This window comes from Salvelinus fontinalis, chromosome 6 (assembly GCF_029448725.1).
Source record: "Salvelinus fontinalis isolate EN_2023a chromosome 6, ASM2944872v1, whole genome shotgun sequence".
In the NCBI taxonomy this organism is placed as follows: domain Eukaryota; kingdom Metazoa; phylum Chordata; class Actinopteri; order Salmoniformes; family Salmonidae; genus Salvelinus; species Salvelinus fontinalis.
In genome coordinates this window covers 40,176,185-40,248,273 of record NC_074670.1, presented here as the reverse complement: position 1 = coordinate 40,248,273, position 72,089 = coordinate 40,176,185, and the positions used below count along the sequence as shown (strand labels likewise).

Genomic DNA, 72,089 nt, shown 5'->3' with positions numbered 1-72,089 from the left:
CAAGTTGCAACATTGAAATACAGAAATAAACACTTTTCCATAAACAAGGTTCAAATCATGTTTGATGCACTCTGGATGTAATTTTTTTTTGAGTACCGTTAAAACTGGATGATAGGAACACTGTGGACAATTTTCAGCAAGTTGCAACATTGAAATACAGAAATAAACACTTTTCCATAAACAAGGTTCAAATCATGTTTGATGCACTCTCTGGGTGTAATTTTGTTTCCAGTACTGTTAAAACTGGATGATTTGAACACTGGACAATTTTCAGCAAGTTGCAACATTGAAATACAGAAATAAACACTTTTCCATAAACAAGGTTCAAATCATGTTTGATGCACTCTGGATGTCATTTTTGTTGTTGTAGAACAGTTAAAACTGGATGATAGGAACACTGGACAATTCTCAGCAAGTTGCACCATTGAAATACAGAAATAAACACTTTTCCATAAACAAGGTCCAAATCATGTTTGATGCACTCTGGATGTAATTTTTTTTGAGTACCGTTAAAACTGGATGATAGGAACACTGTGGACAATTTTCAGCAAGTTGCAACATTGAAATACAGAAATAAACACTTTTACATAAACAAGATCCAAATCATGTTTGATGCACTCTGGATGTAACTTTTTGGAGTACTGTTATAACTGGATGATAGGAATACTGTGGACAATTTTCAGCAAGTTGCAACATTGAAATACAGAAATAAACACTTTTCCATAAACAAGGTTCAAATCATGTTTGATGCACTCTGGATGTAATTTTGTTTTGAGTACTGTTAAAACTGGATGATAGGAACACTGGACAATTCTCAGCAAGTTGCAACATTGAAATACAGAAATAAACACTTTTCCATAAACAAGGTCCAAATCATGTTTGATGCACTCTGGATGTAATTTTCTTTTGTAGAACTGTTAAAACTGGATGATAGGAACACTGTGGACAATTTTCAGCAAGTTGCAACATTGAAATACAGAAATAAACACTTTTCCATAAACAAGGTTCAAATCATGTTTGATGCACTCTGGATGTAATTTTTTTTTGAGTACCGTTAAAACTGGATGATAGGAACACTGTGGACAATTTTCAGCAAGTTGCAACATTGAAATACAGAAATAAACACTTTTCCATAAACAAGGTTCAAATCATGTTTGATGCACTCTCTGGGTGTAATTTTGTTTCCAGTACTGTTAAAACTGGATGATAGGAACACTGGGACAATTTTCAGCAAGTTGCAACATTGAAATACAGAAATAAACACTTTTCCATAAACAAGGTTCAAATCATGTTTGATGCACTCTGGATGTCATTTTGTTGTTGTAGAACTGTTAAAACTGGATGATAGGAACACTGGACAATTCTCAGCAAGTTGCACCATTGAAATACAGAAATAAACACTTTTCCATAAACAAGGTCCAAATCATGTTTGATGCACTCTGGATGTAATTTTCTTTTGTAGAACTGTTAAAACTGGATGATAGGAACACTGTGGACAATTTTCAGCAAGTTGCAACATTGAAATACAGAAATAAACACTTTTCCATAAACAAGATCCAAATCATGTTTGATGCACTCAGGATGTCATTTTTTTGCTGTAGAACTGTTGAAACTGGATGATAGGAACACTGCGGACAATTCTCAGCAAGTTGCAACATTGAAATACAGAAATAAACACTTTTCCATAAACAAGGTTCAAATCATGTTTGATGAACTCCCTGGGTGTAATTTTGTTTGCAGTACTGTTAAAACTGGATGATAGGAACACTGGACAATTTTCAGCAAGTTGCAAGATTGAAATACAGAAATAAACACTTTTCCATAAACAAGGTTCAAATCATGTTTGATGCACTCTGGATGTAATTTTTTTTGGAGTACTTTTAAATCTGGATGCTAGGAACACTGTTGACAATTTTCAGCAAGTTGCAACATTGAAATACAGAAATAAACATTTTTCCATAAACAAGGTCCAAATCATGTTTGATGCCCTCTGGATGTAATTTCTTTGGAGTACTTTTAAAACTGGGTGATATAGGAACACTTGTGGACAATTTTCAGCAAGTTGCAAGATTGAAATACAGAAATAAACACTTTTCCATAAACAAGGTCAAATCATGTTTGATGCACTCTGGATGTAATTTTCTTTTGTAGAACTGTTAAAACTGGATGATAGGAACACTGCGGACAATTTTCAGCAAGTTGCAACATTGAAATACAGAAATAAACACTTTTCCATAAACAAGGTTCAAATCATGTTTGATGCACTCTGGATGTAATTTTTTTTTGAGTACCGTTAAAACTGGATGATAGGAACACTGTGGACAATTTTCAGCAAGTTGCAACATTGAAATACAGAAATAAACACTTTTCCATAAACAAGGTTCAAATCATGTTTGATGCACTCTCTGGGTGTAATTTTGTTTCCAGTACTGTTAAAACTGGATGATTTGAACACTGGACAATTTTCAGCAAGTTGCAACATTGAAATACAGAAATAAACACTTTTCCATAAACAAGGTTCAAATCATGTTTGATGCACTCTGGATGTCATTTTTGTTGTTGTAGAACAGTTAAAACTGGATGATAGGAACACTGGACAATTCTCAGCAAGTTGCACCATTGAAATACAGAAATAAACACTTTTCCATAAACAAGGTCCAAATCATGTTTGATGCACTCTGGATGTAATTTTTTTTGAGTACTGTTAAAACTGGATGATAGGAACACTGTGGACAATTTTCAGCAAGTTGCAACATTGAAATACAGAAATAAACACTTTTCCATAAACAAGGTCCAAATCATGTTTGATGCACTCTGGATGTAATTTTTTTGTGAGTACTGTTAAAACTGGATGATAGGAACACTGTGGACAATTTTCAGCAAGTTGCAACATTGAAATACAGAAATAAACACTTTTCCATAAACAAGGTTCAAATCATGTTTGATGCACTCTCTGGGTGTAATTTTGTTTCCAGTACTGTTAAAACTGGATGATAGGAACACTGGACAATTTTCAGCAAGTTGCAACATTGAAATACAGAAATAAACACTTTTCCATAAACAAGGTTCAAATCATGTTTGATGCACTCTGGATGTCATTTTTGTTGTTGTAGAACTGTTAAAACTGGATGATAGGAACACTGGACAATTCTCAGCAAGTTGCACCATTGAAATACAGAAATAAACACTTTTCCATAAACAAGGTCCAAATCATGTTTGATGCACTCTGGATGTAATTTTCTTTTGTAGAACTGTTAAAACTGGATGATAGGAACACTGTGGACAATTTTCAGCAAGTTGCAACATTGAAATACAGAAATAAACACTTTTCCATAAACAAGATCCAAATCATGTTTGATGCACTCAGGATGTCATTTTTTTGCTGTAGAACTGTTGAAACTGGATGATAGGAACACTGCGGACAATTCTCAGCAAGTTGCAACATTGAAATACAGAAATAAACACTTTTCCATAAACAAGGTTCCAATCATGTTTGATGAACTCCCTGGGTGTAATTTTGTTTGCAGTACTATTAAAACTGGATGATAGGAACACTGGACAATTTTCAGCAAGTTGCAGCATTGAAATACAGAAATAAACACTTTTCCATAAACAAGGTTCAAATCATGTTTGATGCACTCTGGATGTAATTTTTTTTGGAGTACTTTTAAATCTGGATGCTAGGAACACTGTTGACAATTTTCAGCAAGTTGCAACATTGAAATACAGAAATAAACATTTTTCCATAAACAAGGTCCAAATCATGTTTGATGCCCTCTGGATGTAATTTCTTTGGAGTACTTTTAAAACTGGGTGATATAGGAACACTTGTGGACAATTTTCAGCAAGTTGCAAGATTGAAATACAGAAATAAACACTTTTCCATAAACAAGGTCAAATCATGTTTGATGCACTCTGGATGTAATTTTCTTTTGTAGAACTGTTAAAACTGGATGATAGGAACACTGCGGACAATTTTCAGCAAGTTGCAACATTGAAATACAGAAATAAACACTTTTCCATAAACAAGGTTCAAATCATGTTTGATGCACTCTGGATGTAATTTTTTTTTGAGTACCGTTAAAACTGGATGATAGGAACACTGTGGACAATTTTCAGCAAGTTGCAACATTGAAATACAGAAATAAACACTTTTCCATAAACAAGGTTCAAATCATGTTTGATGCACTCTCTGGGTGTAATTTTGTTTCCAGTACTGTTAAAACTGGATGATTTGAACACTGGACAATTTTCAGCAAGTTGCAACATTGAAATACAGAAATAAACACTTTTCCATAAACAAGGTTCAAATCATGTTTGATGCACTCTGGATGTCATTTTTGTTGTTGTAGAACAGTTAAAACTGGATGATAGGAACACTGGACAATTCTCAGCAAGTTGCACCATTGAAATACAGAAATAAACACTTTTCCATAAACAAGGTCCAAATCATGTTTGATGCACTCTGGATGTAATTTTTTTTGAGTACCGTTAAAACTGGATGATAGGAACACTGTGGACAATTTTCAGCAAGTTGCAACATTGAAATACAGAAATAAACACTTTTACATAAACAAGATCCAAATCATGTTTGATGCACTCTGGATGTCCTTTTTTTGCTGTAGAACTGTTGAAACTGGATGATAGGAACACTGCGGACAATTCTCAGCAAGTTGCAACATTGAAATACAGAAATAAACACTTTTCCATAAACAAGGTTCAAATCATGTTTGATGCACTCTGGATGTCATTTTTGTTGTTGTAGAACTGTTAAAACTGGATGATAGGAACACTGGACAATTCTCAGCAAGTTGCACCATTGAAATACAGAAATAAACACTTTTCCATAAACAAGGTCCAAATCATGTTTGATGCACTCTGGATGTAATTTTCTTTTGTAGAACTGTTAAAACTGGATGATAGGAACACTGTGGACAATTTTCAGCAAGTTGCAACATTGAAATACAGAAATAAACACTTTTCCATAAACAAGATCCAAATCATGTTTGATGCACTCAGGATGTCATTTTTTTGCTGTAGAACTGTTGAAACTGGATGATAGGAACACTGCGGACAATTCTCAGCAAGTTGCAACATTGAAATACAGAAATAAACACTTTTCCATAAACAAGGTTCCAATCATGTTTGATGAACTCCCTGGGTGTAATTTTGTTTGCAGTACTATTAAAACTGGATGATAGGAACACTGGACAATTTTCAGCAAGTTGCAAGATTGAAATACAGAAATAAACACTTTTCCATAAACAAGGTTCAAATCATGTTTGATGCACTCTGGATGTAATTTTTTTTGGAGTACTTTTAAATCTGGATGCTAGGAACACTGTTGACAATTTTCAGCAAGTTGCAACATTGAAATACAGAAATAAACATTTTTCCATAAACAAGGTCCAAATCATGTTTGATGCCCTCTGGATGTAATTTCTTTGGAGTACTTTTAAAACTGGGTGATATAGGAACACTTGTGGACAATTTTCAGCAAGTTGCAAGATTGAAATACAGAAATAAACACTTTTCCATAAACAAGGTCAAATCATGTTTGATGCACTCTGGATGTAATTTTCTTTTGTAGAACTGTTAAAACTGGATGATAGGAACACTGCGGACAATTTTCAGCAAGTTGCAACATTGAAATACAGAAATAAACACTTTTCCATAAACAAGGTTCAAATCATGTTTGATGCACTCTGGATGTAATTTTTTTTTGAGTACCGTTAAAACTGGATGATAGGAACACTGTGGACAATTTTCAGCAAGTTGCAACATTGAAATACAGAAATAAACACTTTTCCATAAACAAGGTTCAAATCATGTTTGATGCACTCTCTGGGTGTAATTTTGTTTCCAGTACTGTTAAAACTGGATGATTTGAACACTGGACAATTTTCAGCAAGTTGCAACATTGAAATACAGAAATAAACACTTTTCCATAAACAAGGTTCAAATCATGTTTGATGCACTCTGGATGTCATTTTTGTTGTTGTAGAACAGTTAAAACTGGATGATAGGAACACTGGACAATTCTCAGCAAGTTGCACCATTGAAATACAGAAATAAACACTTTTCCATAAACAAGGTCCAAATCATGTTTGATGCACTCTGGATGTAATTTTTTTTGAGTACCGTTAAAACTGGATGATAGGAACACTGTGGACAATTTTCAGCAAGTTGCAACATTGAAATACAGAAATAAACACTTTTCCATAAACAAGATCCAAATCATGTTTGATGCACTCTGGATGTCCTTTTTTTGCTGTAGAACTGTTGAAACTGGATGATAGGAACACTGCGGACAATTCTCAGCAAGTTGCAACATTGAAATACAGAAATAAACACTTTTCCATAAACAAGGTTCAAATCATGTTTGATGCACTCTCTGGGTGTAATTTTGTTTCCAGTACTGTTAAAACTGGATGATAGGAACACTGGACAATTTTCAGCAAGTTGCAACATTGAAATACAGAAATAAACACTTTTCCATAAACAAGGTTCAAATCATGTTTGATGCACTCTGGATGTCATTTTTGTTGTTGTAGAACTGTTAAAACTGGATGATAGGAACACTGGACAATTCTCAGCAAGTTGCAACATTGAAATACAGAAATAAACACTTTTCCATAAACAAGGTCCAAATCATGTTTGATGCACTCTGGATGTAATTTTCTTTTGTAGAACTGTTAAAACTGGATGATAGGAACACTGTGGACAATTTTCAGCAAGTTGCAACATTGAAATACAGAAATAAACACTTTTCCATAAACAAGATCCAAATCATGTTTGATGCACTCTGGATGTCATTTTTTTGCTGTAGAACTGTTGAAACTGGATGATAGGAACACTGCGGACAATTCTCAGCAAGTTGCAACATTGAAATACAGAAATAAACACTTTTCCATAAACAAGGTTCCAATCATGTTTGATGAACTCCCTGGGTGTAATTTTGTTTGCAGTACTATTAAAACTGGATGATAGGAACACTGGACAATTTTCAGCAAGTTGCAAGATTGAAATACAGAAATAAACACTTTTCCATAAACAAGGTTCAAATCATGTTTGATGCACTCTGGATGTAATTTTTTTTGGAGTACTTTTAAATCTGGATGCTAGGAACACTGTTGACAATTTTCAGCAAGTTGCAACATTGAAATACAGAAATAAACATTTTTCCATAAACAAGGTCCAAATCATGTTTGATGCCCTCTGGATGTAATTTCTTTGGAGTACTTTTAAAACTGGGTGATATAGGAACACTTGTGGACAATTTTCAGCAAGTTGCAAGATTGAAATACAGAAATAAACACTTTTCCATAAACAAGGTCAAATCATGTTTGATGCACTCTGGATGTAATTTTCTTTGGAGTACTGTTAAAACTGGATGATAGGAACACTGCGGACAATTTTCAGCAAGTTGCAACATTGAAATACAGAAATAAACACTTTTCCATAAACAAGGTTCAAATCATGTTTGATGCACTCTGGATGTAATTTTCTTTTGTAGAACTGTTAAAACTGGATGATAGGAACACTGCGGACAATTTTCAGCAAGTTGCAACATTGAAATACAGAAATAAACACTTTTCCATAAACAAGGTCAAATCATGTTTGATGCACTCTGGATGTAATTTCTTTGGAGTACTTTTAAAACTGGGTGATATAGGAACACTTGTGGACAATTTTCAGCAAGTTGCAAGATTGAAATACAGAAATAAACACTTTTCCATAAACAAGGTCAAATCATGTTTGATGCACTCTGGATGTAATTTTCTTTTGTAGAACTGTTAAAACTGGATGATAGGAACACTGCGGACAATTTTCAGCAAGTTGCAACATTGAAATACAGAAATAAACACTTTTCCATAAACAAGGTCAAATCATGTTTGATGCACTCTGGATGTAATTTTTTTGGAGTACTGTTAAAACTGGGTGATATAGGAACACTTGTGGACAATTTTCAGCAAGTTGCAACATTGAAATACAGAAATAAACACTTTTCCATAAACAAGGTTCAAATCATGTTTGATGCACTCTGGATGTCATTTTTGTTGTTGTAGAACAGTTAAAACTGGATGATAGGAACACTGGACAATTCTCAGCAAGTTGCACCATTGAAATACAGAAATAAACACTTTTCCATAAACAAGGTCCAAATCATGTTTGATGCACTCTGGATGTAATTTTTTTTGAGTACCGTTAAAACTGGATGATAGGAACACTGTGGACAATTTTCAGCAAGTTGCAACATTGAAATACAGAAATAAACACTTTTACATAAACAAGATCCAAATCATGTTTGATGCACTCTGGATGTCCTTTTTTTGCTGTAGAACTGTTGAAACTGGATGATAGGAACACTGCGGACAATTCTCAGCAAGTTGCAACATTGAAATACAGAAATAAACACTTTTCCATAAACAAGGTTCAAATCATGTTTGATGCACTCTCTGGGTGTAATTTTGTTTCCAGTACTGTTAAAACTGGATGATAGGAACACTGGACAATTTTCAGCAAGTTGCAACATTGAAATACAGAAATAAACACTTTTCCATAAACAAGGTTCAAATCATGTTTGATGCACTCTGGATGTCATTTTTGTTGTTGTAGAACTGTTAAAACTGGATGATAGGAACACTGGACAATTCTCAGCAAGTTGCACCATTGAAATACAGAAATAAACACTTTTCCATAAACAAGGTCCAAATCATGTTTGATGCACTCTGGATGTAATTTTCTTTTGTAGAACTGTTAAAACTGGATGATAGGAACACTGTGGACAATTTTCAGCAAGTTGCAACATTGAAATACAGAAATAAACACTTTTCCATAAACAAGATCCAAATCATGTTTGATGCACTCAGGATGTCATTTTTTTGCTGTAGAACTGTTGAAACTGGATGATAGGAACACTGCGGACAATTCTCAGCAAGTTGCAACATTGAAATACAGAAATAAACACTTTTCCATAAACAAGGTTCCAATCATGTTTGATGAACTCCCTGGGTGTAATTTTGTTTGCAGTACTATTAAAACTGGATGATAGGAACACTGGACAATTTTCAGCAAGTTGCAAGATTGAAATACAGAAATAAACACTTTTCCATAAACAAGGTTCAAATCATGTTTGATGCACTCTGGATGTAATTTTTTTTGGAGTACTTTTAAATCTGGATGCTAGGAACACTGTTGACAATTTTCAGCAAGTTGCAACATTGAAATACAGAAATAAACATTTTTCCATAAACAAGGTCCAAATCATGTTTGATGCCCTCTGGATGTAATTTCTTTGGAGTACTTTTAAAACTGGGTGATATAGGAACACTTGTGGACAATTTTCAGCAAGTTGCAAGATTGAAATACAGAAATAAACACTTTTCCATAAACAAGGTCAAATCATGTTTGATGCACTCTGGATGTAATTTTCTTTTGTAGAACTGTTAAAACTGGATGATAGGAACACTGCGGACAATTTTCAGCAAGTTGCAACATTGAAATACAGAAATAAACACTTTTCCATAAACAAGGTTCAAATCATGTTTGATGCACTCTGGATGTAATTTTTTTTTGAGTACCGTTAAAACTGGATGATAGGAACACTGTGGACAATTTTCAGCAAGTTGCAACATTGAAATACAGAAATAAACACTTTTCCATAAACAAGGTTCAAATCATGTTTGATGCACTCTCTGGGTGTAATTTTGTTTCCAGTACTGTTAAAACTGGATGATTTGAACACTGGACAATTTTCAGCAAGTTGCAACATTGAAATACAGAAATAAACACTTTTCCATAAACAAGGTTCAAATCATGTTTGATGCACTCTGGATGTCATTTTTGTTGTTGTAGAACAGTTAAAACTGGATGATAGGAACACTGGACAATTCTCAGCAAGTTGCACCATTGAAATACAGAAATAAACACTTTTCCATAAACAAGGTCCAAATCATGTTTGATGCACTCTGGATGTAATTTTTTTTGAGTACCGTTAAAACTGGATGATAGGAACACTGTGGACAATTTTCAGCAAGTTGCAACATTGAAATACAGAAATAAACACTTTTCCATAAACAAGATCCAAATCATGTTTGATGCACTCTGGATGTCCTTTTTTTGCTGTAGAACTGTTGAAACTGGATGATAGGAACACTGCGGACAATTCTCAGCAAGTTGCAACATTGAAATACAGAAATAAACACTTTTCCAAAAACAAGGTTCAAATCATGTTTGATGCACTCTCTGGGTGTAATTTTGTTTCCAGTACTGTTAAAACTGGATGATAGGAACACTGGACAATTTTCAGCAAGTTGCAACATTGAAATACAGAAATAAACACTTTTCCATAAACAAGGTTCAAATCATGTTTGATGCACTCTGGATGTCATTTTTGTTGTTGTAGAACTGTTAAAACTGGATGATAGGAACACTGGACAATTCTCAGCAAGTTGCAACATTGAAATACAGAAATAAACACTTTTCCATAAACAAGGTCCAAATCATGTTTGATGCACTCTGGATGTAATTTTCTTTTGTAGAACTGTTAAAACTGGATGATAGGAACACTGTGGACAATTTTCAGCAAGTTGCAACATTGAAATACAGAAATAAACACTTTTCCATAAACAAGATCCAAATCATGTTTGATGCACTCTGGATGTCATTTTTTTGCTGTAGAACTGTTGAAACTGGATGATAGGAACACTGCGGACAATTCTCAGCAAGTTGCAACATTGAAATACAGAAATAAACACTTTTCCATAAACAAGGTTCCAATCATGTTTGATGAACTCCCTGGGTGTAATTTTGTTTGCAGTACTATTAAAACTGGATGATAGGAACACTGGACAATTTTCAGCAAGTTGCAAGATTGAAATACAGAAATAAACACTTTTCCATAAACAAGGTTCAAATCATGTTTGATGCACTCTGGATGTAATTTTTTTTGGAGTACTTTTAAATCTGGATGCTAGGAACACTGTTGACAATTTTCAGCAAGTTGCAACATTGAAATACAGAAATAAACATTTTTCCATAAACAAGGTCCAAATCATGTTTGATGCCCTCTGGATGTAATTTCTTTGGAGTACTTTTAAAACTGGGTGATATAGGAACACTTGTGGACAATTTTCAGCAAGTTGCAAGATTGAAATACAGAAATAAACACTTTTCCATAAACAAGGTCAAATCATGTTTGATGCACTCTGGATGTAATTTCTTTGGAGTACTTTTAAAACTGGGTGATATAGGAACACTTGTGGACAATTTTCAGCAAGTTGCAAGATTGAAATACAGAAATAAACACTTTTCCATAAACAAGGTCAAATCATGTTTGATGCACTCTGGATGTAATTTTCTTTTGTAGAACTGTTAAAACTGGATGATAGGAACACTGCGGACAATTTTCAGCAAGTTGCAAGATTGAAATACAGAAATAAACACTTTTCCATAAACAAGGTCAAATCATGTTTGATGCACTCTGGATGTAATTTCTTTGGAGTACTTTTAAAACTGGGTGATATAGGAACACTTGTGGACAATTTTCAGCAAGTTGCAAGATTGAAATACAGAAATAAACACTTTTCCATAAACAAGGTCAAATCATGTTTGATGCACTCTGGATGTAATTTTCTTTGTAGAACTGTTAAAACTGGATGATAGGAACACTGCGGACAATTTTCAGCAAGTTGCAACATTGAAATACAGAAATAAACACTTTTCCATAAACAAGGTCAAATCATGTTTGATGCACTCTGGATGTAATTTCTTTGGAGTACTTTTAAAACTGGGTGATATAGGAACACTTGTGGACAATTTTCAGCAAGTTGCAAGATTGAAATACAGAAATAAACACTTTTCCATAAACAAGGTCAAATCATGTTTGATGCACTCTGGATGTAATTTTCTTTTGTAGAACTGTTAAAACTGGATGATAGGAACACTGCGGACAATTTTCAGCAAGTTGCAAGATTGAAATACAGAAATTAACACTTTTCCATAAACAAGGTCAAATCATGTTTGATGCACTCTGGATGTAATTTCTTTGGAGTACTGTTAAAACTGGGTGATATAGGAACACTTGTGGACAATTTTCAGCAAGTTGCAAGATTGAAATACAGAAATAAACACTTTTCCATAAACAAGGTCAAATCATGTTTGATGCACTCTGGATGTAATTTTCTTTTGTAGAAATCTTAAAACTGGATGATAGGAACACTGCGGACAATTTTCAGCAAGTTGCAAGATTGAAATACAGAAATTAACACTTTTCCATAAACAAGGTCAAATCATGTTTGATGCACTCTGGATGTAATTTCTTTGGAGTACTTTTAAAACTGGGTGATATAGGAACACTTGTGGACAATTTTCAGCAAGTTGCAAGATTGAAATACAGAAATAAACACTTTTCCATAAACAAGGTCAAATCATGTTTGATGCACTCTGGATGTAATTTTCTTTGTAGAACTGTTAAAACTGGATGATAGGAACACTGTGGACAATTTTCAGCAAGTTGCAACATTGAAATACAGAAATAAACATTTTTCCATAAACAAGGTCCAAATCATGTTTGATGCACTCTGGATGTAATTTCTTTGGAGTACTTTTAAAACTGGATGATATAGGAACACTTGTGGACAATTTTCAGCAAGTTGCAACATTGAAATACATAAATAAACACTTTTCCATAAACAAGGTCCAAATCATGTTTGATGCACTCTGGATGTAATTTCTTTGGAGTACTTTTAAAACTGGATGATATAGGAACACCTGTGGACAATTTTCAGCAAGTTGCAACATTGAAATACAGAAATAAACACCTTTCCATAAACAAGGTTCAAATCATGTTTGATGCACTCTGGATGTAATTTTCTTTTGTAGAACTGTTAAAACTGGATGATAGGAACACTGCGGAAAATTTTCAGCAAGTTGCAACATTGAAATACAGAAATAAACACTTTTCCATAAACAAGGTTCAAATCATGTTTGATGCACTCTGGATGTCATTTTATTGTTGTAGAACTGTTAAAACTGGATGATAGGAACACTGTGGACAATTTTCAGCAAGTTGCAACATTGAAATACAGAAATAAACACTTTTCCATAAACAAGGTTCAAATCATGTTTGATGCACTCTGGGTGTAATTTGTTTTGGAGTACTGTTAAAACTGGATGATAGGAACACTGTGGAAAATTTTCAGCAAGTTGCAACATTGAAACACAGAAATAAACACTTTTCCATAAACAAGGTTCAAATCATGTTTGATGCACTCTGGATGTCATTTTGTTGTTATAGAACTGTTAAAACTGGATGATAGGAACACTGTGGACAATTTTCAGCAAGTTGCAACATTGAAATAGAGAAATAAACACTTTTCCATAAACAAGGTCCAAATCATGTTTGATGCACTCTGGATGTAATTTTTTTTGGGAGTACTGTTAAATCTGGATGATAGGAACACTGTGGACAATGTTCAGCAAGTTGCAACATTGAAATACAGAAATAAACATTTTTCCATAAACAAGGTCCAAATCATGTTTGATGCACTCTGGATGTAATTTTTTGGAGTACTGTTAAATCTGGATGATAGGAACTGTAACGGCAGTCCTCCTCCTCTTCATCCGAAGAGGAGGAGTAGTGATCGAACCAAGGCGCAGCGTAGTGAAATGACATAATTTATTGAACACGACGGAAAAACAAACTAAACTTGCATAAACAAACAAAACAAATAAACGATGCAGACAGACCTGAACGACGAACTTACATATAACGTGAAGAACGCAATGAACAGGAACAGACTACATAAAACGAACAAACCGCATGCAGTCCCATATGGTGCAAACATATACACAAACACAGGAGACAACCACCCACAATGAACACTGTGAAAACGCCTACCTAAATATGACTCTTAATTAGAGGAACGCCAAACACCTGCCTCTAATTAAGAGCCATACCAGGCAACCCAATAAACCAACACAGAAACAGAAAACATAGAATGCCCACCCAAACTCACGTCCTGACCAACTAACACATATAACAAACTAACAGAAATAGGTCAGGAACGTGACAGGAACACTGTGGACAATTTTCAGCAAGTTGCAACATTGAAATACAGAAATAAACACCTTTCCATAAACAAGGTTCAAATCATGTTTGATGCACTCTGGATGTAATTTTCTTTTGTAGAACTGTTAAAACTGGATGATAGGAACACTGCGGACAATTTTCAGCAAGTTGCAACATTGAAATACAGAAATAAACACTTTTCCATAAACAAGGTTCAAATCATGTTTGATGCATTCTGGGTGTAATTTGTTTTGGAGTACTGTTAAAACTGGATGATAGGAACACTGTGGAAAATTTTCAGCAAGTTGCAACATTGAAACACAGAAATAAACACTTTTCCATAAACAAGGTTCAAATCATGTTTGATGCACTCTGGATGTCATTTTGTTGTTATAGAACTGTTAAAACTGGATGATAGGAACACTGTGGACAATTTTCAGCAAGTTGCAACATTGAAATAGAGAAATAAACACTTTTCCATAAACAAGGTCCAAATCATGTTTGATGCACTCTGGATTTAATTTCTTTGGAGTACTTTTAAAACTGGATGATATAGGAACACTTGTGGACAATTTTCAGCAAGTTGCAACATTGAAATACATAAATAAACACTTTTCCATAAACAAGGTCCAAATCATGTTTGATGCACTCTGGATGTAATTTTTTGGAGTACTGTTAAATCTGGATGATAGGAACACTGTGGACAATTTTCAGCAAGTTGCAACATTGAAATTCAGAAATAAACACTTTTCCATAAACAAGGTCCAAATCATGTTTGATGCACTCTGGATGTAATTTTTTGGAGTACTGTTAAATCTGGATGATAGGAACACTGTGGACAATTTTCAGCAAGTTGCAACATTGAAATACAGAAATAAGCACTTTTCCATAAACAAGGTCCAAATCATGTTTGATGCACTCTGGATGTAATTTGTTTTTGTAGAACTGTTAAACTGGATGATAGGAACACTGCGGACAATATTCAGGAAGATGCAAAATTGAAATACAGAAATAAACACTTTTCCATAAACAAGGTTCAAATCATGTTTGATGCGCTCTGGATGTAATTTTCTTTTGTAGAACTGTTAAAACTGGATGATAGGAACACTGGACAATTTTCAGCAAGTTGCAACATTGAAATACAGAAATAAACACTTTTCCATAAACAAGATCCAAATCATGTTTGATGCACTCTCTGAATGTCATTTTTTTGTTGTAGACCTGTTAAAATTGGATGATAGGAACACTGGACAATTTTCAGCAAGTTGCACCATTGAAATACAGAAATAAACACTTTTCCATAAACAAGGTACAAATCATGTTTGATGCACTCTGGATGTAATTTTGTTTTGTAGAACTGTTAAAACTGGATGATAGGAACACTGCGGACAATTTTCAGCATTTTGCAACATTGAAACACAGAAATAAACACTTTTGTCACGTTCCTGACCTATTTCTGTTAGTTTGTTGTATGTGTTAGTTGGTCAGGACGTGAGTTTGGGCGGGCATTCTATGTTTTCTGTTTCTATGTTGGTTTAAGGGTTGCCTGGTATGGCTCTTAATTAGAGGCAGGTGTTTGGCGTTCCTCTAATTGAGAGTCATATTTAGGTAGGTTGTTTCACAGTGTTTGTTGTGGGTGGTTGTCTCCTGTGTCAGTGTTTGTCGCACCATACGGGACTGTTCGGTTTGTTTATCGTTCTTTTTGTGTAGTCTATTTTCCCTGTTCGTGCGTTCTTCATGTTTTATGTAAGTTCGTATAGTTCAGGTTTGTCTACATTTGTTTTGTTATTTTGTTAGTTATTTCAAGTGGTTTCGTTTCGTGTTTTTCTCGTCTTGTTTTTGTTAAAATTATGTCATCACAACCCGCTGCGCCTTGGTCGAATCACTACTCCTCCTCTTCGGTTGTAGAGGAGGAGGAATACCGTTACAACTTTTCCATAAACAAGGTCCAAATGATGTTTGATGCACTCTCTGGATGTAATTTTTTTCTTGAGTACTGTTAAATCTGGATGATAGGAACACTGTGGACAATTTTCAGCAAGTTGCAACATTGAAATACAGAAATAAACACTTTTCCATGAACAAGGTCCAAATCATGTTTGATGCACTCTGGATGTAATTTGTTTTTGTAGAACTGTTAAACTGGATGATAGGAACACTGCGGACAATTTTCAGGAAGTTGCAACATTGAAATACAGAAATAAACACTTTTCCATAAACAAGGTTCAAATCATGTTTGATGCACTCTGGATGTAATTTTCTTTTGTAGAACTGTTAAAACTGGATGATAGGAACACTGGACAATTTTCAGCAAGTTGCAACATTGAAATACAGAAATAAGCACTTTTCCATAAACAAGATCCAACTCATGTTTGATGCACTCTCTGGATGTCATTTTTTTGTTGTAGAACTGTTAAAATTGGATGATAGGAACAATGGACAATTTTCAGCAAGTTGCACCATTGAAATACAGAAATAAACACTTTTCCATAAACAAGGTCCAAATCATGTTTGATGCACTCTGGATGTAATTTTGTTTTGTAGAACTGTTAAAACTGGATGATAGGAACACTGCGGACAATTTTCAGCAAGCTGCAACATTGAAACACAGAAATAAACACTTTTCCATAAACAAGGTCCAAATCATGTTTGATGCACTCTCTGGATGTAATTTTTTCTTTTGCAGTACTGTTAAAACTGGATGATAGGAACGCTGGACAATTTTCAGCAAGTTGCAACATTGAAATACAGAAATAAACACTTTTCCATAAACAAGGTCCAAATCATGTTTGATGCACTCTGAATGTAATTTTTTGAGTACTGTTAAAACTGGATGATAGGAACACTGTGGACAATTTTCAGCAATTTGCAACATTGAAATACAGAAATAAACACTTCCATAAACGAGGTTCAAATCATGTTTGATGCACTCTGGATGTCATTTTTTTTGGAGTACTGTTAAATCTGGATGATAGGAACCCTATGGACAATTTTCAGCAAGTTGCAACATTGAAATACATAAATAAACACTTTTCCATAAACAAGGTCCAAATCATGTTTGATGCACTCTGGATGTAATTTTTTGGAGTACTGTTAAATCTGGATGATAGGAACACTGTGGACAATTTTCAGCAAGTTGCAACATTGAAATACAGAAATAAACACTTTTCCATAAACAAGGTCCAAATCATGTTTGATGCACTCTGGATGTAATTTTTTGGAGTACTGTTAAATCTGGATGATAGGAACACTGTGGACAATTTTCAGCAAGTTGCAACATTGAAATACAGAAATAAACACTTCCATAAACAACCCCTGTCTGGGTTGGCGCCCCCCCTTGGTTTGTGCTGTGTTGGAGATCTTTGTGGGCTATTCTCGGCCTTGTCTCAGGATTGTAAGTTGGTGGTTGAAGATATCCCTCTAGTGGTGCGGGGGCTGTGCTTTGGCAAAGTGGGTGGGGTTATATCCTTCCTGTTTGGCCCTGTCCGGGGGTATCATCGGATGGGGCCACAGTGTCTCCTGACCAGTCCTGTCTCAGCCTCCAGTATTTATGCTGCAGTAGTTTGTGTCGGGGGGCTAGGGCCAGTTGGTTATATCTGGAGTACTTCTCCTATCCAGTGTCCTGTGTGAATTTAAGTATGCTCTCTCTAACTCTCTCCTTCTCTCTTCCTTTCTCTCTCTCGGAGGACCTGAGCCCTAGGACCATACGTCAGGACTACTGTGCATGATGACTCCTTGCTGTCCCCAGTCCACCTGGCCTAGCTGCTGTTCCAGTTTCAACTGTTCTGCCTGCAGTTATGGAACCCCTACCTGTCCCAGACCTGCTGTTTTCAACTCTTAATGATCGGCTATGAAAAGCCAACTGACATTTATTCCTGATTATTATTTGACCATGCTTGTCATTTACGAACATTTTGAACATCTTGGCTCTCTCTAATTCTCTCCTTCTCTCTTTCTTTCTCTCTCTCGGAGGAACTGAGCCCTAGGACCATACGCCAGGACTACCGGGCATGATGACCCCTTGCTGTCCCCAGTCCACCTGGCCTTGCTGCTGTTCCAGTTTCAACTGTTCTGCCTGCGGTTATGGAACCCCTACCTGTCCCAGACCTGCTGTTTTCAACTCTTAATTATCGGCTATGAAAAGCCAACTGACATTTATTCCTGATTATTATTTGACCATGCTTGTCATTTATGAACATTTTGGCCATGTTCTGTTATAATCTCCACCCGGCACAGCCAGAAGAGGACTGGCCACCCCTCATAGCCTGGTTCCTCTCTAGATTTCTTCCTAGATTTTGGCCTTTCTAGGGAGTTTTTCCTAGCCACCGTGCTTCTACACCTGCATTGCTTGCTGTTTGGGGGTTTAGGCTGGGTTTCTGTACAGCTCTTCGAGATATTATCTGATGTACGAAGGGCTATATAAAATAAATTTGATTGATTGATTGTGCGCCACCCTATGGGACTCCCAGTCACGGCCAGATGTGATTCAGCCTGGATTCGAACCAGTGACTGTAGTGCCACCTCTTGCACTGAAATGCAGTGTCTTAGACCACTGCGCCACTCGGAAGCAGGTGGGAAACAGACAGTTGAATAAGTCCTTAAATGTGATAGGAAACCATCCAACGGGAAAGTGTGTTTTCTTTTTTAAGAGCAACGGGGCTGGCAGGTAGGATTTAGTTTCTCCCTGTCTCTGGCCCACACTCCAGTACAGTAGGTGGCGGTAATGCACCATAACGTTGGATGCCAACCGCCAATACAAATTTAAAGAAGAAAAAACATGGCGGACAGCCACACAATACACAAACATTTCAAAGCAAGGTAAACAGACGTATATATTGTTTACACGCTATCCTCTTCTTAACAAACACATTTTTTAGCTGGTAATTTAGCTAGCATTTATTGATGCTGATGTATTTATAATCAGGCCAACGATAGATAGCTAACATAAAGTCTTCCCGTTAGCATGCTGTGTCGACGGAGCTAGCTATCTGTTCGACCATGCCCATGTTATTGGCTTAGAGGTAGGTACTTCTTATCCTCACTCTTAAATAAACATATTTGCTGGCTGAATTTCTTGCTACCGTGATGAATTGCTTGGCTTTTGTGTTTTCCCATGTGTTGGCTCTGTGTTTTGACTGGAACCATTTATCTTATCCTAGCTAGGCTAACTTAAAAATCGGTATTTTAGTCATATTAAACAGACTAATGATGGTAGCCAATTTTCCTTATAGACAGTACTGCATTGACGTGGGTCATGATCAATAATAGTGGTAGTAGAAGCGAACTGGTTGGTCTGTCCTACCTAGCAGTTAATGACGCTGTTATTTTTTTTCTGGGAAGGAAAAAGGAGGGAGCTGGTCGACTTCCCCTTGACGCAATGAAAAAGGCGCACTTCTTTTGAGAGAACCAACTGAATACACGTTTGAAGACTGTTATGATCTTTTAAGGTTTTTTATTGCATATTATGATTATTGTTTTTTGTCGCATTCTCCATTTCTATACCCTACTATTACATATTTGAAACCGTTATAGCCTAGTATTGCATATTTTAAACCGTTATTTATGAACACTTGTCAGTCCAATGTAAACGTAGCTAATGGTAGCTAGCATGCAAACTTACAGTAACTGAGTTTATGGCTAGCTTAATTTAGAAGTCTATTGGATTGCCAGCTGAAATAATGTAGCTAGCTGGTGTGTATGAATAGTCAGCAATCTGTTATTCTAAACCAGTTAAGGAGAAAAAACAGAAAGGCTGCAAGGTTACTTTGTTGTTGATATATCTTTAAAAGGTTAGTGTGTTTAGTGTGGCTACTTGGTAAATATGCATTAATTAGTCAATTTGCCTTTATCTGCTATTAATTTCAATGTCCTGGCTGCATGCATTTTATAAACACAGGATTTGTGAGTAGCTGTGTTTTGATGCTAAACAAATCTAGTCTACTTTGAGGACCAATATAATTTCAGCCACTTGTTTGTTTGTCTGACCTAATGACCTATGTGTCGTAGCCAACTTGTAGTTAACCTAGGCTCAGGGTTAGGGGCCAAAGCATCTCAAGTCAAGGATAGCCAGCCAGACATCCCCTGCCTGGTCACCGTTGTAAATAAGATTTTGTTCTTAACTGACTAGCCTAGTTAAATAAAGGTTAAATAAAAGAAAATTAATTCAGTGTACTGTGTCATAAACAACACTGACTTTAGATAATTTTTAAGATCCGAAAAAGATGGTGACCACTTGAAATTAATACCCTATATTGGCTATAATGTTACCCATTCTGTTTCTCCAGTCTGGGTCCTCTTGTTTTGTCAATACCCCAACGGGTGAGTTTTCTGATTCTCCCAGAGCTGCTCTGTCAACAGTGAGCCCTGAGTGTGTTTGGGTGGGTGACTGAGGTCTGCTGACAGCTGGGGCCACCTCTTTGTTGTACCCTGTCGTCTGCCTCCAACGCCAACCCCCCTGCCTGGCTGACAGAAGGGGAGAGCGTTAAGCTCGAATCCGTGGGGAAGTCAACCTGAGCATCCACAAATGAAGTTAGTCATTTCCAAATGAAACACGTCCATAATTATCCTTACGGTCTATATGTTGCAGTTCATGCTTTTTAAAAACGTATAAGTAGGAAATTGTATGAATTTTGACCATTACAGGACGCCAAGTCACAAAGATATTTCAGTCAATTGTATTTCATGGCTTTTCGAAAGGGCTTGGGGGGGAGGGGCATGGCCTAAGGTTGGACGGTATCCAGAGTTTTATACTGTCAGTGTTTCCCTTATATGCATTCAGCAGCGAGTCAACACTGCTGCTAAATCTGGACCGCCACTGCAAAAAAAAAAATATGTTTATTACACAGATTTTTTTTTTGTGAGCTGAAATAAACGATCCCAGAAATTTTCCATATGCACAAAAAGCTTATTTCTCTAAAATGTTATGGACAAATTTGTTTATATCCCTGTTAGTCAGAATTTCTCCTTTGCCAAGATAATCCATCCACCTGACAGGTGTGGCATATCAAGAAGCTTGCAGTACGTCCAACCGGCCTCAACCGCAGGCCACGTGTATTGTGTAGTGTGGGTGAGCGGTTTGCTGGTGTCAACGTTGTGAACAGAGTGCCCCATGGTAGTGGGGTTATGGTATGGGCAGGCATAAGCTACGGACAACGAACACAATTGCATTTTATCAATGGCAATTTGAATACACAGAGACACTGATGAGATTGTGAGGGCCATTGTCGTGCCATTCATCCGTCACCATCCTCATGTTTCAGCATAATTCCTGGCCCCATGTCGCAAGGATCTGTACACAATCCCTGGAAGCTGAAAATGTCCCAGTTCTTTTATGGCCTGCATACTCACAGGACATGTCATTCATTGAGCATGTTTGGGATGCTCTGGAACATGTATGACAGCGTGTTCCAGTTCCCCGCCAATATCCAGAAACTTTGCACAGCCATTGAAGAGGAGTGGGACAACATTGCACAGGCCACAATCAACAGCTTGATCAACTCTATGTGAAGGCGATGTGTCACGCTGCACACCAGATACTGACAGGTTCTGACCCACACCCCTACTTATTTTTTTAAGGTATCTGTGACCAACGGAGGCATATCTGTATTCCCCGTTATGTGAAATTCATAATTGGGGCCCAATGAATTTATTTAAATTGACTGATTTGCTTAGGAACTGTAACTCAGTAAAATCTTTGAAATGGTTGCATGTTGCATTTTATATTTTTGTAGCTTATGCCTTCCCATACCATTACCCCACCACTTTGGGGAACTCTGTTCACAACATTGACATCTGCAAACCGCTCGCCCACACAATGCCATACACGCTTGTCTGCCATCTGCCCGATACAGTTGAATCTGGGATTCAACCGTAAAGAGCACACTTCTCTAGCGTGCCAGTGGCCATCGGAGGTGAGCATTTGCCTTATGAAGTCGGTGAGGACGACAAGCATGCAGACGAACTTCCCTGAGACGGTTTCTGACAGTTTGTGAAGAAATTCTTTGGTTGTGCAAACCCACAGTTTAACCAGCTGTCCAGGTGAACGATTCCACAGGTGAAGTCCTGGGCCAGCGTGGTTACACATGGTCTGTGATTTGTGAGGCCGGTTGAACGTACTGCCAAATTCTCTAAAACAAGTTTGGAGGCAGCTTATGGTAGAGAAATAAACATTCAATTCTCTGGCAACAGCTCTGGTGGACATTCCTGCAGTCAGCATTCCAATTGTACACTCCCTCAACTTGAGACATCTCTGGAATTGTGTTGTGTGACAAAACTGCACATTTTGGAATGGCCTTCTATTGTCCCCAGCACAAGGTGCACCTGTATAATGATCATACTGTTTAATCAGCTTCTTGATATGCCACCCCTGTCAGGTGGATGGATTACTTTAGCAAAGTAGAATTGCTCACTAACAGGGATGTAAAACTTGTGCACGAAATTTGAGAGAAAAGCTTTTTGTGCGTATGGGTAATTTCTGGGATCATTTATTATATTGTTTTATGTCCTCCGGATTTGAGAAGAAAGATAAGTTCAACAGTGCCTTAGTTCTCACACAGCATCCAGCCTAGCTGACGAGATGCTATTTTCCAGATTTTTTACCACATTTCTTCACTGGCCTTTGTTGATTTAGTTACCCTAATCTTGGTCATCCTACAGGAGTAAAAACTCCAATAACCTTTTAATGGATTAGGATAGAGATGTGGTTTGGACCATTGGCTTTCTTAGGGGAGTATCTACACAAGTAACATACCCATTGGTCAAAAGATTAACCTTTTATTGGACACCATAGACTCTAACATCCATAACGGTAATTTTTGCTTCATTTCTCCAACATGCCAATATTTAGAAGTCAGTTATTTTGGGGTTATACACTTCCCCTACAGACATACACATCAAAACTTTAATTTCAATTTTTTTTGTCCATTCTGTTAGAAATTAAATTTCGATTTTTGCGTGCAAATGTAATGTTCATAATGCTGGAATTGCCCTTAAAAGGCTAACCAGGCTAGCAATAGTATAGGCTACACCAGACTGGCTTCTTGAACACAATAATGTACAAGAAAGGTCCAAATTGGACCTAAATTCAGACCTAACATGAAGAGGGAAGTATCAAATGGTTTGTGATTACTTCAATGTTTTTTCCCCCTCTCGTTTCCCTTCTTTAGAGAGTGGACTATTGTGTCTTGAACTTAGTCAGTATTACTGGAGCATGAAGAAGCCAGTGGCACAAAAAGGTAATGTCATGTTAAGAAATGGAATGCAATTGTCCATTTGAAAAGCATAATGTACATCTTCTAAGGATGCTGCTCAAGAAGAGTCCTCTATTTAGCCTACTTTAATGTCTGTATAGAAGTCTCAGATGCTGATGTGATAGTTTGGCCTCACACATCTCATTGACTGTTGCTAAAGATCAAGTGTATTTATTCTAGTTATGAATAGATAGTTTCATTGAATGGTGTCGGCTAGCCTTTGAGGTTAAGTGTGTCTCTGAAATGTTGTGCCCTGCTCTCTCCTCTAGCTGTTGAGTGGAGAGATGGCAGGCGGATCAAGCATGCCCGAAGTGGCCGTCCCTCCCGGGTCCCATCGCAGTACCAAGGAGGTACATTAATTACCACACACACCAACTTTCTCAGATGAATCACTGCTGAATGAAAACAACATTCTGAATCAAACACATTCATATTCAGTTATAACCAGGAGTTGGAACAAATTATTTTCCAATTGTTTCGTTCTGAACAGAACCACCATTTTTTTCGTTCCGTTCCACTGTTCCGACCAGCAAAATAGAGTTCGGAACCGGTTAGAATCCCCAAAAAGTACTGCTTTATATTGTTATTTTCTGTTCCTTTTTTTAACCTGTTAAATCATTTATTTTTACATTTAGCTCATTAAATTATTGCGACTGAAATTTTGCGTGGTGAGGAGAGAGCAAGAGAGAGTTGAGGAGGAGGCTTGAAGCGCTGGGCATCTTATGACATGCATTATCTGGGTCCCCAGAATTATACCTAGGAGGAGCGGCTTCTATAGAGGAACTTTGAATATCCTTTGACCTATATAGCTAAAAAGCAAAGCGGCACCAGAATTAAAAACATGTCTTACCTTTTTGTAGTTAATAAATCTAATGCGAAACGTGATAACTAGGCCTATAGTATCCTTAACCTGCATTGGAAAAGTTAATCCGTTCTTCTCTTGCTAATTAAAAATCTCTCCCTATCATCTGAATCACGCTTGTAATGTCAGTACAGTAGCCTATGCTTCGGAGGGGCAGGTAGGCTAAACACACACACACACTGGCAAAGATTTTCAACTTGCAAGCAGATACTGGAATATGTTTCTGAGTGAGTGAGTGAGTGAGGGCTTTGCTTAGATTGTTTTGAAATATCGGTTCTGTTCCGGAATAGTATGGATCACTTTCTAACCCGTTTCTGTTCCTTGAAAAATGTTGTTGTTTTCGGTTCTGTTCCCTGAACCGGATCCAACCCCTGGCTATAACACTGTTCTAAAGGCGTCAGCATGCTTCAGTTTGACTGGCGGCTAGCTGAAGTCAGCTAGACGAACCAAACAAGTGTGCTAAGCATTCTACCTTAAAATACCTTCGCTTGAAAAATAAGAAGAAAGCGGCAATAGTACTGTTTGTCCATTTTGAGACGCCGTAGCCATTATTCAAAAGTCAGAATTAGTCTAAGATAACTCAAGAAATCTTTAATTAATTTCGAAGTTTTTGCAGAGGCGATCTTAGTCACGCAATTTTATAAGATATTTAGTGCAGTATTTCTCAATGAAAAAATGTGCATGAAAATGAGTCGTCTCGTTGAATGACAGCAAAGACTACTGAAGAATCCCTACTGTTCACCAACAAAGGGGCGTAGACTTTGGCTACCGACTTCGGCTTGCCTCAAGAAAAATATGAGCCCCCGAACAACCGAGAAAAAAAGAACCTTACTGAAGTTCAAAACGAACAAACACGTCCCAAAATGTTGCCATAATATATGCACGAACTCTTCCGAACGGTTTCGGCTGGGAAGGATGGGGACACTTTAACAATAGCACATACCATAACACTGAACCCCAAAACCACACCCATTCACACAAAACATAACGGTAGACAACATAAAGCAGCCATTGTACTTTTTCTGTCCCACAGGGCACTTCAGTTGGGACAAATACCTGAAGGAAACCGGTGCTAGTGCGGCACCTGCCCACTGCTTCAGACAGGTAAGCCCCCCTAATCAGACTACAGTATATCCTCCTCACCAAAATCTCATGTCAGGGCATGCTACTACCCTATGTGAAACCTCTGCTCCTGAAATTATTTTAAGCCATTCCAAACCATGGCATTTACAGAGATTGTAAGAATTATGACCAACAAGCAATATGAGATATAAGTTAACCCTGGCAGCCTAAGTCTCACCAGTGACAATGAGCAGCATCTATATGTAGCTCAGGAAGACCAACGTCTTAACCAATGTTGCCTCTAAGCTGCTTGGCTGCGCAACACCAGGACTGCCGCACTGATGAATTGACAGGCGGTGCAAGGGTTACAATGGGGGAGTGATAGCTTCCTACAAGAGCAGAAAACCTGTATATATCTAGTCTTCTTTGAAAAGTGGGTCAGTGTTGTATTTTGAGACAGGCTTGAATATGCAAGGAAGCTAATGGGTAGCCTGCGTTTTTGTTTGATTCTCTGTATGGTAATAAAAATTAATGTTATTTTGTAAAGTGGTTTCTTCCATCATGCAACACAATGTTCAGTCACCTATTTGGTGTTTAGGCTACAAACCATTTATTATTTGGTGACTTGAGCTTTTGGACAGGTACAAAATCTGTCCTCCTGATCTGAAGGAGGTTAATGTCAAGGTTAATGTCAAGCCCTGCATAATGTTTCATGACTGTAGGATATTTATATAATAGAAATCAATAGCTATTTCCATGTTGCGCCATTGGTTTTGTTTGTAGGCCTTTTTGATAGGCCTATATTATGCCCTAATAGCCTGCTTGGCCACTGACTAAAACTATCATTAAAGCGGGTACAGCCAGTGTTCACAGTAAACGTGCACAAGTTGCACAGAATGCTCACAACATTCACATTTCCACACACGAGACCTGAAATTTGCTAAGTGGCGGGATTTTTTTTAGGGAACCATTAGGCTAAGAAGAAATTCCCTCTTGGGTCGAGGGGTGACACTGATTTCAAGTTGCGTGCAGGGCTACCTCATCACCACAGCGTGAGTTCAACTCACCTTCGATACGTAGTCTTGCTTGATGCTGTCTTCCTATCTCAGCATGTTGAATCTGTCCAGCATCATTGCATGCCTCTCTGACCTTCCGCTACCTCTCCAGGGTGCAACACCTCCAGTGAATGAGTTCAAGGTGGGCATGAAGCTGGAGGCGCAGGACCCTCGGAATACAACGTCAACCTGCATTGCTACAGTGGTGGGCCTGACGGGATCGCGGCTGCGTCTGCGACTTGACGGCTCCGACAACAAGAATGACTTCTGGCGCCTGGTGGACTCGTCTGAAATCCAGCCTATCGGCAACTGCGAGAAGAACACGGGCATGCTGCAGCCGCCATTGGGTGAGGAGGAGAGAGAAACACATTTTCACACACACACACACACACACACACACACACACACACACACACACACACACACACACACACACACACACACACACACACACACACACACAGTCAGACTCTCGATACTACATACCCATTATGGATATGATGCTCTCTATTTTTTTAAATCTTGGATCTTTAAATTGTTTGCTATCACACAGTGCTACTGATCTTCCTCAGTTGGGTTTACACCAGACTGATATATACTGGGGTCTATTTATTAGTGCACACTGTAGCAAAACGTTTTGCAACTGAAAATATTTTTGTAAATAAACGAGAGTTTCTTATTGGACAAATTAATGTAAGTCCCTCCCTGTTTTGGGCCATTTGCATCCATTTGGTTTCTAGGCTATATTCTAGGCTGTATTTATTTTACAGGCTGTATCACAAACGGCCGTGGTTGGGAGTCCCATAGGGCGGCGCACAATTGGTCCAACGTCGTCCGGGTTTGGCCATTGTAGACCGTCATTGTAAATAAGAATTTGTTCTTAACTGACATGCCTAGTTAAAAAGGTAAAAAAAAAAAAAAAAGTAAGTAGACCTTTGCGTATTAGTGTAAAGGGTCTCGTCTACTGTGTATGGATGAGAGTTTCTTGACGAGTCTGTATTTCTCCCACAGGCTTCCGCCTGAACGCATCCTCCTGGCCCATGTTCCTTCTAAAAACACTCAACGGAGCCGAAATGGCCCCAGCACGCATCTTTCACAAGGTACCTGTCACAAAGCTGCACACGCTCTTGATATAGACCTGTTTATAAGGCATACCTGTACACATATACACACTCCCTTTCCCAGCATATACACCTATGTAGCTAAACTTTCCATTGATGGCCATTTGTATTTGTATTTATGGCTGCAGATAACTTTAATCAGTTTAACGGTACAATTAACACAATAACTGGCTTATGGAAGCACTTCTCTAAGTGAGAGGTATATTATACACTGCTCAAAAAAATAAAGGGAACACTTAAACAACACAATGTAACTCCAAGTCAATCACACTTCTGTGAAATCAAACTGTCCACTTAGGAAGCAACACTGATTGACAATAAATTTCACATGCTGTTGTGCAAATGGATAGACAAAAGGTGGAAATTAGAGGCAATTAGTAAGACACCCCCAATAAAGGAATGGTTCTGCAGGTGGTGACCACACACCACTTCTCAGTTCCTATGCTTCCTGGCTGATGTTTTGGTCACTTTTGAATGCTGGCGGTGCTTTCACTCTAGTGGTAGCATGAGACGTAGTCTACAACCCACACAAGTGGCTCAGGTAGTGCAGTTCATCCAGGATGGCACATCAATGCGAGCTGTGGCAAAAAGGTTTGTTGTGTCTGTCAGCGTAGTGTCCAGAGCATGGAGGCGCTACCAGGAGACAGGCCAGTACATCAGGAGACGTGGAGGAGGCCGTAGGAGGGCAACAACCCAGCAGCAGGACCGCTACCTCTGCCTTTGTGCAAGGAGGAGCACTGCCAGAGCCCTGCAAAATGACCTCCAGCAGGCCATAAATGTGCATGTGTCTGCTCAAACGGTCAGAAACAGACTCCATGAGGGTGGTATGAGGGCCCGACCTCCACAGGTGGGGGTTGTGCTTACAGCCCAACACCGTGCAGGACGTTTGGCATTTGCCAGAGAACACCAAGATTGGCAAATTCGCCACTGGCGCCCTGTGCTCTTTACAGATGAAAGCAGGTTCACACTGAGCACATGAGCACATGTGACAGACGTGACAGAGTCTGGAGACGCCGTGGAGAACGTTCTGCTGCCTGCAACATCCTCCAGCATGACCGGTTTGGCGGTGGGTCAGTCATGATGTGGTGTGGCATTTCTTTGTGGGGCCGCACAGCCCTCCATATGCTCGCCAGAGGTAGCCTGACTGCCATTAGGTACCGAGATGAGATCCTCAGAGCCCTTGTGAGACCATATGCTGACACATGCACATTTGTGGCCTGCTGGAGGTCATTTTGCAGGGCTCTGGCAGTGCACCTCCTTGCACAAAGGTGGAGGTAGCGGTCCTGCTGCTGGGTTGTTGCCCTCCTACGGCCTCCTCCACGTCTCCTGATGTACTGGCCTGTCTCCTGGTAGCGCCTCCATGCTCTGGACACTACGCTGACAGACACAACAAACCTTTTTGCCACAGCTCGCATTGATGTGCCATCCTGGATGAGCTGCACTACCTGAGCCACTTGTGTGGGTTGTAGACTCCGTCTCATGCTACCACTAGAGTGAAAGCACCGCCAGCATTCAAAAGTGACCAAAACATCAGCCAGGAAGCATAGGAACTGAGAAGTGGTGTGTGGTCACCACCTGCAGAACCATTCCTTTTTTGGGGGTGTCTTACTAATTGCCTCTAATTTCCACCTTTTGTCTATTCCATTTGCACAACAGCATGTGAAATTTATTGTCAATCAGTGTTGCTTCCTAAGTAGACAGTTTGATTTCACAGAAGTGTGATTGACTTGGAGTTACATTGTGTTGTTTAAGTGTTTCCTTTATTTTTTTGAGCAGTATATATTTCTTGAATGGCTCCCAGGGTGAACCCCCCACCCAAAAAAAGCACCATTCGGCACTAACAAATTTTTATTCAGACATTTGGAACAACACAAATAAATAATCATACCTTTTAAAACTATATAAATCTAAAAGTATATACAAAAATAAGACTCATAATTATCAAAAAGAAGTAACAAAGACAAATGGAAACGTGTGTTGATTTGGCACTTGAGCATCAATACATTACCCATCCCCCAACACTGTCAACCAGGAGTCAAGGCTAAACCAATTCACCTTGGTGGTGTGCAGACTGGCTTTATATTATACTTAACGATTTTGCACAAACCAGAAAAAAATGCAACAATATGTCTGTGAAACTATATATTCACAGTATAATTAATTAATTTTGGTTTAATTGGTAGTATTTTGTAGTGTGACTGATTTTACTAATTACATTAGTACTGTACAAAGTTAGAGGTGCGCTATTTGATAGATTCCCCCGCTCCCCCTACCTCGGGCTTCCAGTTGGGAGACCTGAGGTCAACCTACCCCCGTCTCTCTCCCTATCTCACACTTCTGAGTGGGAGACCTTCCCAGGCAGTAGCCTGCCTAGCTCATAAACTAGAATCAGGGTGCCCACTCCGACAAGGTTAATTGATCCACCGTCCCTCACGGTGACATGATATCATTGACGTGACCTGCAAATGAGCGATAGAAAACCGATCGCGCAAATGTCTGTTCGATCGCGCAACCGCACCGTGCTGCCCCCGGCACGATGCCCTGGGCAGGTGCCCATGTTGCCTATACCTAAATTCGCCACTGGGCCTAGCTGTAAAACAGCCGAGGTGATAGAGCAACGACCCTGGAATAAAAATCTAAATGTGTATGGGTGCAGAGAGGTTTACAGGTTTTTTACAGGTTTACTCGCTCTGGATTGTCAGTACTGTATGTATTCTTGGCTATCGTGCCATGGCTGTGTCAGAGTCGATTGTAAGTTAAACTTGTGTATTCCTGGGTAGTGTGATGCCCAAGATACATTTTACTTGCCGGCATTGCCGTTAGAAACTGTTTATTTTTCCTTCTTTGTTTTTTTGTAAGAATTAAACAGGATATAATGATGACTACATGAAATTTGTCCTGCATGTAATGGACGTTAAGAACTGGTCTTCCGATTATATATATATATATACGGTGGCAAGAAAAAGTATGTGAACCCTATGGAATTACCTTGATTTCTGCATAAATTTGACATAAAATTTGAACAGATCTTCATCTAAGTCACAACAATATAGACAAACAGTGTGCTTAAACTAACACAGAAATTATTGTATTTTTCTTGATTATGTTGAATACATAATTGAAACATTCACAGTGTAGGTTGCAAAAAGTATGTGAACCCCTAATGACTTCTCCAAAAGCTAATTGGAGTCAAGAGTCAACGAACCTGGCGTCGAATCAATGAGACAAGATTAGAGATTTTGGTTAGAGCAGCCCTGTTCCATAAAAACACTCACAAAATTTGAGTTTGCTATTCATAAGAAGCATTGCCTGACGTGAACTATGCCTTCGAACAAAAGAGATGTCAGAAGACCTAAGATTAAGAATTGTTGCCTTGCATAAAGCTGGAAAGGGTTACAAAAGTATCTCTAAAAGTCAGTCCACGGTAAGACAAATGGTCTATAAATTTAGATATTTCAGCACGTTTGCTACTCTCCCTAGGAGTGGCCGTCCTGCAAAGATGACTGCAAGAGCACAGCGCAGAATGATTAATGAGGTTAATAAGAATCCTTGAGTGTCAGATAAAGACTTACAGAAATCTCTCATCTCTGTTGACGAGTCTACAATACGTAAAACACTAAACAAGAATGGTGTTCATTGGAGGACACCATGGAAGAAGCCACCGCTGCCCAAAAATAGAAACATCTGAAGTTCGCAAAAGAGCACCTGGACAGATGAAACAGATGAAACTAAAGTTGTTGTTTGGAAGGAACACACAACACTGTGTGTGGAGGAAAAAAGGCACAGCACACCAACATCAAAACCTCATCCCAACTGTAAACAATGGTGGAAGGAGCATGATGGTTTGGGGCTGCTTTGCTGCCTCAAGGCCTGGACAGCTTGCTATCATCGATGGAAAAATGTATTCCCAAGTTTATCAAGACATTTTGCAGGATAATGTTAGGCTATCTGTCCACCAATTGAAGCGCAACAGGACAACAACCCAAAAGACAGAAGTAAATCAACAACAGAATGGCTTGAACAGAAGAAAGTATGCCTTCTGCAGGTCAGTCTGACCTCAACCCGATTGAGATGCTGTGGCATAACCTCGAGAGCGGTTCACACCAGACAATCCAAGAATATTGCTGAACTGAAACAGTTTTATAAAGAGGAATGGTCCAAAATTCCTCCTGACTGTGCAGGTCTGATCCACAACTACAGAAAACATTTGGTTGAGGTTATTGCTGCCAAAGGAGGGTCAACCTGTTATTAAATCCAAGGGTTCACATACTTTTTCTAACCTGCACTGTGAGTGTTTACACAATGTGTTCAATAAAGATGAACAATTATAATTGTTTGTGCTATTAGTTTAAGCAGACTGTGTTTGTCTATTGTTGTGACCTAGATGATCAGATACCAATTTATGTAGAAATCCAGGTAATTCTAAAGGGTTCACAAACAATTGTATCCATTGAACTGAGCAGGCTGGGGCTGACATGCTTATAGCCTTGCTAGGACTTTCTAAATATGAGCATACATTTATAAGATTGTGCTGTTATTATTTCTATTATCTATTATTGTAACTTTTTTTTCAGACTGTTTTCCCTGTGTTATTTCGTTAGTTCTCCTAAAAAGCACCCTCATAGATATTTATGTTATCATGGGACTACCCTTATTTCCCTCTGGCCAACGCCAATTGGCGGCCAAGGGTTTGCATTAGGGCGCAAATGTGCGTCATGAGTCAGGGAGATGGTCTGATGGTCTTAGTGACAACAGACCTAGATATGGGGGGAGGTTTTAGTGGATGGAATATTAGGACAATTGAAAGTTTACCAAGTTGCAGCTACGGTATGCTTAACAGTGCAAATATTATGGTACAGCTATATTGACACTTAATCATCATGGTGCTTTTTAATGGTAAGTTTACAAACATTGGTCGTGGTAAGTATAATTGAAACTTGGGTATCATTATGGTAAGTGGGGAAATAAGTATAGCCAGTTATAATTGTAATGGCTTAGCAGATCATAAAAAATATATATATTTACATGGCTAAAAGAGAAAGAAACTCATTCTACAAATATAGATGAGGTTGGGTGGAAAAAGGACTGGGAGGGAGAAATATTTTTTTGTCATGGGCAAAGAAACTCAAAAGGGTTGATTATACTAATTAATACACATTTTGATCTGACTGTGCAAACAGATCTGCAAGGAAGATTATTATTATTTTAAATATGCTATTGGACCAAAAACAGATCTGTCTAATTCATTTATATGGGGCAAATAATGATGATCCAAACTTCTTTGAAAATGTATATAATAATCTATTGAGCTCACAAGCAACAAATTAATATTTTATTATGGTGGGAGATTATAATACGGTTTTAAGTACCTCAATGAATTGTAAAGGAAATCACTCTACAAACTATCCTCAAGCACTTAAGGAGATCATGGATACATTTGAACTAGTGGTTATATGTAGGCTGAAAAACCCTGGCCTAGTGAGATGTATACATGAAGGAGGCTTAATCAAGCTAGCCGTCTTGATTACTTCCAATAAAAGTGTTTTTTTAAGTGTTAATAGGAGAACGAATGCAATCGGACCTCCATCTAATTGACCTCCTTATAACTCTACAGAGTTTCCACGTGGACAGGGATATTGGACATTTTATCAAAGCCTATTTGATGACAATTTGTTCTTAACTAAGACAAAATAATTAATAATTGACTTTTTTTTGCACAAAATAGGTACGGCAGTTCCCTTATTGTATGGGACACTTTTAAATGTACCTTTTAGAGGCTTTTCAATACAATACTCATCATTAAAACAAAAGCAGTTTAGTAATGTACACTGTACTATAGAGGCACAAAAGGAAAAAACAAAAGAAATGGAGGTAGTTATTCAAGAACGATCAAGTGTAATGTAATACAAAAATATAGCGAATTGGATGGAAAATTGTGAGGGGGGGGAAATATTGTAGCTTCAACATAGAAATGCTACCAATAAGAATTTAAAGAAACTCCCTACAAATGATCCATGATTCACCAAATTATATTTTGAAAGAGGACGCAAAATATTTTAAGCAAATGTTTTATTTTCAGTCTCCTCCATTTCCACTGAATGATGTTAACTGTAAGGATTTCTTTCATAATAATAATGTAAAATTAGCACATTTACAGAAAGACCTGTGTGAAGGCCAACTTACAGAAGAGGAACTTTTTGAGACAACAAAATCTTTTCAGTCAGGAAAAACACCAGGGCTTGATGGTATACCAGTAGAGGTATATCAGGCCTTTTTTTTTTATGTACTCAAAGATCCATTATTAGCATGTTTTAATTACTCCTATACAAATGGTAGACTTTCAGGTACTCACCAAGAAGGTCGTATTTCATTACTACTAAAACAGGGCCAAGGTGGTAAGTATAAAGATCCAGTCCATTTAAAAAACTGGAGGCCTCTTACACTTCAGTGTTGTGATGCGAAAATCCTGGTGAAATGCATAGCACATAGAAGAAGAAAAAACTGATCAGACAGTTTTTTTTTTACATGGACAATATATTGGAGATAATATACAATAATGACTTGAAACAATTGAACATTATGAAACATCAAGATACCAGGCCTGGTCTTCAGAGCAGATTTTGAAAAGGCGTTTGATAAAGTATGACTAGAATTTATAAATAAATGCCTGGATTACTTTAATTTTGGTGAATCTTTTATATAATGGGTTAAAGTTATGTACAGCAATCCCAGATGTAAAATAGTAGATAATGTTTACTTCTCAGAAAGTATTGAGCTTTTACGAGGAGTAAAACAACGCTGTCCGTTGTCTCCATATATATTATGGCCATTGAAATGCTAGCTATTAATATTAGATCCAACAACATCATCAAGGGGATAGAAATCGAGGGGATGAAAACAAAATTGTCAATGTTTGCCGATGACTCTAGTTTTTTCTTAAGTCTGCAATCTGGATCCCTGCACAGTCTCATTGAAGATCTTGATCACTTTTCTAGCCTCTCTGTACTAAAAACTATTGACAAAAGTTGGATATATTACGTTTTATATCGTTAAAAAATAGTGTTTACACTACCTTGTAGTTTACCAATAAAATAGACGTACTTGGTATTCACATCTCAAAAAATATAAATGAACTTACCACAATCAATTTCAATAGAATGTTAGCAAAAATAGATAAGATTCTGCAACCTAGTTGCCTAGTTAAATAAAGGTAAAAAAATAAATAAAAAAAACATGGAGAGGTAAATACTTGTCTATTTATTGAAAAATCTAATTACGTAGCTCTTTTGGTTCTATCATAGTTTACTTACTTAATTAATGGCACTGCCTACTCCAGACGACTAGTTTTTGAAATCATATGAGGAAAAACATCTTAATTTTATTTGGAATGCTAAGCCAGACAAAATTAAACGTGTCTATTTACAGTTGAAGTCTGAAGTTTGCATACACCTTAGCCAAATACATTTAAACTCAGTTTTTCACAATTCCTGACATTTAATCTTAGTAAAAATTCCCTGTCTTAGGTCAGTTAGGATCACCACTTTATTTTAAGAATATGAAATGTCAGAATAATAGTGATTTATTTCAGCTTTTATTTCTTTCATCACATTCCCAGTGGGTCAGAAGTTTACATACACTCAATTAGTATTTGGTAGCATTGCCTTTAAGTTGTTTAACTTGGGTCAAACGTTTCGGGTAGCCTTCCACAAGCTTTCCACAATAAGTTGGGTGAATTTTGGCCCATTCCTCCTGACAAAGCTGGTGAAACTGAGTCAGGTTTGTAGCCCTCCTTGCTCTCACATGCTTTTTCAGTTCTACCCACACATTTTCTAGGATTGAGGTCAGGGCTTTGTGATGTCCTCTCCAATACCTTGACTTTGTTGTCCTTAAGCCATTTTGCCACAACTTTGGAAGTATGCTTGGGGTCATTGTCCAGTTGGAAGACCCATTTGCGACCAAGCTTTAACTTCCTGACTGATGTCTTGAGATGTTGCTTCAATATATCCACATCATTTTAATTCTCATGATGCCATCTATTTTGTGAAGTGCACCAGTCTCTCCTGCAGCAAAGCATCCCCACAACATGATGCTGCCACCCCCGTGCTTCACGGTTGGGATGGTGTTCTTCGGCTTGCAAGCCTCCCCCTTTTTCCTCCAAACATAACGATGGTCATTATGGCCAAACAGTTCTATTTTTGTTTCATCAGACCAGAGGACATTTCTCCAAAAAGTACGATCTTTGTCCCCGTGTGCTGTTGCAAACCGTAGTCTGGCTTTTTTTATGGTGGTTTTGGAGCAGTGCCTACTTCCTTGCTGAGCGGCCTTTCAGGTTATGTCGATATAGGTTATGTCCAAAAAGTTATTTAGTCTGTCTGGGAGCAAGACATCCTGGTCCGCGACGGGGCTGGTTTTCTTTTTGTAATCCGTGATTGACTGTAGACCCTGCCACATACCTCTTGTGTCTGAGCTGTTGAATTGCGACTCTACTTTGTCTCTATACTGGCACTTAGCTTGTTTGATTGCCTTGCGGAGGGAATAGTTACCCTGTTTGTATCCGGACATGTTTCCGGTCACCTTGCCCTGGTTAAAAGCAGTGGTTCGCGCTTTCAGTTTCGCTGCCATCAATCCACGGTTTCTGGTTTGGGAATGTTTTAATCGTTGCTGTGGGCATAATGTCGCCGATGCATTTTCTAATGAACTCGCTCACCGAATCAGCGTATTCGTCAATGTTGTTGTTGGACGCAATGCGGAACATAGCCCAATCCACACGATCGCCTTATATGCGTCGCGGAAGTTAGAATAACAATGATCCAGGGTTTTACCAGCCCTGGTAGCACAATCGATATGCTGATAGAATTTAGGGAGTTTTGTTTTCAGATTAGCCTTGTTAAAATCCCCGGCTACAATGAATGCAGCCTCAGGATGTGTGGTTTCCAGTTTACATAGTCAGATAAAGATCGTTCAGGGCCATCGATGTGTCTGCTTGGGGGGGAATATATACAGCTGTGATTATAATCGAAGAGAATTCCCTTGGTAGATAATGCGGTCGACATTTGATTGTGAGGAATTCTAAGTCAGGTGAACAGAATGACTTGAGTTCCTGTATGTTGTTATGATCACACCACGTCTCGTTAATCATAAGGCATACCCCCCCCGCCCTTCTTCTTACCAGAAAGATGTTTGTTTCTGTCGGCGCGATGCATGAAGAAACCAGCTGGCTGCACCGACTCCGTTAGCGTCTCTCGAGTGAGCCATGTTTCCGTGAAGCAAAGAACGTTACAGTCTCTGATGTCTCTCTGGAATGTGGAGCAAGCTTTCGGGTCGTGCGCCCCTAACGAACAGTACACTAGACTCGACCCTCGTTCTGAACAGCCCTACTTCTTCATTTTTAAAGGAAAAACATCAACCAATTTCTAAAGACTGTTGACATCTAGTGGAAGCAATAGGAACTGCAAGCAAGTGCCTTAGAAATCTAGATCCCCATAAAAATCCCATTGAAAAGAGAGTGACCAAGAGGGTTTCTCCTGCCAAATAAGTTCTGTTATGCTCACAGTCATTATTCAAACGGTTTTAGAAACTTCAGAGTGTTTTCCATCCAAATCTACTAATAGTATGCATATCCTAGCTTCTGGGCCTGAGTAGCAGGGGGTTTACTTTGGGCACAATTTTCATCCGAATGTGAAAATACCGCCCCCCTAGCCTAGAGAGGTTAATCTCTAGGAGACAGAACGCGTCTCCTTCCTGAGCGTTATGACTGCTGATGAACGTGGTACCTTAAGGCATTTGGAAATTGCTCCCAAGGATGAACCAGACTTGTGGAGGTCTACAATTTTTTTTCTGTGGTCTTGTCTGATTTCTTTTGATTTTCCCATGATGTCAAGCAAAGAGGCACTGAGTTTGAAGGTAGGGTTTGAAATACATCCACAGGTACTCCTCCAATTGACTCAAATTATGTAAATTAGCCTATCAGAAGCGTCTAAAGCCATGACATCATTTTCTGGTATTTTCCAAGCTGTTTAAAGGCACAGTCAATTTAGTGTATGTAAACTTCTGACCCACTGGAATTGTGATACAGTGAATTATAAGTGAAATAATCTGCCTGTTAACAATTGTTGGAAAAATTACTTGTGTCATGCACAAAGTAGATGTCCTAACAGACTTGCCAAAACTATAGTTTGTTAACAAGAAATTTGTGGAGTGGTTGAAAAACAAGTTTTAACTTCTTTGGGCTGCAAGCCCGAAGCCGGGCACAATATGACAACAGCCACTTCAAGTGCAGGGCGCGAAATTCAAAATATATTTTTTAGAAATATTTAACTTTCACACATTAACAAGTCCAATACAGCATATGAAAGATAAACATCTTGTGAATCCAGCCAACATGTCCGATTTTTAAAATGTTTTACAGCGAAAACACCACGTATATTTATGTTAGCTCACCACCAAATACAAAAAAGGACAGACATTTTTCACAGCACAGGTAGCATGCACAAAACCAACCTAACTAACCAAGAACCAACCAAACTAACCAAGAAACAACTTCATCAGATGACAGTCTTATAACATGTTATTCAATAAATCTATGTTTTGTTCGAAAAATTTGCATATTTGAGCTATAAATCAGTTTTACATTGCAGCTACCATCACAGCTACAGTCAGAAATAGCACCGAAGCAGCCAGAGTAATTACAGACACCAACGTCAAATACCTAAATACTCATCATAAAACATTTCTGAAAAATACATGGTGTACAGCAAATGAAAGACAGGCATCTTGTGATTCCAGACAATATTTCTGATTTCTTAAGTGTTTTACAGCGAAAACACAATATAGCATTATATTAGCTTACCACAATAGCCAGAAACGCAAGCCATTTACCAGCAGCAAAAGTTAGCGATCGTAACAAATCAGCAAAAGAAATATAATTTTGGACTAACCTTGATAAGCTTCATCAGATGACAGTCCTATAACATCAGGTTATACATACACTTATGTTTTGTTCGAAAATGTGCATATTTAGAGCTGAAATCAGTGGTTATACATTGTGCTAACGTAGCATCTTTTTCCCACAACGTCCGGATATTTTTCTGACACTCACATATTCTGACCAAATAACTATTCATAAACATTACTAAAAAATACATGTTGTATAGGAAATGATAGGTACACTAGTTCTTGATGCAATCGAATTCTAAAAATAACTTCATTACGACATGCAGTTTACGTTATGGCGAGAGCGTGCCCAAAATCTGGGCGCAAACTACTAGTTCACATGTTCGACAGATATATGAAATAGCATCATAAAATGGGTCCTACTTTTGATGATCTTCCATCAGAATGTTGTACAGGGGGTCCTTTGTCGGGAACAATCGTTGTTTGGATTTAGAATGTCCTCTTCTCCAGTCAATTAGCACGGAAAGCTAGCAAAGTGGCGCGAAGCTCTCCTTCCTGAACATACGCAGACAAAGCAACATGCCTAACGTCCCGAAAAAATTTCAATAATCTAATAAAACTATATTGAAAAAACACACTTTACGATGATATTGTCACATGTATCAAATAAAATCAAAGCCGGAGATATTAGTCGTCTATAACGACAGCTTTACAGAAGGCAATACCAGATCACTTCTCGCGCATTCCAGAAAACAGGAAATTGGGTTCACTCATACATAAATTATACTTAAACCCAAAATGGTTCTCCAGTAGATTTTTAAGAAAGGCTCATCCTTTGTTCAAAAATGGCCTTTTAGCCCTTATATAGATTACAACTTCTCATTTCCGACTAATTGAAAATTATATTTTGTTTAAAGTATCACCCTTTCTTAAACAAGCCATACAATTTCAGTTTTATCCTCCAGAAAATATATAACAAATGTTAAGGTTAAATTCAAATATACTGATTAATAAATTAAACATTCATCATGGAATCTTTTTTTAAATTGTATTATATTTATTAATGATATTATGAATAGAAGCGGAGGAGTTATGTCACATATGCAGCTATCGAAAATAAATGGGAATATCTGCTCAATCAAAATTTACAATCAACTGATTGCAGCATTACCACAAAAATGAAGGCGGCAAGTTGAAAATGGAGAAGGTAGGGAACTTGTTTGCCTGCCATATATTAAAGATACAAATTAGCTGAAAGGTACTGGAATAAATCGAAAAATATACCAGTTTCATTTGAGGACAAAAATGTTGACAGCTGAGCCATACAGGTTGCAAAATAAATGGGAAGCGATTTTTGATGAACCGATTCCATGGCACATTGTTTATGAACTGGTACAAAAAACAACACTTGATTGAACACTTAGTTTTTCAATTTAAATTATTATATCAAATTCTTGCCACCAACAGAATACTATATATATATGGGGCATACAACAATCTCAGCTCTATAGATTTTGCTGCGAAGTAACAGAATCAATAGAGGCAATACCAGAATAAATTATCTATGTATCTTGTTTCTGGTCACAGTTTCAGGAATGGTTAAAAAAAATCACAATATGCACTTTATATGAACCTTACAAATAGCAGTGTTGGGCGATTTGGAAACCCATAGTCAGTCAATAAATAATATAATAATACTCGTAGGAAAGGTTTTCATCTTAAGCTCACAATCTGTGGATACTATACGATTTAAAAAAGGTAAAACATTTGGTGAAACAGCACAATTGAAAAATATATGACACACAAACGAGGGTGGTCTATGGTGATAGGTTGGATGGGCATGAGAGTGGCTGAGGGTTGGGATTAAAGAGCCTATTTTTGGCAATGTATTATTGTTATGTGACTGCTTATGTTAAAGTACCATGTATGCAAAATGATGTGTATGTAAAATGTATGTATATGTAGCAGAAAAGCTATAAAAAATATATATTTTTCCTCCAAAGGGGGGGGGGGGGGGGGGGTGGGAGGGGTGGAGGGGTTAATAATATAAACAATCCCCAAAAAAGACAGCAGCAACTCTTCCTGTGGTCCAGCAAAATTAAGGCAGTTATACGATTTTAAAAACATTCCAATACATTCATAACAGAATTCACAACACACTGTGTGCCCTTAGGCCCATACTCCACTACCAGGTATCTACAACACAAAATCCATGTGTACTTGTGCGTATCGTTAGGTTCTTATTTTTCAGAGTAAATAACCCACGGACACTAGAGAAGCTTTAACCGGATGTATTCTTCCCAAAGGTTCTGTACAGCTGAAATCAGACAGCAAAACATTTCAGACATCACAGTTCATATACATCCCACTTAAGACACTCCTCTTTCTCTTCAATCCTTACATTTTATGGCTCTACAGGAAGCTAATAAAGAGGGTAACAGGATTCCAAACATTTATTACTCTCTTAAGAGAATCTGTCCTCACCTCCTGACCTCAACCCCTCTTTCATCTTAGACACAGATGTCCACCTGTCTTCCCTATATCAACCCATCGCTCTCCTCTCCTCCATCAAACACATTCCAAAGCCTTCTGTCTTTCTTCAGAGAACTATTAACTTCTAACATAGTATCTTTCATTTCCTATCATTAATTTAATATCTCAATGTTCAAAGTTTAGCTGATTCCAACAGTCCTTCCTCTTGAACAATAGCGTCCTCATGTTCACTTTACATAAACTTGAAAATTACTTAAATGGATAAACAATAATAATAAAACATGAATTAAAAAAACGAACAAATTATTATAAAACATGAATTAAACAAACAAATGAACAAACAATGAACAACCAGTTACACCGCGAGGTTTACGTATGTAAGAGACTTATGGCCTCTGTACTATGATCACACAATTTAATTCCCATCTATCATCACATAACAAAATGCCATTCCAGCTGAATCTGCCGTCTTGTTCAATGGCAGATGGACCGGCTGTGGTTTCTCCACTTCCCCCTTCTGGTTCCTAAGAGAGCACAAGACTTGGAAAGCAGCAAAACGACACACACAGATAACAGCATTAATATCGTGATAAGCTATGCATATTTATATATGCATGAAAACCAAAGTCTGAAACCATGACAATTCCCACTCTCTCTTCACCTGACTCTATGTCTCCAGGATAAGTTCCACAAAAATGAAAGCTCTAAAAAGCTTCCTCATGCTTTCACCCAGACTTGCCCTTTTAGGCCCCAGGTTCCGAGAAGTGTTCCCAAGTCATGTCATTTTCACTTTGTTCCCCATCTTCTCCATTTCACCCGATAGGCACACACACCTGATATGCAAGTGCGTATCCATAATCCACGTTCCATCCTCTTGAGGGAGCTCAGCACTGTATCTGCTTTTACATCAATGCCTTCAACATATTGTTCACAGTACAATTACCCCTCTATCCTCTATCATATGATGCATCAACCCATAAAGCAGCTAAACCCCAAACCAACTATGATGTTCATAGTAGTTCCCAGACCCAACCCATCTATGTCTTACAATGGAATCTAGTCTCTCTCTCGCTCCGCTTCCTGTCATGGTGTCTTCACTCACCCATTAGGCAGTTGGACCTCACTTCATGTGACAACTATGCACCCCCCCAAGGAGAGACATGACTATCTTAACCTCTGGGAGGTTGTCACTAACTTCTCCCGTCCCTGCCACCTCCCTTCCCCTCGTACCCCAGCAGGAGCCCCCGGTCCCAGAGCAGAACTCCTTCCAGGTGGGCATGAAGCTGGAGGCAGTGGACCGCAAGAACCCCCACTTCATCTGCCCGGCCACGGTGGGGGCGCTGCGTGGCGTGGAGGTGCTCGTCACCTTCGACGGCTGGCGGGGTGCTTTCGACTACTACTGCCGCTACGACTCCCGGGACATCTTCCCCGTGGGCTGGTGCTCTCTCACTGGGGACAACCTGCAGCCCCCCGGCACCAAAGGTCTGTGCGTGTTTGTGTGTATGTACAGTATGTGTGTTTGTTTGTTTGTTTGCCACCCTCTAGACTTGTCAGCTATTTGTACCTGTGGTATTGACTTAAACATTATTAATTCATATAAAATAACATTTTACAGAAACTGAAAGAATTAAAATCTGAAGTTAGGCTCTGAAATTTCCTCTGAATGAGATGAGTGGTTTATTAGGTCAATAGAACGCACCTTTGAAATTCCTTCTCTTGTGTTGGAGGAAGACATAATGTGAGTGAATGAGTGAGGAAGGACAGAAGGCTGAGAAAGAGAACGGGTCACTTTTGTAAGAGTGTGTTTTATGAGACCTTGGCACAGGACTGTGAAGGGGGGGATCAGGCAAAGCTGTGTGAGTGTATGCCCCACTCTATGGTCCTCATGCTGGCACTAAAAGGGGCCCAGGCAAAGGGGGCATCTAGGATAACCAGAGACTGAGAGAAAGAAGGAGAAAAAAACAATAGGGAAAGGGAGCTGTCTGTGAAAAGCGGCTGTTTACATTGTCTTGTCAGCAGAGGGGAGGAGAGTGAAGGAGGGCAAGAAAGGAGAGAAGGGGAGTAAGAGTTAGAAAAGAGTAGAGAGTGAAGGAGAGGACAGCAGTGCAGCAGATTGAGGGTGGGTTTTCCACCGCTGGGGGGTAAATTGAAATGAATAAAGGGTGATATAAAATTTATAAAATGACAAAAGTGCTGTTTTAAAGCTAATTTCCTGCAGTTCTACACATTTTGCTATGGCTTATGCTATCTGAGGGATTCTGAGGGAGTTTTTACAAACTCAATGGCGGCCCCAAGACAAAATGCTCCTGAATGTGTAATTATTTATTTTTTTGGTTTTCCCTGATTGTCTAGCTTGTAAATAGGTGATTGTTAGTTCTCAAAGATAATCGTATAAAAAAATATATAGGTCCATTATCTTTTCTACATACAGTGCATTCGGAAAGTATTCAGACCCCTTGACTTCTTCCACATTTTGTTACGTTACAGCCTTTTTAAAATGGATTAAACATCTTGCAAATGTATTAAAAACTGATATCACATTTGCATTCAGACCCTTTACTCTGTACTTTGTTGAAGCACCTTTGGCAGCAATTACAGCCTCAAGTCTTCTTCGGTATGACGCTACAAGCTTGGCCCACCTGTATTTGGGGAGTTTTTCCCATTCTTCTCTGCAGATCCTCTCAAGATCTGTCAGGTTGGATGGGGAGCGTCACTGCAAAGCTATTTTCAGGTCTCTCGAGATGTTCGATCAGGTTCCGGGCTCTGGCTGGGCCACACGAGCATTCTGAGGCTTGTCTCAAAGCCACTCCTGCGTTGTCTTGGATGTGTGTTTAGGGTTGTTGACCTGTTAGAAGATGAACATTCCCCCCCAGTCTGAGGTCCTGAGAATCTTGTTTCTCATGGCCTGAGAGTCCTTTAGGACCGAGTGACCCTCGGGTTCTTAGTCACCTCCCTGACCAAGGCCCTTTTCCCCCGATTGCTCAGTTCTGCCTGACGGCCAGCTCTAGGAAGAGTCTTGGTGGTTCCAAACTTCTTCCGTTTAAGAATGATGGAGGCCACTGTGTTCTTGGGGACCTTCAATGCTTCAGCCATTTTTTGGTACCCTTCCCCAGATCTGTGCCTTGACACAATCCTGTCTCGGAGCTCTACGGACCTCTTCGACCTCATGGCTTGATTTTTGCTCTGACATGCATTGTCAGCTGTGGGACCTTAATACAGACAGATGTGTGCCTTTTCCAAATCATGTCCAATCAATTGAATTTACCACAGGTGGACTCCAATCAAGTTGTAGAAACATCTCAAGGATGGTCAATTGAAACAGGAGCTCAATTTTGAGTCTCATAGCAAAGGGTCTGAATACTTATGTAAATAAGGTGTCTGTTTTTGTTTTTTAATACATTTGCTAACATTTCTAAAAACCTGTTTTCGCTTTGTCATTATGGGGTATTGTGTGTAGATTTATGATAATTTTTATTTAATCCATTTTAGATTAAGGCTGTAACATAAGAAAATGTGGAAAAAGTCAAGGGGTCTGAATACATTCCGAATGCACTGTAGATTATATTTAGTTTTAGTTGTTTAATAAGTTTACACTGAAAATGTTTTTTCATCTTGAAAATTATATAAGCAATATACAGTACCAGTCAAAAGTTCATCAGCAAAACACCATCACACCACGTCCTCCATGCTTCACGGTGGCAACTACACATGCAGAGATCATCCGTTCACCTACCCCGAATCTCACAAAGACACGGCGGTCCTCATTAGAGCCAGTTTCATCATAGTGCTTGAGGGTTTTTGAGAATGCACTTGAAGAAGCTTTCTTTACATTTTCCGGATTGACTGACCTTCATGTCTTAAAGTAATGATGGACTGTCATTTCTCTTTGCTTATTTGAGCTGTTCTTGCTATAATATGGACTTGGTATTTTACCAAATAGGGCTATCTTCTGTATACCACCTCACTTGTCACAACACAACTGATTGGCTCAAACACATTATTAAGGGTCGGACCCTTTTTTTCTATATTCGCCTAAAAGGACATACCCAAATGTAACTGTCTGTAGTTAAGGACCTGAAGCAAGGATATGTATATTCTTGATACCGTTTGAAAGGAAACACTTTGAAGTTGTACCATCATCTTTGAAATGCAAAAGAAAGGCCATAATGTATTATTCCAGCCCAGGCTAAATTTTTATTTTGGCCACTAGCTGGCAGCAGTGTATGTGCAAAGTTATAGACTGATCCAATGAACCATTCCATTTAAGTTCAAAATGTTATATCAAGACTGTCCAAATGTCAGTAATTGGTTTATTAATACAGTTTCAAGTTCATACCTGTGCACTCTCAAACAATAGCATAGTATTATTTTACTGTAATAGCTAATGTAAATTGGACAGTGCAGTTAGATTAACAAGAATTTAAGCTTTCTCCCAATATCAGATATGTCTATGTCCTGGGAAATGTTCTTGTTGCTTACAACCTCATGCTAATCCCGTTAGCCTTCGTTGGCTCAACTGTCCCACGTGGGACCCACCTATCCTGTAGAGGTTTTAAGTTAAGAAGGAAAGAAATTCCACAAATTAACTTTTAACAAGGCGCACCTGTTAATTGAAATGCAATCCAGGTGACTACCTCATGAAGCTGGTTGAGAGAATGCCAAGTGTGCAAAGCTGTCATGAAGGCAAAGGGTGGCTACTTTGAAGAATCTAAATATATCTGTTTAATACTTTTTTTTGGTTAGTACATGATACCATATGTGTTATTTTGGAGTTTTGATGTATTCACTATTATTCTACAATGTAGAAAATAGTACAAATAAAGACAAATCCTTGAATGAGTAGGTGTGTCCAAACTTTTGATTGGTACTGTATGTATACACTACCATTCAAAAGTTTGGGGTCACTTAGAAATTTCCTTGTTTTTTTTTAAAGAAAAGCAAACATTTTTGTCCATTTAAGATAATATCAAATTGATCAGAAATACAGTGTAGACATTGGTAATGTTGTAAATGACTATTGTAGCTGGAAACGGCAGATTTTTTTTATGGAATATCTACATAGGCGTACAGAGGCCCATTATCAGCAACCATCACTCCTGTGTTCCAATGACACGTTGTGTTAGCTAATCCAAGTTTATCATTTTAAAAGGATCATTGATCATTGATCAATTTCAACAGTAAAGAGGTGACTCTGGGATGCTGGCCTTCTAGGCAGAGTTGCAAAGCTAAAGTAATATCTCAGACTGGCCAATAAGAAGAAAATATTAAGATGGGCAAAAGAGCACACACTGGACAGAGGAAAACTGCCTAGAAGACCAGCAGCCCGGAGTCGTCTCTTCACTGTTGACACTGAGACTGGTGTTTTGCATATACTATTTAATGAAGCTGCCAGTTGAAGACTTGTGAGGCGTCTGCTTTTCAAACTAGACACACTGATGTACTTGTCCTCTTGCTCAGTTGTGCACGAAGGCCTCTCACTCCGCTTTCTATTCTGGTTAGAGACCGTTTGCGCTGTTCTGTGAAGGGAGTAGTACACAGCGTTGTACGAGATCTTCAGTTTCTTGACAATTGTTGATTTGGATAACATAACAGCGTCTGTCAAACAGGTGCTCCTGTCTGCATCAACAGCCCGCCGCCCCCTCCATGCACTGGCAGATGATGTGCATAGGATCGTTCTAGAGGGGCTCAATCAGGCTGAACCTTTTGCCCTGGCTTTTGATGAGTGTACTAACAACACCGTTGTAGCACAGTTGTTTGTGTGTGTATATGTCTGTTATTTTGATGGAAAGGAATTTAAACAAGAGCTGCTGGCACGGATTCCCCTCGAAGGACACACCACCGGGGACATCATATTCACAAAGCTGGAAGAATTGTTTACGCAGCATGCCTGTCATTCGAAAAAGTCAATATTGTGGTTACCGACTGGGCTCCTTTTATGTTGGGCAGACACGGCCTGGTCAGCAGGTTAAAGGAAATCGCCCCCCAAATGAATGGCTTGCACTATCTTATCCATCAGAGTGTGCTGTGTGCCAGACTAAACGATGAGCTAAAAGATGTAAAGGATAAAGTAATGCACATAATCAACTTTGTCAGGGAGACATCACATTTTATTGGTCACATACACGTGGTTAGCAGATTTTAATGCGAGTGTAGTGAAATGCTTGTGCTTCTAGTCCTGACAGTGCAGTAATATCTAACAAGTCATCTATCAATTCCACAACTACCTAATACACACAAATCTAAATAAAGGGATTGAATAACAATATACGTATATACATATAAATATATGACCGAGCGACGTAGGCAAGATGCAATAGATGGTGTAAAATACAGTATATACATATGAGATGAGTAATTCAAGATATGTAAACATTATTAATGTGACTAGTGATCCTTTTATAAGTGGCCAATGATTTCGAGTCTGGCTGTTTAACAGTCTGATAGCCTGTTTTTCAGTCTCTTTGTCCCAGCTTTGATGCACCTGTACTGACCTCACCGTCTGGATGGTAGCGGGGTGAACAGGCAGTGGCTCGGGTGGTTGTTGTCCGTGATGATCTTTTTGGCCTTCCTGTGATATCGGGTGCTGTAGGTGTCTTGGAGGGCAGGTAATTTCCCTCGGTGATACGTTGTGCAGACCGCACCACCCTCTGGAGAGCTTTGCGGTTGTGAGCGGTGCAGTTACCGTACCAGGCGGTGATACAGCCCGACAGGATGCTCTCAATTGTGCATCTGTAAGAGTTTGTGAGGGTTTTAGGTAACAAGCCAAATTTCTTCAGCCTCCTGAGGTTTAAGAGGCGCGATTGCGCCTTCTTCACCAGACTGTCTGTGTGGGTGGACCATTCCAGTTTGTCCGTGATGTGTACGCCGAGGAACTGCTGCTGTCCTGTCGGTGTGGATAGGGGGGTGCTCCCTCTGCTGTTTCATGAAGTCCACGATCATCTCCTTTGTTTTGTTGAGGTTGATTGAGAGGTTATTTTCCTGACACCACACTCTGAGTGCCCTCACCTCCTGTCTCGTTGTTGTTGGTAATCAAGCCCACTACTGTTGTGACGTCTGCAAACTTGATGATTGAGTTGGAGGTGTGCATGGCCACGCAGTCATAGGTGAACAGGGAGTACAGGAGGGGGCTGAGCATGCACCCTTGTGGGGCTCCATTGTTGAGGATCAGTGAAGTGGAGATGTTTCCTACCTTCACCACCTGGGGGTGGCCCGTCAGGAAGTCCAGGACCCAATTGCACAGAGCGGGGTTGAGACCCAGGAACTCAAGCTTAATGATGAGCTTGGAGGGTACTATGGTGTTGAATGCTGAGCTGTAGTCAATGAACAGCATTCTCACATAGGTATTCCTCCTGTCCAAATGGGACAGGGCAGTGTGCAGTGGGATGACGATGGCATTGTCTGTGGACCTATTGGGGTGGTATGCAAATTGAAGTGGGTTAGGGTGGCAAGTAAGTTGGAGGTGATTATGATCCTTGATTAGTCTCTCAAAGCGACAGTCATTTAGTTCAGTTACCTTAAGCCTTCTTGGGTACAGGAACAATGGGTGGCCATCTTGAAGCATGTGGGGACAGCAGACTGGGATAGGGAGAGATTGAATATGTCTGTAAACATACCAGCCAGCTGGTCTGCGCATTCTCTGAGGACGCGGCAAGGGATGCTGTCTGGGCCGGCAGCCTTGCGAGGGTTAACACGTTTAAATGTCTTACTTACGTCGGCCATGGAGAAGGAGGGGGGGGGGGGCCCGCGGTCCTTGGTAGCGGGCCGCGTCGGTGTCACTGTATTATCCTCAAAGCGGGCAAAGAATGTGTTTAGTTTGTCTGGAAGCAAGCACCCAACACCGTCTTTTCCGCAAGCTTGTGACAGAATCGCTGGCTGAGTAAAAGAAAAGCGCTGGAGTGGTTCTGTGAGCTGCATGACCAGATTGTCGGTTTTCTTAGAAAAAGCTAAATATGTGCAGCAGCTGACCACCTTCGCATTCTGGAAAATGAGGATTTCCTCTCCGTTCTTTTTTTGGCTAACCTGTTCTGTCACTTTAAACTGGTTAAATCTGCAGTTACAAGGAAGAGGGAAAACAGTCGTGGACATGGTGGGAAAACTTGAGTCCTTTACTAGGAAGCTTGAGTAGTTCGATTTTTACTTTTCATCTGAAGGCTGCGCTTACACACGTTGAAGAATCAGGAGTGCCATGTCCCTGAGTGCGTTTTGGGTGGCAAGCTCAGGAATACAGCACAATAAAGAAACTTGCATTTTATATGCTAACATTGTTTGAATCAACTTACACCTGTAAGTCCTCCTTTTCCTCTATGAACGCAATCTAGATTCACGACAGAAACTAGATTTCAGACGTCAATCGAGGACTGCCTGCGTATCAAAATCACAGCTCACCCACCATCAACAAGATCGTGTCCGAGGATAAATGCAACTTTTCCCATTGAGTAAGTAACTTAGTAGCCTATATGACTTAGCAAATACTAAGTACTTATCCAAGGCTATTTTAGGTCTCATGCTGACAGTATTTTCTGACATTACAGGAGCAAGCTATCCCGAGACATTCCGACACAGACATTTGCAGACCTCACCTTTTTTTCTTTACATTATTGTTTTATGTAGGATGCTACATTTTTGTCCAGTTGCCAGTGAAAGCAGGCCCACTTGGAAAAACTTGCACTTCTATTAGGCAACATTGTTTTTTTGTGAAAAATGCTGTTAAGACATAGCTTACCTCATCCTAGTTATTTTATGTAAAGCTCGGAAGAAATAGGCTGCAAATAAGCTCTCTTGTTTATAAAGTCAAATTAAAATGAAGATATCTATTCCTGTTCGCCACTTGCATAACAAGTTAGCTAGTTATAATTTCAACACCAGGCGCTGTTCACCTAATATTGATTGCACTGCGGTCGCAGCTTTACATTTCAGCACCACAAAATGGTCCGTTGACTGTCTCTTCTCCTCATGAATGTTAAAATGTAACTTTTGCTTTATTTGGGTGGGGTAACTTCCTTCTTTTTGCATCGCGGGTCTGATGGGGGTGTGTCGGATAAGGTGGAGGTGATATTATCCATAACTAGCCTCTCAAAGTACTTCATGATGACGTAAGTGCTACTGGGCGATAGTCATTTAGTTCAGTTACCTTCACTTTCTTGGGTACTGGAACAATAGTGGACATCTTGAAGCAAGTGTGGACAACAGACTGGGATAGGGAAGACTGAATATGTCCGTAAACACACCAGCCAGCTGGTCTGCACATGTTCTGGTTGTATTGCTACACCATCCAAAGCCTCATTAATAACTTCACCATGCTCAAAGGGATATTCAGTGTTTGCTTTGTAAAAAATTGGTGCCCTTCTTTGCAAAGCATTGGAAAGGTCCCTAGACTTTTTGGTTAAATCTGTGCTTAGAATTCACTACTCAACTGAAGGATCTTAAAGATAATTGAGTGTGTGAGGTACATTCACTATATATACAGAAGTATGTGGACACACCTTCAAGTTAGCGGATTCCACACCCGTTGCTGAAAGATTTATAAAATCGAGCACACAGCCATGCAATCTCCATACACAAACATTGGCAGTAGAATGGCCTTACTGAAGAGGTCAGTGACTTTCAACGTGGCACCGGCATAGGATGCCACCTTTCCAACAAGTCAGTTCGTCAAATTTCTACCCTGCTAGAGCTGCCCTGGTCAACTGTAAGTGCTGTTATTGTGAAGTGGAAAAGTCTAGGAGCAACAACGGCTCAGCCACAAAGTGGAAGGCCACACAAGCTCACAGAACGGGACCGCCGAGTGCTGAAGCGCGTAGCACGTAAAAACCGACTGTCCTCGGTGGCAACACTCACTACCGAGTTCCAAAAGTGCCTCACTTCATGAAATGGGTTTCCATGGCAGAGCAGCTGCACACAAGCCTAAGATCACCATGCGCAATGCCAAGCGGTGTAAAGCTCGCCATTGGACTCTGGAGCAGTGGAAACTGGTTCTCTGGAGTAATGAATCACGCTTCACCATCTGGCAGTCAGTAGAACGAATCTGGGTTTGGCGGATGCCAGGAGAACGCTACCTACCCCAATTTATAGTGCCAACGGTAAAGTTTGGTGGAAGAGGAATAATGGTCTGGGGATGTTTTTCATGGTTAGGGCTTGGCCCCTTAGTTCCATGTGAAGGGATATCTTAACGCTACAGCACACAATGACATTCTAGACGATTCTGTGCTTCCAACTTTGTGGCAACAGTTTGGAGAATACCCTTTCCTGTTTCAGCATGACAATGCCCACATGCACAAAGCGAGGTCCATACAGTAATAGTTTGTCGAGATCGGTGTGGAAGAACTTGACTGGCCTGCCCAGAGCCCTGACCTCAACCCCATCAAACACCTTTTGGATGAATTCGAATGCTGACTGCGCGCCAGACCTAATCGCCCAACATCAGTGCCCGACCTCACTAATGCTCTTGTGCCTGAATGGAAGCAAGTCCCCGCAGCAATATTCCAACATCTAGTGGAAAGCCTTTGCCAGAAAATTGGAGGCTGTTATAGCAGCAAAGGGGGAACTAACTCCATATTAATGCCCATGATTTTCGAATGACATGTTCGACGAGTAGATGTCCACATACTTTTGGTGATGTAGTGTAGATGGTGTAGTCATTCAAAAATCATGTTACCCCCTATTATTGCACACAGACTGAGTCCATGCAAACTATTATGTGATTTCTTAAGCACATTTTTACACCTGAACTTATTTAGGCTTGCCATAACAAATTAATACTTATATAACCAAGCTGTTTTTGTTATTTATTTTATATTAATTTGTAAACATTTATAGAATTTTGTTTTCACTTTGACATTAAGGAGTATTTTGCGTAGATTGGTGACAAAAAAAATCACAATATAATCAATTTTAATCCCTCTTTGTAACGCCACAAAATGTGAAGGAAATCCAAGTGGATACATATGATAGGCACTGTGTCTTATACGAATGTGTACATTCGTGCATGTCATTATGGGTGTGTGTATTTTACAAACCTGGGTTCAAATACTATTTCAAATGTCTTAATTACTTTCACATACATTCAATGTACCTCTGGTCTCTTGGCAGCTCCCACCAGTCCAGTCCAAGCTCTTTCACCACAATGGTGGAACCAGCTTACCCCTGAAGCTAGAACAGCATTGTATTTTCTTCCGAAAACATGTGAAACCCTACCTCTTCAGAGTACCTGCTAAATTACTAAAATGTAAGTGAATTAAGTATTCTAATATATTATATTTGAAAAGACAAGTAGTTGAATATTTTAATGTATTTGGAAATACTCTCAAAGTATTTGAAAATACACCGACTCAAATACACTCCCATGCATTTAACCCAGGTATTTGAAAATAGCATTTGAAATAAGTATTTGGAAATACTCTACCAAATTGTAATAGTTTTTATTTTTTTTATTTTTTACAAATAACCATTCAAATACTCAAATGAAAGTAATTGTTTTAATCTGTGTATTTGAAAATACTCAAATACACAGAAAAAGTATTTTTAAATACCAGATACTCAAATACACATGTATTTGAACCCAGGTCTGGTGTATTGCCCCATAGGCTAAGTCATGTGTTAAGTGCGAGTGTCCGCATTCATGTTTGACTTTGCATGCTGTGGTTGCTTCGTACACTTTAGGCAGCGTGTGATTTAGACTTGGCCTGGCTCCTAATAACGGAAGGGTGTGTACTACAGGGTGTGAGGTTTAAAGATACATGTAAACACCATATCTGACAGCTGTCGGCAGTTTGTGTCTTTATTGCTACTACTCTTATTTCCCAGGCAGTGTCAGCATTGTCTGCTTGATGGGCCTCTGTAGACTGCTAGTTTGCTTTTTCTTCTGGTGAGAATTGCACAGAGATTACAACGAGGGAGAGTTAACTGTCTGCGGTTTATGAGGAATTAGGTATTGTCCGGTCCCCATTGGCTAGGCCTTGCAAGTGTATCAAAACTCAAGGGAGGAAGGAAGTGTGCAGAGAGGACGAGTCACACGGGTAGCAGAGGAACTCTACTGTCTACTTTCACTGTCTTTGTCTGTCTGTCGGGGCTTGTTGGGTTGTAAATCAGAACCACTTTACAAAGGAGCCTCTGTTGTGGAAGGTCTGTATTTGTTTGTCTCACCCTTTACCGTATGTGTGCATGAAGTGACAAGGTTGCTGGTTTCTTTGTATCACTCATTGCAAGTTCTGCCATTGATATCTATCTCAGTGAAGAATTCTCTCAATTCCATTCAAAGGGCTTTATTGGCATGAGAAACATACTGTATGTTTACATTGCCAAAGCAAGTGAATCTATAATAAACAAAAGTCAAATAAACAATCAGAAAAGAACGGTAAATATTAAACTCACAAAAGTTTCAAAAGAGTAGAGACATTTCAAATGTTATATTATGGCTATGTATGGAGTTGTAACAGTGTACAAAAGGGAAAATAAATAAATAGAAATATGGGTTATATTTACAATGGTGTTTGTGTTTTACTGGTTTCCCTTTTTCTTGTGGCAACAGGTCACACATCTTGCTGCTGTGATGGCACACTGTGGTATTTCACCTAGTAGATATGGGAGTTTATAAAACATTTGATTTGTTTTTGAATTTATACAAATTTGAGTTGTTTTCGAATTCTTTGTAGGTCGGTGTAATCTGAGGGAAATATGTGTCTAATATGATCATACATTTGTCAGGAGGTTAGAAAGTGCAGCTCGGTTTCCACCTCATTTTGTGCGCAGTGTGCACATAGCCCACAAAATGAGGTGGAAACCGAGCTGCACTTCCTAGAGCCAGGTCTGCCTACGGTGGCCTCTCAATGGCAAGGCTATGCTCACTGAGTCTGTACATAGTCAAAGCTTTCCTTAATTTTGGGTCAGTCACAGTGGTCAGGCATTCTGGGCCAAATAGCATTGCAGTTTGCTCAGTTGTTTTGTAAATTCTTTCCAATGTGTCAAGTGATTATCTTTTTGTTTTCTCATGATTTGGTTGGGTCTAGTTGTGTTGCTGCCCTGGGGCTCTGTGTGGTCTGTTTGTGAACAGAGCCCCAGGACCTGCTTGCTCTTCTCTAGGTTCATCTCTCTATAGGTAATGGTTTTGTTATGGAAAGTTTGAAAATCATGACTGGGGGTATTGATACACCATCCAAAGTGTAATGAATAACTTCGCCATCCTCAAAGAAATATTCAATGTCTGCTTTTTAAAATTTATTTTACATTTTTTAACCAATCTACCAATAGGTGCCCTTTGCGAGGCATTGGAAAATATTGGTCAGTGGTCTTGGTGGTTGAATCTGTGTTTGAAATTCACTGCTCGACTGAGGGACCTTACAATTATCTGTATGTGTGGGGCACAGAGATGTATTCAATTAAAATAATGTTAAACACTATTATTGCACACACGCAACTTATTATGTGACTTGTTAAGCTAATTTTTACTCCTGAACTTATTTCAAGACATTTCAGCTTTTCATTTTTTAGTTACCTGTGGTGCTGATGTTTAAGCTGAGGCAGGTATAGTTTGTTGTGTGCTCTAGGTCAACAGTGTCTAGATGGAATTTGTATATGTAGTCCTGGCAACACTCTTTCTCCCTCTGTCTCTCATCCTTCCCTATGAAGGCAGGGCAGTAAAATAGTGTAACACATAAGTGTGTAACACAACTTGCCCCTTTGTTCCACAGCTGAAAGCAAACTGGGTCACCATGGCCCACGTTAACACAATAGCTGTCTAGTTCTATCTGCACTTGTGTGTGGTCGGGTCTACCACTCCTGCTGTGTTGTGTTGTTAGAGGCATCACTTGATCAGTGGCTGTTTATGTCATGATTTTGATTAAGTCGCTGCTCTTTCCTGGTTTGTTATGTGTTATTGTGTATTACCAAACAGTCATGGGGTCAATTTGATACTACTTCCTGAGTCTGACATTCATTGTTTCCTGCCAGGCAGCATTTGAATGAATTAAGGAAATAATGAATTACAAAACTTGAATGAATATATTGATCTCTAGACTAGAGGATAAATTGCATTTGTTTGATTCCTTAACATCCTATTTGAACTTTTTTTTACACTCCCCCTATCTCTTTCTCTCTCTGGGGACAGCAGTGCTACCCAAGACCCTCGGTTGCCTTTCAGACGGTAGCGAGGGAACAGCCATGCACCCCATGCCAGGACAGCCGCCTGGCCAACGGGGACGCAAGCCAGGCTGCAGGAAAACCAAGCTGACAAGGCCCTTGGGCCAGAAGGGGGCCGGAGTAGGACCACAGGCCCCCCCGCCCGGAAAGGGACTGGAGCCTATCAAGGTCCCCAAGAAGAGAGGCCCCAAACCGGGGAGTAAGGTACAGACCAAGGACCCGGGTTGGGGAGGGTAGGGTGGGTGGGGTAGGGTTGGATGTTTCATCCTGTGTCGCAGCATCCAAATACTCTTTTATAATAACGACCTTATTGGTCAAAAGTTGAACTAAAGTCAAGAATTCACTTCTATTCTAATTCCACTGCTACTGAGAAAAGTAATGTTTGCCCTCCAATTGACAACTAGAGTGGTTGACTTAACCCTAACAGTGTCCTCTCACTCCTCCTCTGTGTTTAGTTGGGCTGGGCGAAGAGAGAAGGCTGGCTGGAGGGTGCCATGGCAGGCCCAGGGCGACCCGTGTCCCGGCCCAGAGGGAGGCTGCCAGCCAACTGGGCCCAGAGGATGGCATTGCAGGAGGGACAAGTGGAGTCTATCAAGATCCCCAAAAAGAGAGGGCCCAAGCCCGGCAGCAAGGTAACCAAACACACACACAATTATCATTTTTTAAATGTTTTTATGGATGAGCGCATACCACCCCACTAAACATTGTGTGTGTGTGTCTGTGTGAACAGAGAAAACAGCGGGTGGTGCCCAACCCCGTGCCCGTTTCCCCCAACAGCAGTATGCCAGAGCCAGACACCAGCACAGTGCCCCTGGACAACACCACCATCCCCAGCGCCGCCGTGCATGCTGCCACAGGTACAAACACACAAAGTAGTACTTCGTCAGTGCAATTATTACTCATATGGATTTCTGTGGAGCGCAATGCAACTTTTATTCGGAATACTTGCATGCCCTCGGACATCCTTATGAGTCAATTATTGATGAAAATGTAGTATTTGTTAAATATGTTTGGAGCATGAAGTCGAATCTGCCTTTTTCAGCCGGAGTGGTATACATGCTGAATGTTGGATGCCTCTGTGTTTGTGTCCGTGACTGCCTGCATCTACCTACGTGTCCCACAGTGTGTGTATACCTGAACAAGTATGGGAAGGTGGGACCCCACTTGGATGGGCGGCGGGTGCAGCAGCTGCCCGACCACTTTGGTCCAGGCCGGGCTTCCTCGGTGCTACAGCAGTGTGTCCAGGCCTGTGTGGACTGTGCCCACAACCAGAGCTCTGTCTTCTCCTGCCTCAAGCCAGGTCACGGAGGAGAGGTCATATCAGGTAAGGTCTGGGACTGGTACCTGCTTTCTGTCTGGGCTATTTTCTCTATACACTTTATTAGAAGTTTAGTTATAGCGATAATCAAATAGTCTTTGCATTTCCTTAAAAAATATGATGTCCCTGTGCACTACATCAGAACCAGTTGTTAAAACAGACTGGTAGATGCTTTTGTTCCTGAAATTGATCAAACCAAAGCTCTATATCTCCTATTCACTTGGCATTGCTACTAAATGTGAGGAACAGTATTGGCTGTCTGAGCCTAACCCTTAACCTATGTGTCCCATGCAGCCCACTTTGACCAGCAGCACCATACCCTCACCCTGCCCACGGTCAACAGCGTCACGCACGTCCTGCACTTCCTGGAGAAACTTTGTCACAACCTCTACTGTGACCCTCTGTTTGGGAGCCAGCCCATCCCCAGAGGGGGCCTGCATTACGACAGCCACGCCTACCCAGGTCAGCACACACACATACATACACACACACACACACACACACACACACACACACACACACACACACACACACACACACACACACACACACACACACACACACACACACACACACACACACTGTACTACTGGGGCATAACCTTGGCTTTTCTGTTGATTCAGGACAGAAAAGGGTTGTCTTTCTTTTTGGCCTTTTCAACATTGTAACAGTGTCGATTTGAGTCAAGTATGTATGCATTTACTTTTCACTCCTCACTGTTTCTCTTTTCTGATACGACTCCCTCCAGAAAGGATAAGTTTTAAGGAGGGCCTCACAACGGGTCCAGGAAGAGGCTCCAAGCGGTTCCTTCAAGAATCGTACTACAGCCCCCTCCCCCACAAGCTGGCCAAAAACCTCTGCCTCTCCTCGGAAGGTACAGCTCCTTAGGAAATCCTTAACGCTTCATTTAAAATAACTTGATTGATAAAAATAGAAACATGCACCTCTAATGGAACAAACAAATGGAAAACATTTGTGTACAAACAAAAACTCTTATTTTAGGATGTAGCTAGGACTGTGGAGGTCAGACAGTTTTTGTAATGCAAAAGTCTTCCGGTCTCACGATAGTTGACCGTTAATTAACATAAACACGTTTAGCATCTCCAGCTAGGCCTCCACGAATACAAGCTGCATACAAGCTGCTGATGAGTGAGCCTTTGGAACATCTACATTTTAAAAATGCACTGTAGGCTTGTTCACTGTTAGCTAAGTGAACAAGCCTACAGCCTATGGCATGGAGAATAGCCAGATAACATACAGTAGGCCAACTCATTTTCTGTTCTTCTGAAATACATTTTCTTCAAATCATAATGTTTCTTTAGACCTGACTATAATGGATTTATTGTGATGGTGTATATTCAATTTAAAATACACCATCACAAAAAATCCATTATTTATTTTAGTTAGGTCTAAAGAAACATGATATGAAGAAAATGTATTTCAGAAGAACAGAATGTGCCTGGTAGGCTACTTCAGTTTTATAGCAGAGGCAAGCAAAATCTGTTTGGGAACATTGATGGTGACATGTTTTCACAACAAAACATATTTCACTAAACTGTTGACAGCCCCTCTGCACGCTCTAGAAAGGAATAAAGGAGAGAGGGAGGATGTGGAAACGCATGGTGGTGAGGTAGTCTGTATAGCGAAAGTTAATGTCACCCAATTAGTTATGAAAATATAAAAATTCCCTATTAACTGGATAATCAAAATCAAATACAAATTCACAATAATTGTAGGCTTATCTGTAAACAGCCCTGCACAACCCTCAGCATCGCCTAGGGCTATATATTCTCTCCCAGACTCGTCGATAGACATTTTGGAGTATGCAGTAATACAGTCCACACTCAAAGGCGATTACTCGAATTTGTATAGGCTTGACCAATTACGTACCAAAGACATCTTAAATACGTTTTTTTAAATGTTTTTTTGCCATGTGTAATATGTGGTAGGCAATGTATTGTGTAACGGCACAATCATCATTTTAATTACGGTATTTTTCGGGCTTGGGCTCATAAACTAATGCATATGCATAAGCTCTAAAATGCGTATTGGTGTTTTGAATGAATCATCACCTTAGAAGCGCTGTCCATTTTGTTATGTTAGGCTTTGAAACAACATCCACATCAACAATGTTTTACACTCAGTTTCAACCTGCTGTTGAACTTCTTTCTTCAAATTGATCATCACAGTGAGGTGAGTTATAAAAGCACAATACTGTTTTGATAGTAAGTGTTTGATGTGATTTTCGATATAATTTGCATTGATGTCAGAGTGGTTAGAGGGACAATAGGGCCCTGAGTACCAGGCCATTAGGACATAAGAGATTACCAAGACTTAACAGTCGCATGGAATTTTACTGCGGTCAGACCTCAAGACTGCCGGTGTAGCGGTAATACAGTCACCGCAACAGCCCTAGGTGTAGCCAGTAATGTCCCACTAAGCAAACTTTTTGACTACAGTTAAACTACCGGCTACAGGTGTGTCACTTGGGCCTTGTCATTGACTCTCCTCCATGTTGTTCCAGGTGAGCCCTTCCTCATGGAGAATGGTGTAGGGGGGTCGGAGCACTTAAAGAAGAGCCCCCTGTCCCCGGGCTTGACAGGGCAGCCTCTGGGCCTGCGGTTCCCCACCAAGTTGCTACATCTCAACTCTTCAGGTAGGGGATCATCTTTAATGCAGTGCATGTCATTAAAGGCTAAAAATGAAAACAATTTGAAAGCTAATTTATGGATTGTGTATGGCTTTACGGCAACACTTTAGATGGAGTTGCTCGTCATTCCATAATAACAAAACCCACTTGTGATTGGTGACTAATGTTCCTCTGTATCTCTACTCTGACCCGCCATCCGACACAGGCTCTGAGCGTTTCAGAGAGAGCCCCCGGCCCAGTGGCCAGGACCCCAACCTGTGGACGGTAGAGGACGTCATGCAGTTCATCAGAGACATAGACCCCCTACTGGCCCCCCACGCAGATCTCTTCAGAAAACACGTATGTATCTACAGAATTGAATAGAACAGTAGTATCCTATTGCATCTCTATGTACATGTCAGCCTGACAGCACAGAAGGACATTTACAGTGCATTCGGAAAGTATTCATCCCCTTGACTTTTTCCACATTTTGTGACGTTACAGCCTTATTCTAAAATGTATTAAATCATTTTTTCCCTCTCATCAAGCTACACACAATACTCCATAATGACAAATCAAAAACAAGTTTTTATTAACATTTAGCATCTATTTTTATTTTTATGACTGATATTTACATAAGTATTCAGACCCTTTACTCAGTACTCAAGTCTTTTTGGGTATGACGCTACAAGCTTGGCACACCTGTATTTAGGGAGTTTCTCCCATTCTTCTCTGCAGATCCTCTCAAGCTCTGTCAGGTTGGATGGGGAGCGTCGCTGCACAGCTATTTTCAGGTCTCTCCAGAGATGTTCGATTGGGTTCAAGTCTGGGCTCTCGCATGGCCAGTCAAGGACATCCAGAGACTTGTCCCGAAGCCACTCCTGAGTCTTGGTAGTTCCAAACTTATTTTATTTAAGAAGGATGGAGGCCACTGTGTTCTTGGGGACCTTTATGCTGCATAATTTTTGGGGTAATCGTTCCCAGATCTGTGCCTTGACACAATCCTGTCTTGGAGCTCTATGGACAATTCCTTTGACCTCGTGGCTTGGTTTTTGCTCTGACATTGTCAACTGTGGGACCTTATATAGACAGGTGTGTGCCTTTCCAAATCATGTCCAATCAATTGAATTTACCACAGGTGGACTCCAATGAAGTTGTAGAAACATCTCAAGGATGATCAATGGAAACAGGATGCACCTGAGCTCAATTTTGAGTGTCATAGCAAAGGGTCTAAATACTTATGTAAATAAGGTATTTTTGTTTTTTAATACACTGCTCAAAAAAATAAAGGGAACACTTAAACAACACAATGTAACTCAAAGTCAATCACACTTCTGTGAAATCAAACTGTCCACTTAGGAAGCAACACTGATTGACAATAAATTTCACATGCTGTTGTGCAAATGGAATAGACAAAAGGTGGAAATTATAGGCAATTAACAAGACACCCCCAAAAAAGGAACGGATCTGCAGGTGGTGACCACAGACCACTTCTCAGTTCCTATGCTTCCTGGCTAATGTTTTGGTCACTTTTGAATGCTGGCGGTGCTCTCACTCTAGTGGTAGCATGAGACGGAGTCTACAACCCACACAAGTGGCTCAAGTAGTGCAGTTCATCCAGGATGGCACACCAATGCGAGCTGTGGCAAAAAGGTTTGCTGTGTCTGTCAGCGTAGTGTCCAGAGCATGGAGGCGCTACCTGGAGACAGGCCAGTACATCAGGAGACGTGGAGGAGGCCGTAGGAGGGCAACAACCCAGCAGCAGGACTGCTACCTCCGCCTTTGTGCAAGGAGGTGAGCTGCCAGAGCCCTGCAAAATGACCTCCAGCAGGCCACAAATGTGCATGTGTCAGCATATGGTCTCACAAGGTGTCTGAGGATCTCATCTCGGTACCTATTGGCAGTCAGGCTACCTCTGGCGAGCACATGGAGGGCTGTGCGGCCCCACAAAGAAATGCCACCCCACACCATGACTGACCCATCGCCAAACCGGTCATGCTGGAGGATGTTGCAGGCAGCAGAACGTTCTCCACGGCGTCTCCAGACTCTGTCACGTCTGTCACATGTGCTCATGTGCTCAGTGTGAACCTGCTTTCATCTGTGAAGAGCACAGAGCGCCAGTGGCGAATTTGGCAATCTTGGTGTTCTCTGGCAAATGCCAAACGTCCTGCACGGTGTTGGGCTGTAAGCACAACCCCCACCTGTGGACGTCGGGCCCTCGTACCACCCTCATGGAGTCTGTTTCTGACCGTTTGAGCAGACACATGCACATTTGTGGCCTGCTGGAGGTCATTTTGCAGGGCTCTGGCAGTGCTCCTCCTGCTCAAAGGCGGAGGTAGCAGTCCTGCTGCTGGGTTGTTGCCCTCCTACGGCCTCCTCCACGTCTCCTGATGTACTGGCCTGTCTCCTGGTAGCGCCTCCATGCTCTGGACACTACGCTGACAGACACAGCAAACCTTCTTGCCACAGCTCGCATTGATGTGCCATCCTGGATGAGCTGCACTACCTGAGCCACTTGTGTGGGTTGTAGACTCCGTCTCATGCTACCACTAGAGTGAGAGCACCGCCAGCATTCAAAAGTGACCAAAACATCAGCCAGGAAGCACAGGAACTGAGAAGTGGTCTGTGGTCACCACCTGCAGAATCACTCCTTTTTTGGGGGTGTCTTGTTAATTGCCTATAATTTCCACCTTTTGTCTATTCCATTTGCACAACAGCATGTGAAATTTATTGTCAATCAGTGTTGCTTCCTAAGTGGACAGTTTGATTTCACAGAAGTGTGATTGACTTGGAGTTACATTGTGTTGTTTAAGTGTTCCCTTTATTTTTTTGAGCAGTGTACATTTGGAAACATTTATAAAAGCTGTTTTCGCTTTGTCATTATGGGGTATTGTGTGTAGATTGATGAGGGAAAAAATCATTTAATCCCTTCTAGAGTAAGGCTGTAACGTGGGAAAAAGTCAAGGGGTGTGAATACATTCCGAATGCACTGTATGTTATGCCATTGTTTTTAGTGGAAGGAGTTTTTTATTCTTAAGTGTTTTGTTGAGTTTATAACCTCCATAGCAAATTAAAATGTTCCCACTCCTATGTGTTGCAGGAGATTGATGGCAAAGCCCTCCTGTTACTACGCAGCGACATGATGATGAAATACATGGGTTTGAAGCTCGGGCCTGCCCTCAAACTCACATTCCACATCGACAGGTTCAAACATGGACGCCCTTATTGAGCTCATCGGCGTCCCCCCACCCCGCAACCCTGCTACTACTACTCACCCCCCTCCCCTCTACAGGATATAATGCACTGCATACTACTGGACTGACCATCACATGTAGCTTCCGCCACTAGGCTACGATACCTAGTGTCATATATCCCCCTCTCTTTCTTTGCCGCATCGAAGAAGCCCTGTGGCGAACTTCTCTTATTTCGATTTTATTTCTGTTGTGTGGCACAATCCAGCCCTACGGCAGCATGGGATATGCAGACTGACTGACTCGCCCACATATCCTCCTCATCCATCATGTTACTCGCCTGTTTTTCTATTCCATATTCTCTTACAACAACCGCTACCAATGATGCCCTCCCTGTGTGTTGCCATTTTTTACTGTAATGGCCATTTTAGGCCAGAGTTTTTATTACATTGTTTCTTTTTGTTTGATCAAGTACATTTCTTTTTTGTACCCTCCCTGAAAATAAGGACTTGCATTAAGCCATTTTCGCCTTTTTGTATTAAATATGTATACTGAACAAAAATATAAATGCAACATGTAAAGTGTTGGTCCCATGTTTCATGGGCTGAAATAAAAGATCCCAGAAATGTTCCATATGCACAAAAGCTTATTTCTCTCAAATCCTTTTTAGTGAGCATTTTTAATTTGCCAAGATAATCCATCCAGGTGTAGCATATCAAGAAGCTGATTAAACAGCATGATCATTACACAGGTGCACCTTGTGCTGAGGACAGTAAAAGGCCACTCTAAAATGTGCTGTTTTGCCACAGATGTCTCGTTTTGAGGGAGTGTTCAATTGGCATGCTGACTGCAGGAATGTCCACCTATAGCTGTTGCCAGATAATTGAATGTTCATTTCTCTACCATACGCCGCCTCCAACGTCATTTTAGAGAATTTGTCAGTACGTCCAACCGGCTTCACAACCGCAGACCACATGTAACCACGCCAGCCCAGGACCTCCACATCTGACTTCTTCACCTGTGGGATCGTCTGAGACCAGCCACCCAGACAGCTGATGAAACTGTGGGTTTACACAACTGAAAGAATTTCTGTACATTCTGTCAGAAACCGTCTCAGGGAAGCTCATCTTTGTGCTCATCGTCCTCACCAGTGTCTTCACCTGACAGCAGTTATGCACCGTATCCGACTTCAGTAGGCAAATGCTCACCTTTGATGGTCACTAGCACGCTGGACAAGTGTGCTCTTCACAGATGAATCCCGGGTTTCATCTGTACCGGGCAGATGGCAGATAGCGTGTGTGGTGTTGTGTGGGCGAGCGGTTTGCTGATGTCATTGTGAACAGAGTGCCCCACGGTAGCATTGGGGTTAGGGTATGGACAGGCATAAGCTACGGACAACGAACACAATTGCATTTTATCGTGACGAAATCCTGAGTTCCATTGTCATGCCATTCATCCGCTGTCATCACCAATTGTGTTCGTTTCAGCATGATAATGCACGGCCCCATGTCGCAAAGATATGTACACAGTTCCTGGAAGATGAAAATGTCCCAGTTCTTCCATGGTCTGCATACTCACCAGACATGTCACCCATTGAGCATGTTTGGGATGCTCTGGATTGACGTGTACGACACCATGTTCCAGTTCCCACCAATATCCAGCAACTTTGCACAGCCATTGAAGAGTGGGACAACATTACACAAACCATAATCAACAGCTTGATCAACTCTTTGCGAAGGAGATGTCGCACGCTGCATGAGGCAAATGGTGGTCACACCAGATACTGACTGGTTTTCTGATCCACGCCTCTACCTTTTTTTAAGCTATCTGTGTTGTCTTGTGTAATCCATAGATTAGGGCTTTTCTTTATAAGAACTGTAAAGTCTTTGAAATTGTTGCATGTTGCGTTTATATTTTTGTTCAGTGTAATTAATTCCAGCAAAAAAACACTATGTTTCTCCCAGCTGTTTGGGAGTTGTTTGGAGGCATGGTTTTCAAACAGTATGACACACTACATTATCAAAACACATTATACTGTGCTGAAGAAATACTGACATGATAAACTTGCTTTTATCTTGTTATGGATGTTTACAATGACTGTCGTTATTTGTACTTTTTACATTTTTATACTATATTATTAGAGTTCATACATTGAGAGCTTTATCATACGCATTAATGTTCAATAAATATATAATAAATGTTGGTCTCTGTCAGTCATACTTTCTTAATTTGTAAACAGTATTGGCATAGCATTACGTTATTTAGCCAACATCCACATAGCGGTTTTTGGGCAGTGTTGGAGTTGGAACTGAGTTAGAGCTGTCAAATCCACAAGCGGCTCCTTGCAGTATACCTAAAGCGGACATTGCCATTAAGATAAATCCCCATTAGGCATTTTTTTACAAGTTCAAACACTGGAATGTGAGGTGGAATTTACACCTCGATTATAGGCTGATAGAAGTCCTCATTTTGTTTAATGATTTTAATTTGGAGTGTAATTTCTATATGGCCTACACTTTCTGGTTCTGAACTTCTAACACAAGTGGGACGGATGTTGCTTCATGAAAATGATCAAGAACAGCTGCTCACCGATTTGACATCTCCACACAGTTACATCTCGGTTATCGACATTAATACTTGATCTGATTGAATCTAGGCCAAAGTCTCAAGATGAGTGAATAGCATGAAGAGTTATGCAGTAATTGTTTTTGTACATTTTCAGTTTTGGTATAGTGGCTCAAGATTGAGTAAATATTGAAATCATACTCTTTATTGCTCCAGGAAATTTTTGATGGATGACAGTTGACCAACAGAGGGCAGGTGAGCTCCATCCATCCAGATTTACTCAGTCCTGTCTCCTTGATTCCTCTCCTTGAGGCTCATGCACATGTTCTGCCATGAGTCATTTAGTCTGAATTGGAGACCCAACTTAACTCACAATCATGTTATTTGCAGAGGACATACTATTTGCATAAATGTTTTTCCTTTGAGGTGTCCCAAGTGATGCTACAAGTAAATTAGCCCATATGTTGTGTAACATCTGGGTGCTTATTGAATTTAGTACCTCTTTTCTGACTGGTGAGCTAGATTCTCCAAAGCAAATTGTAACATAATTCTTACATCAAAGTTAGCCTATTATTTTCACGTTTCCCTGACAAAATAGCTAGGAAAGTGATCGTCATTTGAAGTGATAGTTATTCCAATGAATTAAAGTGTGAATGAGAGTTAGGCCTGTGTGCGTGACGTATCGATTGCAGCGGAAGCATTGAAAGTGCGGATGTGACAACATCCTCAGCAAAAACAGGAAAGTGCATGTGAGGGTTAACTGACCAAACCCACTGATCAGTGCCGATTAGGGAGGTTTGTGTATGTGCTTGCGTGCGTGCGTGTCAGTTAGACTTGTTCCTGTGTGTGTATTTGTGTGCCTGTGTGCAAGACAATTCTAACAAGATCAAGGGTATAGGCTATGTTTGTTGATGTCTAATAGTAGCCACGGTGTCATTCATGAAAAAATAGCTATTTATAGACCTCCCAGCTCCTTGCTCTTTATGTTGTGCTCACATCATGTGAGTTTCACAAAAACTGAACAAACATGAATGAGTCGGGTTTAAACTGCTGACAGGGAGGCGAGCAGAGACAGTGGCGTTAACAGAATGCCACCTGACTCACCCACAGTTTTAGCTAACTGATGGTGACATTCTCGTGGGAATGCCAGAGACTTTTAGGAAAGACCCGAATAGGAAATTCCCTGCCCATTGAGCAGAATTACGTTGAAAATATGTATTATACACGTATTTTCCAGATGTTGAAACAAGGTTCATTTTCGGTTCTGATGAAAGCTGAAAATATGTATTTTCCAAACGTTGAAAATATGTATTTTCCAGACTTTGAAAACGGATGCAGAACACATCGGAGTTGGATTCTATTGCATTGACACACTACTCAGCCTGTACTACACACAGACCTAAACAATCAGAGCTGCAGTATGCCTATATGCAAATAGACCATTGTCATACAGTGCATTCGGAAAGTATTCAGGACTCTTGACTTTTTCCACATTTTGTTACATTATAGCCTTATTTTAGAATGGATTAAATAAATTAAAAATCCTCATCAATCTACACACAACATACCCCATGATGACAAAGCAAAAATAGGTTTTTAGAATTTGAGCAAATGTATATACACTACCGGTCAAAAGTTTTAGAACACCTAATCATTCAAGGGTTTTTCTTTATTTTTACTATTTTCTACATGGATAATAGTGAAGACATCAAAACTATGAAAAAGCCCATATGGAATCATGTAGTAACAAAAAAGTGTTTATTTTATATATATTTGAGATTCTTCAAAGTAGCCACCTTGATGACAGCTTTGCACACTCTTGGTCTTCTCTCAACCAGCTTCATGAGGTAGTCACCTGGAATGCATTTCAATTAGCAGGAGTGCCTTGTTAAGTTAATTTGAGGAATTTACTTCCTTCTTAATGCGTTTAAGCCAATCAGTTGTGTTGTGCCAAGCTAGGGGTGGTATACAGAAGATAACCCTATTTGGTAAAAGACCAAGTCCATATTATAGCAAGAACAGCTCAAATAAGCAAAGACAAATGACAGTCCATCATTACTTTAAGACATGAAGGTCAGTCAATACGGAAGATTTCAAGAACTTTGTGCAGTCACAAAAACCATCAAGTGCTATGATGAACCTGTCTCTCTTGAGGACTGCCACAGGAAAGGAAGACACAGAGTTACCTCTGCTGCAGAGGATACGTTTGTTAGCTTTAACTGCACCTCAGATTGCAGCCCAAATAAATGCTTCACATAGTTCAAGTAACAGACACATCTCAACATCAACTATTCAGAGGGGACTGCGTGAATCAGGCCTTCATGGTCAAATTGCTGTAAAGAAACCACTACTAAAGGACACCAATAATAAGAAGAGACTTGCTTGGGTCAAGAAACACGAGCAATGGACATTAGACCGGGGTACCTGTCCTTAGATCTGATGAGTCCAAATTTGAGAGGTGTGATGGTGTTGGGGTGCTTTGCTGGTGACACTGTCGGTGATTTATTTAGAATTCAAGGCACATTTAACCAGCATGGCTACCACAGCATTCTGCAGGGATACGCCATTCCATCTGGTTTGCGCTTAGTGAGACTATCATTTATTTTTCAACAGGACAATGACCCAACACACCTCCAGGCTGTGTAAGGGCTATTTGACCAAGAAGGAGAGTGATGGAGTGCTGCATCAGATGACCTGGCCTTCACAATCACCCAACCTCAACCCAATTGAGATGGTTTGGGATGAGTTGGACTGCAGAGTGAAGGAAAAGCATCCAACAAGTGCTCAGCATATGTGGGAACTCCTTCAAGACTGTTGGAAAAGCATTCCAGGTGAAGCTGGTTGAGAGAATGCCAAGAGTATGCAATACTTTCATCAAGGCAAAGGGTGGCTACTTTGAAGAATCTAAAATCTAAAATATATTTAGATTTGTTTAACACTTTTTTGGTTACCACAGTACATGATTCCATATGTGTTATTTCATAGTTGTGATGTCTTCACTATTATTCTACAATGTAGTAATAGTAAAAATTAAGAAAAACCCTTGAATGAGTAGGTGTGTCCAAACTTTTGACTGGTACTGTATATACTAAGCGGTGTCAGAGGAAGGCCCAAAAAATTGTCAAAGACTCCAGTCACCCAAGTCATAGACTCTCTCTGCTACCGTACAGCAAGCAGTACCGGAGTGCCAAGTCCGCTCTTCCAATAGAACGTTTAAGGAAAAAGTTTAATATAGCTCCCAGTATGTGATTCCTATGGCTTCCACTGGATGTCAGTAGTCTTTGTTTCAAGGTTTCAGGCTTGTTTCTTCCCAAACAAGGAAAAATTATGAGTTTTAGTACTGGGACACAGACTTGGAAATCAATCTATGCGCGTGCGACAAAGAGGATGTGCACCTGCTAATATCGTTTTCCTATTGAACATACTTCTTTCCGTATGAAATATTATCATTTAATTACATTTTAGGGTATCTGAGGATTAAGTAGAAACGTATTTGGACTTGTTTTAACAAAGTTTAGCGGTAGCTTTATGGATTAATTTCTCTGCACGTTGAACGAGTGGATTACTCAAATCGATGGCGCCAACTAAACTGACTTTTTGGGATATAAATAAGTATTTTATCAAACAAAACGACACTACATGTTGTAGCTGGGACCCTTTGAATGACAAATCAGAGGAAGCAATTTTTAATCGCTATTTCTGAATTTATGAAACCTGTGCTGGTGGAAAAATATTTCGATGTGAGGCGCCGTCCTCAAACAATCGCATGGCATGTTTTCGCTGTAAAGCCTATTGTAAATCGGACAGTGCAGTTAGATTAACAAGAATTTAAGCTTTTAACTGATATAAGACACTTGTATGTTCCTAAATGTTTAATATCATAATTTTATGATTATTTATTTGAATTGCACGCCCTCCAGTTTCACCGGTAGTTGTCCCGCTAGCGGGACTCCTATCCCTAATTAACAGCTTCTACCCCCAAGCCATAAAACTACTGAACAATTAATCACATTGACTTAGTTTTTTGACTAGTTTATTTAGTAAATATTTTCTTAACTCTATTTATTGAACTGCATTGTTGGTTAAGGGCTTGTAAGTATTTCACGGTGAGGGCTACACCTGTTGTATTTTTTTATTTATTTTACCGTTATTTTACCAGGTAAGTTGACTGAGAACACGTTCTCATTTGCAGCAACGACCTGGGGAATAGTTACAGGGGAGAGGAGGGGGATGAATGAGCCAATTGTAAACTGGGGATTATTAGGTGACCATGATGGTTTGAGGGCCAGATTGGGAATTTAGCCAGGACACCGGGGTTAACACCCCTACTCTTACGATAAGTGCCATGGGATCTTTAATGACCTCAGAGAGTCAGGACACCCGTTTAACGTCCCATCCGAAAGACGGCACCCTACACAGGGCAGTGTCCCCAGTCACTGCCCTGGGGCATTGGGATATTTTTTAGACCAGAGGAAAGAGTGCCTCCTACTGGCCCTCCAACACCACTTCCAGCAGCATCTGGTCTCCCATCCAGGGACTGACCAGGACCAACCCTGCTTAGCTTCAGAAGCAAGCCAGCAGTGGTATGCAGGGTGGTATTTGGCGCATGTGACAAATAAAATTTGATTTGATTTGACTTGATCCCTTAAAATTTGGGATTTGGTTATTTCAGCCACACCCGTTGCTGACAGGTGTATAAAATCGAGCACACAGCCATGCAATCTCCATAGTTAAACATTGGCCTTACTGAAGAGCTCAGTGACTTTCAACATGGCACCGTCATAGGATGCCACCTTTCCAACAAGTCAGTTCTTAGAATTTCTGCCCTGCTAGAGCTGCCCCGATCAACTGTATGTTTTGTTATTGTGAAGTGAAAACGTCTAGGAAGAACAACAGTTCAGCTGCAAAGTGATAGGCCACACAAGCTCACAGAACGTCACCGCCGAGTGCTGAAGCACGTAAAAATCATCTGTCATTGGTTGCAACACTCACTACAGAATTCCAAACTGCCTCAAGAAGCAACATTAGCACAATAACTGTTTGTCTGGAGCTTCATGAAATGAGTTTCCAGGGTCGAGCAACCACACTCAAGCCTAAGATCACCATGTGCAATGCCAGGCATTGGCTGGAGTGTTGTAAAGATCGCCGACAGTGGAAAAGTGTGGAGTGAAGAATCACGCTTCACCATCAGGCAGTACGATGGATGAATCTGGGTTTGGCGGATGCCAGGAGAACGCTACCTGCCCGAATGCATAGTGACAACTGTAAAGTTTGGTGGATGAATAATGGTCTGGGGCTGTTTTTCATGGTTCGTGCTTGGCCCCTTAGTTCCAGTGAAGGGAAATCTTAACGCTACAGACATTCTAAACGATTCTGTGCTTCCAACTTTGTGGCAACAGTTTGGAGATGGCACTTTCCTGTTTCAGCATGACAATGCCCCCGTGCACAAAGCAAAGTCCATGCAGAAATGGTTTGTCGAGATTGTTGTGGAAGAACTTGAATGCCTTGCACAGAGCCCTGAACTCAACACCATCAAACATCTTTAGGATGAATTCGAACGCCGACTGCGAGTCTGGCCTAATCGCTCAACATCAGTGCTCGACCTCACTCTTGTGGCTGAATGGAAGCAAGTCCTTGCAGCAATTTTCCAACATCTAGTGGAAAGCCTTCCCAGAAGAATGGAGGTTGTTATAGCAGCAAAAGGGGACCAACTCCATATTAATGCCCATGATTTTGGAATGAGACATTCGACGAGCAATGTCCACATCATTTTGGTCATGTAGTGTATCATACGAATTGAAATTCGTAACATGACATACGAAATGGATGATGGACATCCAAAAAGTAATACATACCATACCAAACGTAACATATCATATTCATTTGAGTGTTCCGGATTTTCGTTTACTATGTTACGTTTACCCCCGAGTCCAGGTTGAGGGCAGTGGTTCTAGCCAGGTGGTGTAGTGAGACAGGTGGGAACACAGCCAGAGAGGTTGACCAAAGGGATAAAGTGTTCAGGCCACCTCTCCCTCTCTGGCGTACCCGATTCATTCCAGAATTCCCAGAATGCTTTCACTGTCAGCAGAATGAATGTGCTGTAGGGTGCTTTTAAAATTGCCTCAGGTCTTGGAATGCATGCTGAATGGAGAGCAGCCACCTCCTTGGGCTCCTGCGACCTTGTTTGTGAGACAATCGTAGATGAAAAGCCCCATCTCAGCACCCCCATGTCTCTACAGAAGGTGCCGGCTAATGCCAGGAAATGTTTCAGCAATGATTGCCGGAACGTGGCTGATCGGTTACATGTCAGCAAGGGTATTATCTCTCAAGGGGAAAAGTAACTCTCTCACACACACACATACAAACACATTCACATGGCTTCCTCAGTCAGTGAAAACATTTCCGTAAAAGTATAGAAACATGGACATGAATATTGTGTGAAGCCGTGACGGGGTGGATTTCAAAGCATGGGCATTGCAAGTAAAGGGCTAAACAAAGAAGTGAGTTTGAGAAATCAGAAAGTACTAAGAAATAGTTTTCACATATAAACTTGATGTGCCTGAACTCAGAATCAATTGGGCTCTCCAAAAATAATATGGTCACACAAACACAGTGGTGAAGAGGGAAAGACAATGCCTATTCCCCCTCAGGAAGCAGAAAAGATTCGGTATGTTAAACAGCTGCACCATTGAGTGCATCTTGACTGGTTGCATCACCGCTTGGTATGGCAACTACTTGGCATACGCAAGATGCTACAAAGGTGCTACAAAGGGTAGTGCGTACAGCCCAGTACATCACTGGGGCCGAGCTCCCTGCCATGCAGGACCTCTCTATACCAGGCGGTGTCAGAGGAAGGCCGTAAAAATTGTCAGACTTCAGCCATCCAGACTTCAGCCATCCAGACTTGGATGTCCATAGACTGTTCTCTCTGTTACCGCCTGGCAAGCGGTACCGATGTACCAAGTCTAGAACCACCCAGAACACCTTCTAACCCCAAGCCATAAGACTGCTATGTAGTTAGTCCGTGTAGCTATTGGTTAACTATTTAACTATATGCATTTACCCTCCTTTTGACTCATCACATACAGTGCATTCGGACAGTATTCAGACCCTTTGACTTTTTCCGCATGTGTTACGTTACAGCCTTATTCTAAAATAGATTTTTTTTAAATGTCCTCATCAATCTACACACAATTACACATGCAAAAACTGTTTTTTATTAATGTTCGTAAGTGTTTGAAAAATAAAACACTGAAATATCACATTTACATAAGTATTCAGATCCTTTACTCAGTACTTTGTTTAAGTACATTTGGCAGCGATTAAAGCCTCAAGTCTTCTTGGGTATGACACTACAAGCTTTGCACACTTGTATTTGGGGAGTTTCTCCAATTCTTCTCTGCAGATCCTCTCAAGATCTGTCAGTTTGGATGGGGAGCGTTGCT

General features: G+C 40.1%; 1 protein-coding gene across 7 annotated transcripts; it reads left to right on the top strand.

Annotated features, from left to right (window-relative positions):
• The first annotated feature begins 18,802 nt into the window (after window positions 1–18,802).
• LOC129857834 (polycomb protein SCMH1-like) lies at window positions 18,803–64,282 on the top strand. Of its 7 annotated transcripts, none has more exons than XM_055926461.1 (20): window positions 18,803–18,892; window positions 19,037–19,095; window positions 19,415–19,521; window positions 20,432–20,602; window positions 23,239–23,307; window positions 23,592–23,672; window positions 25,218–25,288; window positions 26,414–26,648; window positions 27,313–27,401; window positions 42,044–42,290; window positions 54,910–55,145; window positions 55,397–55,573; window positions 55,672–55,798; window positions 56,065–56,265; window positions 56,554–56,721; window positions 57,008–57,133; window positions 58,784–58,915; window positions 59,115–59,248; window positions 59,627–59,779; window positions 61,989–62,078. In XM_055926461.1, the coding sequence occupies exons 5-19, from the start codon at window positions 23,283–23,285 to the stop codon at window positions 59,771–59,773; spliced, it is 2,196 nt and encodes a 731-aa protein (XP_055782436.1). In that variant the 5' UTR covers window positions 18,803–18,892; window positions 19,037–19,095; window positions 19,415–19,521; window positions 20,432–20,602; window positions 23,239–23,282; the 3' UTR covers window positions 59,774–59,779; window positions 61,989–62,078. The 7 variants fall into 7 exon arrangements, with proteins under 7 accessions (XP_055782436.1, XP_055782438.1, XP_055782437.1 ...); XM_055926463.1 differs by having other exon boundaries at window positions 20,415–20,602; XM_055926462.1 differs by having other exon boundaries at window positions 20,359–20,602.
• The last annotated feature ends 7,807 nt before the right edge of the window (window positions 64,283–72,089 follow it).

What these genes read in the sequence shown, in the direction of transcription:
- LOC129857834 (XM_055926465.1), top strand. Translation starts at nt 23,283, where the DNA reads ATGAAGAAGCCAGTGGCACAAAAAG. An exon ending in GAAGCCAGTGGCACAAAAAG is followed by an intron (nt 23,308 to 23,591) that starts GTAATGTCATGT and finishes TCTCTCCTCTAG; the next exon opens with CTGTTGAGTGGAGAGATGGC. An exon ending in CATGCTGCAGCCGCCATTGG is followed by an intron (nt 26,649 to 27,312) that starts GTGAGGAGGAGA and finishes TTTCTCCCACAG; the next exon opens with GCTTCCGCCTGAACGCATCC.